General features: G+C 44.2%; 1 protein-coding gene and 1 non-coding gene across 2 annotated transcripts; both read left to right on the top strand.

The window, feature by feature from the left end:
* Positions 1–3,184: 3,184 nt before the first annotated feature.
* Positions 3,185–55,914, top strand: TRIM28 (tripartite motif containing 28). Its single transcript, XM_040430078.1, has 17 exons — positions 3,185–3,614; positions 31,693–31,802; positions 32,402–32,534; positions 44,369–44,501; positions 44,595–44,711; positions 44,942–45,056; positions 45,175–45,321; positions 46,012–46,126; positions 46,383–46,549; positions 46,628–46,652; positions 46,744–46,786; positions 48,493–48,688; positions 49,650–49,942; positions 50,372–50,471; positions 50,562–50,636; positions 51,353–51,487; positions 54,057–55,914. The coding sequence occupies exons 1-17, from the start codon at positions 3,362–3,364 to the stop codon at positions 54,267–54,269; spliced, it is 2,370 nt and encodes a 789-aa protein (XP_040286012.1). The 5' UTR covers positions 3,185–3,361; the 3' UTR covers positions 54,270–55,914.
* LOC120987513 lies at positions 24,787–24,927 on the top strand. Its single transcript, XR_005776109.1, has one exon. It is a non-coding gene; the product is annotated as a small nucleolar RNA SNORD94 (small nucleolar RNA).
* Positions 55,915–72,089: the final 16,175 nt, after the last annotated feature.

Here is a 72,089-nt window from a genome sequence, read left to right on the forward strand (position 1 = left end):
GTAGCGTGGCTGTCGGAGAGCCGCTGCATTCTCCGTTACAGAATCTGCTGTCCATGACACGGTGACTGTTTCTAGCCATGACGTGTATACTTATCATGGAGCAGTAATTAACACTTCTCCATGATGGATATACACGTCAAATAGCACTAAGAGGTTAAAGTGGCACTGTACCCTGAGTAAACTTTTGATATGTCAGAGATAGGGATGAGCGAAGCCAGCTTCAGATCCTATATCTGAAGTTGCTTGGCTCAAAACATTGTTTTAATGCTGTAAAGAGAACCGTCTCCGTACAGCATTAAAATGTATTGGCTCCGGCGAGGCAAAGTGAGTTACCTTGCGAGACTTCGGTGAAAAACTTCAGCATTTGATTATTTAACCCGAAAACCATTTTAAAACAGGTATCTGAAGTTGGTGTCACGGCGTGGTGTGGGTGGATAACTCCACATCGACCACAAGAGGGGAGGGAAAAGTTACTAGGCCTGGAAACTAGGGAAAAGGGAAAAGGTCACCACCTAGTGAATCCCTAAACCGAGCCCTGACTACTATAAGTATGAACCGACCTTGATGGTAGGAATGTTCATACGCTGGAACCTAGGGCCCTATCTGACCCTAAAGGGGCCCTGGAAATAGTGTCAGGACAAGAGATGACCAGTTCCTTTCCAGCTGAAGGAACAGTCGACTCCCTCAAGGTAGGGGAAAACTACGAACAAGAAATAAGGAATAAGACACTTAACTCCAAAGTATGCAGACGAGCAGGAACTCAAAGGAGAATCAGACACCAGCTCTTCACAACCTGAAAGGAACTATCAACCGCATAGCATGATGGGTGAGGCCAGACTAAATAGAGGCGTTAGAATGACCACTTAAGCTACATCTGAGACCAGAGGTGTGGTCATACCCAGCAACAACACAGAAAAGTGAAACCAGAGAGGCTGTCAGATCACATCACGTGCAGCCAGTGTCTTAGATCTTCTGACCCCTGTCACAGGAGAGACCGTGACAGTTGGCTTTGGCACAGTCTGGTAACATGGTATTGAAGCCAACTTTGGATCTAAGTTTTAAAATGTGTTTTCAAGCTGAAAAATCAAATACCGTAGTTATTCACCGAGGTACCATGAGACTTCGGTGAAAAATCACTGGAGCCCATACATTTTAATGCTGTATGGAGACATAGCAAAAGTTTAGATTGGTGGGGGTCAGTCTCTAGAACGAGGGAAGAGAAGTGCTTATGTAGCGCGTTCTCTCTCCTTGCTGCAGGACAGGATGTGAGATGGATTCAATAGAAAGTCTTTGGGCCGTCTCGCTCCAGTCTCATGCAGTGAGGAGAGAGAACTCGCTAGGGGAGCGTTTCTCTCCCTTCATTCTAGCGATCAGTAGTGTCTCAGCACTCAGACCCCCACTGATCGAACTTTTGATATGTTTACTGAAAATACAGTGCCACTTTAAAGAGCCACTGAACTTGTAGAAAAATGTTGATATGTCATATCAACATATCAAAGGTTTTGATCTGTGGGATCTAAATGCTGAGACCCCCACCGATCGCCAGAACAAGGAGAGAGAAGCACTCACATACCACACAGACTCTTCTTACTGCAGTGCACAGAATCGAGACTGGCCCATTTATTTTTTAAGTGGCAAAACGCTATGTTAATGCTCCTACTGGTTCTAGTGGTTTCTCAGCACTTAGAACTCCCATCGATCAAAACCTTTGAAATGTCTCTATGACATATCAAAAGCTTTTTAAAGGTTCAGTGACACTTTAAGGCTAAAATTAGTTAAAATGCAGTCATTTGTGCATCAACTGTATTTGGGACATAACTGAAATTTTTGGGAGGTTTTTTTTCTTCCAATTTTAATGTGTCTGTTGGGAGGTCAAAGGGGTTAGACATAGGGGATAGCTATTAGAATGGTGGGGGTCCCTACCACTGAGACTCTCACCGATCATGAGAATGGGGACCATGTGACCCTCCCGAAATAAACGGAGCAGAAGGTCGGGCATGCACCCTGCCACTCCATTCATCGCTACGCCTCAGTACAGCATATAGATTGAATAGAGCAGCACAACATGCCACTTTGTTCATTTTGGGGGGCCCAAGGAGCATAGGGTCCCCATTCTCTTGATTGGTGGTGGTCCCAGAGATGGGATCTCCACTGATCCAATAGCTCTTCCCAATCCTGTGGATAGGGGATAACTTAGCACAAATGAAATGCACCTTTAAGGAGGGCCTGGTGAGGGGAGCTGTACAAAACCTCTTGTGAGGTCAATATGACGGCGGTGTCTGGCTGGGGATCTGTATGTAGAAGGTGAAGCTTAGGGTCTGTATTTGTTAGGGTATGGCCACAGTCGGGTTTGTTCATGCAGTTTTGAAGGCCAAAATCATGGGTGCGTCATACTACTTTTCCTCTTTTTTGAATTTACTCCTGGTTTTGGCTTTCAAAACTGTCCTATCTTCTGCTGTATCTTGCAGATCGTGGACCTATTCAAGTCAATGGGTCTGCATGTGCACCACAGGGTGCAGTGCCCGTATATGGAGGATGTGCCGTTTGTGGTCCGCAACACGGTTGTGTGATTGAGCCCCAAGAAGTGACATGCCACTTCAGCAGGGGATCTCAATTTAGCAGCTGAAAAAAAACACACCATGTCCACACAATTAGGTTTTTCCATTTAAGTAAATGAAAAGCTATTGATGGTGGATTTCACAGCAGAAAACTGACGTTTTCCACAATGACAACCGTAACAGATTGGTGTGAACATACTCTGAAGGGTCTCATACACAGTATTTCTGACTGGAGACAGCACGTTAGGTTGTTCACTCTAGCTGGGTATATTCCCAAAAGTAAGCAATTCTACCATATGTCCCACAAAATGTGAATCTGGATATAAACTGTGTCCATCTTTTCTAGAAGCCATGAATACTCAATAACTTATAATAGTGGTAATATAATAATTTGAAATAAGTTATGGTGGTAACTCGTTGTGCTGACAAATAGTTCGAGGATTTTGGTTTGAGCAGAAGGACATTGGCGCCACGCTATGCGCCCACTAGTCTGAGGTGCGGAGGGATTCGAAGACGAAGAAAAAAGGTCCGGACAATCAAACCCTGAAGTCAGTTAGTCAAGCACCACATGGCGCCATCGGCTTCAGGCCCCGCCCCGTTCTAGACGTCACCGCGTTTAGGGCACGCACTATTTTAATTGATTGTTCCGCCGCTGCAGCTGGAGAGCGGGGGGTTTCTGTGCCGCGCTTTTAGCAACCGCGTGTGTATCCATCCGCCATAAGCTACATCGCTGCAGAGGAAGCACCGAGTGAGCACTGACTCGTTGATCGTGAGACAGAAAAGCCGCCTGCTGCCCGAAAAACATGTCGGCCACCGCGACGCGCGAAAAGAGGAGCACGGTCACCTCCGCCGCAGCAGCCGCCGCCACTAATAACAACGGAGATAACGGCAACGAGGAGCCTGCTACCGATGGGCCCGAGCTGCTGGAGAACTGCGGGGTGTGTAAGAGCCGGCTGAGGGCAGAGCGGGAGCCTCAGCTGCTGCCCTGCCTGCACACCATGTGTAAGACGTGCCTGAGCGCCGAGCCCGCCGAGGCCAACCCTGACCCCGGATCCGGTAAGATACTTTCCCGCCACTGCCTGTGTCCTGCGCCGGGCTGACCCACCCCGTCCCGTGCGGCCTCCGTCCCGACAGCGGCGCGGGTCGTTGCAGGCCGCCTCCCCATGCCAGGCCCATGAGGCCCGGCCAGCAGAACAAAGGGCTGCCCGCCCTGCAGGCCTGGGCTGCCTCCTGGGGGCCAGTCTAGCTTATTTGGCCCCCGGATCTCGGGCTCCTGTTCTCCCCTGCAGTGCCCCGGCCTGCAGCGCTCCTTCACAGTGCGGGCGGTGGAACTACAAGTACCAGCAGGCGCCCTCTCTGCAGGGATTCTGTCTGCGCAGATGAAGCATCCCAAACTTTTAGTACTACAACTCCTAGCATGTGTGGGGTGCCGTATCTGGGGCTATCATATTGGCCACAACCAGGCATCTTGGTGTGGAACTACAAGTACCAGCATGTAGTGTTAATAAACTTGTGGGGAGTTACATGCTTCGTGTAGTTTCTGTGGAACTACAAATCCCAGCAGGGCTAATCTTCCCTGTAGTACAACTTGTATGGGGTGCAGCTGTAGGACCACAAGTACCAGGATGCCCCTAGCCCAGTGATCATCAGTAATGCTATCTACAGGTCTCTTGTTTTGAACCACAAATACCAGCATGGAGTGACCTATGAAGAAAATCTCTGCATGTGTAGGGTTGAGGGTGCTGTAAATGCATAAGCTGTGGCTTTCGGGCCATGCTGAGAGTTGTAGTTACAGGCCACTAAGCTTGGTTTTCCCTCCATTCACTGCTCTATTGTTCCTTATCAGCCAGATGTGGTGTCTCCATGTGATAGGAAGTGAGGAGGACTCCCTGCGCGCCCCCCCCCCCCCCCCCCAGACACAATTATACATAGGTGTGAACAGTGTCTTGGAAGATCACCACACAGATGGCGGAATGAGTGATCAACTGGTGGCCACTGTGAGACTGCTGTGGGGGGGCATGGTCACCCCGGGGTGGTCCACGCTCCACCATAAATGCCTCCTGCAATAACTACTGTAGTGAAATAACGTACAATATATTACTAGAAACCTTATGTGAGCAGGGAAAATGCACCGCGGGGGCTTTAGAAGCCTTATACGCCAGATTTCACAAGCACCAAATTCACACATTGCGCAAAAGATGATAATGTGTCTTTGTATTTTTTTTTTATTCGCACAGGGAGCTTGGGCCCCTGTTCACTTGATTGGCGGGCCCCAGTGGTCAGAGCAGATATTTGGCAACATGCTCTCTATCCTGTAGATATTTGATAAGTTGTCTTAAAGACGACCTTTCATGGGTCCATGCTTTATAAACTATCAGGGTATGTAGGGCATACAGCGGGGATCTAATAGCGCTTAGAATTTTTTTCTGGGTGCTGCTCCGTTCGCCCGCTGTGGGCCCAGTTGTATTCACCCGCCTGGTATGCTAATTTTAGCATCAGAGCAATAAGGAGGAGACCAAGTCTTTCTCCGTGGAAGAAAAATACCCACCTTCTCCCTGGCTGTAGCGCTCTCCAATCGCAGCGGAGAGAGCGTCACAGCCAGGGAGAAGGTGAGGTTTTTTTTCCTCCCTGGCTGTGGCGCTCTCCGCTGTGATTGGCAGCGCTACAGCCAAGGAGAAGACGCCCACGGAGAAAGACTTGGTCTCCTCCTCATTGCTCTGATGCTAAAATTGGCCTACCAGGCGGGCAAATACAACGGGGCCCACAGCAGGCGAACAGAACGGCGCCCAAAAAAAAGTGCTATTAGATCCCTGCTGTATCCCCTACGTACCCTGATACTTAGTTTATAAAGTCTGGTCCTATGAAAGGTCCTCTTTCATGGGACAACCCCTGCCCCCCATCATACTGCGGAGGCAGTGGTGTATCTTTAGTAAATTGTTTAAAGGGGTTGCCTGCTTTTTACTATTGATTGGGTCATCAATACCAGATCGATAGGGGGGTAAGAGTCCTGGCACCCCCCCATCGGTCAGCTGGTTGGAGAGAAGGCAGGACTTGTATGAGCGCCGCCTTCACTGCTCTGTTTACCTGCTTGCTGCAGTGGTGACCAGTGTAATTAAAAGTATAGCGCCCCCTATTCACTTCTATGGAACTGCTTCCCATAGAAATGAATGGAGATGCCATGCCTGTAACTACACTGCCCACCACTAGTTGCTGCGGCAAGCAGGTAAACAATGAAGGAAACAATTTTATCAACCGTGAAAATACGTAACTGGTAGTTGTATAAGAAATACGATCACTGAAGCCAACTACCTAAAACATAACTTTTAATATAAATATACTAAAAATCTCTCATTGAGCCCCTTTCATGGGGACTAAGGTACAGACAGACAATAAGGGGCTAATAAGGACCGGATAGGGAGGAGAAGATGTTAGCAGTGGTGGACAGGGGGTATAGCCATAGGGGTTCCTAGGGTATCCCTGACCTGTTCTCTGCCCAGAGATGCACCCAGATGGTAGGCTAGGTACGGGGACAGAGTGCTATCTGTCCTTACAGAACCCTTACAACAAAAATAAACCCTTATGGATTCCTGGGTCATTCGATATAATCCAAAATGTATGTTGATTAGGTGGTCCTTGTCTCGACGCGTTTTCCCTTATAAGCAAGGTTCGTCAGGAGACAACCAGTGGACAACTCAAATGGTCGCTACCAATATGCAGCGAGTACACATTAACAATCAGAAAATGAAAACACAAAATAAACCAAAGTACTGGAGCACCCCCAAGACGGTGCTCAGCTGTCAGACACAAAAAAAACTTTGCAGTGATAATGCAAGTAAGGGAAAACAATTCTATATAGACTGGACTTGCAGAAATAGTGCAAAAGTGAATAGTACTATACTCATCCGATGGTGTGTATCCCTTCTGAACAGTGGACTGCGGCTTGGGGTGCTCCAGGGGGGCACTAAAATGAGGCTCCCTAATCCATCTGGGTGCATCTCTGGGCAGAGAACAGGTTAGGGATATACTAGGGACCCCTATGGCTAGGCCCCCTGTCCACCACCGCTAACATCTTCTCCTCCCTATCCGGTCCTTATAAGCCCCTTATTGTCTGTCTGTACCTTAGTCCCCATGAAAGGGGCTCAATGAGAGATTTTTAGTATATTTATATTAAAAATTATGTTTTAGGTAGTTGGCTTTAGTGATGGTATACAATGAAGGAAAGTCTATTCTTGCATGGAGCACTGCTTTCTCCAACCAGCTGATTGGCGCTGGTGCCAGGTGTCCGAACCCCTGCCTGACGGAGGCTACTTTATCATCAGCGTTTTGCTTTCCGGTATTGAGAGCTGGCAGAGGATCTCAATACCGGAGCCAAACGCTTCAGTTTTCAATTCATTCATTGTCAATGGGGACTAAACTGAACAGAGTTTTTTTACAATTGGTCACTAGGACCATTAATTGTCTCTAGATTGACACGTGTTGCCGAATTATCAATATTAAAAATTAACATTTATTGTTTCTCTTTAAAACATGACTAGAACTCAGATTAAAATTGTCTGTCTGCACTGTTGCAATTAGTATCTTGTAATTGTTTTATACTTGTAAGCCACTAGGGGGCACCTTAGCTATTACTTCCTAGTTTTTCCTCTATCGCTGCTTTATTATTGCAGTTAGTTTGGTGCGCATTGTGGAACTAACAGTCTGTCTGTCTCTGAATAGCAAGTGTCCTCTTGGTGCGCTTAACTACTACCGGTCATTTCATACGTTCTTGCTCTGCATAGCACTAACTGCCTAAAATTACATATAACACTCTCTGCCCCCCGACATGTTTCGCCAAACACTTGGACTGCCCAAACCCCTGAAGACGCCAAGAGTTTGGCGAAACATGTCGGGGGGCAGAGAGTGTTATATGTAATTTTAGGCAGTTAGTGCTATGCAGAGCAAGAACGTATGAAATGACCGGTAGTAGTTAAGCGCACCAAGAGGACACTTGCTATTCAGAGACAGACAGTTAGTTCCACAATGCGCACCAAACTAACTGCAATAATCAAGCAGCGATAGCTAAGCAGTGATAGAGGAAAAACTAGGAAGTAATAGCTAAGGTGCCCCCTAGTGGCTTACAAGTATAAAAAAAATTACAAGATACTAATTGCAACAGTGCAGACACAACTGACAATTTTAATCTGAGTTCTAGTCATGTTTTAAAGAGAAACAATAAATGTTAACTTTTAATATTGATAATTCGGCAACACGTGTCAATCTAGAGACAATTAATGGTCCTAGTGACCAATTGTAAAAAATTCAGTATTTTGCGTCTCAACACGTGCTAGCGGGTCTTATGTAAATAAAGTTAACTGAACAGAGTGCACCAGAATGCATTCCGCTTGGTTGTGTTCCTGTGCTGTAGAGCAAACCGCAGCATTTTTGAGTGCGTCATGGGATGCGGAGCAAGCTGGATCTGGCGTGAAACACAATGCAAGTCGATGGTGCTGCGTCCATATTCTCAGACAGGAAAGAAATCTGCTCAGTTGCTCGTGAATTTACAATGGTATTAATGCCGGGTCCATCATGGCTATTTTAGAGAGAATGCAACTGGATCCGTTCATTAACGGGTGTAGCTGGTTGTATTATCATAGCGGAAGAGTTTTTGCTTATCCATGACGGATCGGGCAAAAATGCAGATGTGAAAGTAGCCTGAAATTGACCTATCCTGAGGATAGGTCATCAATAGTAAAAAGCAGACAATCCCTTTAAGGCTTCATTCACACGTCCGTGAGATACCGGACTGGCATCCTGCATAGTGCAGGAGCGCACAGCGTCATTGATGGCTATGACGCCATGCTCTTTGCGCCGCCACAGTACAGTAATACACTCATATAGATCATACTAGTGTTACTGTACTGCGGTGGCGGCACAAAATGCATGTTGTCATAGCAATCAATGACTCTGTACGCTCCTGCACTAAGCAGGATGCCAGTCCGGTATCTCACGGACCGTGTTCCACGGACATGTGTATGAAGCCTAAGTAAACCCTTTCTTTCATAAACCTATGCAGAGTGTTAGGACCAATAGTAACCAGAGCAGTCATGCACTTAAAGGGAATCTGTCAGCAGTGTTGACCATGCTGAACTGCTGACAGCACTAAACAGGCTGGGGAGAGTAGAATTTAGGCCTCTTTCACACTTGCGTTGTTGGGATCCGGCATGCACTTCCGTTGCCGGAGGTGCCCGCCGGATCTGGAAAAACGCAAGTGTACTGAAAGCATTTGAAGACGGAACAGTCTTCCAAATGCTTTCAGTGTTACTATGGCACCCAGGAAGCTATTAAGGTCCTGGTTGCCATAGTAGGAGCGGGGGAGCAGTATACTTACAGTCCGTGCGGCTCCCGGGACGCTCCAGAGTGACGTCAGAGCGCCCCATGCGCATGGATGACGTGTCCAATGCGATCACATGATCCATGCGCTTGGGGCGCCCTGACGTCACTCTGGAGCGCCCCGGGAGCCGCACGGACGATAAGTATACTGCTCCCCTCTACACTTTACCATGGCTGCCAGGACTTTAGCGTCCCGGCAGCCATGGTAACCATTCAGAAAAAGCTAAATGTCGGCTCCGGCAATGCGCCGAAACAACGTTTAGCTTAAGGCCAGGTCCGGATCAATGCCTTCCAATGGGCATTAATTCCGGATCCGGCCTTGCGGCAAGTGTTCCGGATTTTTGGCCGGAGCAAAAAACGCAGCATGCTGCAGTATTTTCTCCGGCCAAAAAACGTTCCGTTCCGGAACTGAAGACATCCTGATGCATCCTGAACGGATTTCTCTCCATTCAGAATGCATTAGGATAATCCTGATCAGGATTCTTCCGGCATAGAGCCCCGACGACGGAACTCTATGCCGGAAGACAAGAACGCAAGTGTGAAAGAGCCCTAACATGTTTGAGAGCTTTTCTCATCAGGAGTAGTTTAAATGTGAACTTCTGCTGTAAGTGCACTGGAGGCGGAGCTCATCTGATGTGCTCTCTGCATTGTGCTGCTTCACAGCCCCTCCCCCTGCTGAGTGACAGCTGTAGCTGACCCTCAGATAAAGGGTGTCGGGCAGTGCTGGGGCATAATGTGCTCATATTTGCACTGTCTGATTATAAAACATCCAGTGTGTGTATCCTACGTATCCCGACCCCCAGATAGACTTGGCAGCAGTTTAGCACGGTCAAAACTGACAGACTCCAAAAGATTACCTCAAAATAGGTGTAAATAATAGGTGGGGAGATAAAACGTAACCTTTACTGTTAATACTAAAAATGCATGCTGCACCAAAATATGACAAACGCAAATAGGTATAAAGACTTGTCTGATCAAGATACTATGGAACGTTCTTACCAGTCCTATAGTGCATCTGCAAGGTGGGTCCAATGGGCAGGGGAATGGTCCCAAGTGGAGGAAGAGTCCTGGTATCTTGTCAGCTGCTGTATTAGACAGGCTTCGGGATAGAACTATCCCTATGAAGTCCCTCAGTGCAGGGGCTAGGAATGCTCTACATGTCCATACAGAGCACTCTCCTCAAAAGGGGTGACCCCGTCCGGATACCTGACCCTAAACCCGGGCAATATTCTTAGTGTAAACCCTAATGCAGTAGTCCCGACGTGCCACGTTTCGTCTGATAACTCATCAGGGGAGGCTTTAGAATTAAGGTATATAGCCACCTACTAATATCCAAAAATGAAAAAACAAACAGGTGGGGAGGGGAATAAAGGGAAAGGACTCGGTCCTCTGATGTCATCATCAACTCGGACACTGCAGCCAGTCGGTTGTTGCAGTGATGACCTGCTTCCCTTGCATCATGTGAACTGGTCACATGACAAAAGGGGGCAAGGTCACCGCTGCGGCCAGGTGGCGGGTCAGAGGCTGAGGAGCAGGTAAGTGTTACCAGTGGGGTATCTCAGGGATCTGTTCTGGGACCCATATTGTTTAATATCTTTATCAGCGAAATTGCAGAAGGCCTCGATGGTAAGGTGTGTCTTTTTGCTGATGACACAAAGATTTGTAACAGGGTTGATGTTCCTGGAGGGATACACCAAATGGAAAAGGATTTGGGAAAACTAGAGGAATGGTCAAAAATATGGCAACTAAAACTTAATGTTGACAAGTGCAAGATAATGCACCTGGGACATAAAAACCCAAGAGCAGAATATAAAATCAGTGATACAGTCCTAACCTCAGTATCTGAGGAAAGGGATTTAGGGATCATTATTTCAGAAGACTTAAAGGTAGGCAGACAATGTCATAGAGCAGCAGGAAATGCTAGCAGAATGCTTGGGTGTATAGGGAGAGGCATTACCAGTAGAAAGAGGGAGGTGCTCATGCCGCTCTACAGAGCACTAGTGAGACCTCATTTGGAGTATTGTGCGCAGTACTGGAGACCATATCTCCAGAAGGATATTGATACTTTGGAGAGAGTTCAGAGAAGAGCTACTAAACTAGTACATGGATTGCAGGATAAAACTTACCAGGAAAGATTAAAGGACCTTAACATGTATAGCTTGGAAGAAAGACGAGACAGAGGGGATATGATAGAAACTTTTAAATACAGAAAGGGAATCAACAAGGTAAAAGAGGAGAGAATATTTAAAAGAAGAAAAACTGCTACAAGAGGACATAGTTTTAAATTAGAGGGGCAAAGGTTTAAAAGTAATATCAGGAAGTATTACTTTACTGAGAGAGTAGTGGATGCATGGAATAGCCTTCCTGCAGAAGTGGTAGCTGCAAATACAGTGAAGGGGTTTAAGCATGCATGGGATAGGCATAAGGCCATCCTTCATATAAGATAGGGCCAGGGGCTATTCATAGTATTTAGTATATTGGGCAGACTAGATGGGCCAAATGGTTCTTATCTGCCGACACATTCTATGTTTCTATGTTCCCTAAAAAAGGTTAGAAAGACAACCCCTTTAATACTTAGAGGTTGGTGCACTTCTACAAACTGTGATTCCACCCAAAACTGACCTGTGTTGCATCCTGGAAAGTTGACTTGTACAGTAAATGCTGTGACAAAAGGCCATTACTGACCTGGGAAGTGCTGCATCGGTGGTCCTGCAGGTATGCTGTCCATCTGGGTGTGACTGCTGCAGGAAGTTGTCTAGCAGTCTGTGACTACAGTAACAATATGCTGGACCTATAATTGATGACTGCTATAAAATTAATCGGCTAAACAGTGAGTGGTCCACCCCCAATTTTGAAGGTCTTGTAACACTCTGCAGCTCTACTATTGTCAGCATTGCTAAACGCTCTATTCTTGTGGTTTACTATTAGGCCGAGTTCACATCACCACTTATTTTTCCATTCTTTTGATCCATTAGAAGAGTAATAAAGAAAAAAACAGATCCCGTATTTTAAGTCTCATTTATTCACTTTTTGGCATCTGTTTTAGCTATTTCCACCTGTGATCCACGTCTAAAATAATGGATCTTAGATGGAAATGAGTGTAAAAGGTGCTTGAAATACAGGGTCCGTGTTTTTTTTTTTTCTCTTCTCATGGATCAAAAGAATGGAAAAATAACGGTGATTTGAACGTGGCCTTAGTGACCAGCTTTTAGTTTCTCCTTTGCGGTAGTACTGCCTCATGATGCTTCAGTGTGAATCTGATTATGAACAACTTTCCATAAGTCATGCAAGCAAAGGTAAGACAATTGTGTATATCAGAAAAAATCCACTCCCTGCCTCTTAAAGTGTAAGGGGCCATTCACACGTCCGCAGAATGGGTCCGTATCTGTTCCGCAATTTGCAGAATAGGTGCAGACCCATTCATTCTCTTCCACGGCCCCTGAAAAAAAAAAATGTCCTATTGTCCGCAATTGCGGACAAGAATAGGCAGTTCTATGGGGGTGCCGGCCGTATTGCATATCTGCAATACACTACGGACGTGTGAATGGACCCTTACTGTCATGTTTTCATCAAAAAATCTATTTTAGCATATGTTACTGCTGCAGCAGCATTATGCATAAAGCAATATTTAGTTTCTTCACATAACACTGTTTTCCTTGAAGTTTTTCTCAGTTACGGCTTTTTAAACATTTACAATATGAGAACCTTCTCAAGATGGCTCTGCCAGTTCTGAGGCCAAAACTGATTTCCCATACACACTTGCTGTAGCCAGCAGCTTCCTGCCAGCCAATCGGATTGGATTACTGAGACGCCTCCTCACTCTGAAGCCTAATGCAGGCATGCAGTGTGTAGGACGCCCCTCTGTCTTAGCTGGACAGAGACAAGTCATAGCAACTGTCTTTTAAAGGGATTCTGTCATCTCGTATAACACAAATTCAGATTTTAAACCAGTCATGCTCCACAGCTTACCTTGAATCGGCTGTGCTGTTTTTTATTGTAATCCGTCCAGCAGTTTTGCAGAAAAACGACTTTTATAAAACCCTGACGGTGCCCAGAGGGGTTATGTTCCCCTGTGTGCCCAGTAACGCCCCTCTTACAGTGCCCAAAACGCCTTCCTCCAGAATCCCTAACCGCCCACAGCGTCTCATCCCTCCCAGACACCGAGCGAAGTCTCACGCAGACTCAGTACCCACTGAGGGCTGCGCCAGTGCGATTTGCTGGAGACTGAGGGCAGGAGCTTCATCGTCGTCACTGGACATGCGCCGAGCCCAGTGACGTCCGATGCTCGCACGAGACTTCGCTCAGCGTCGGGGAGGGAGAGGGATGAGACGCTGTGGGCGGTTAGGGATTCTGGAGGAAGGTGTTTTGGGCACTGTAAGAGGGGCGTTACTGGGCACACAAAGGGGAACATAACGCCCCTCTGGGCACCTTCAGGGTTTTATAAAAGTTGTTTTTCTGCAAAACTGCTGGACGGATTACAATAAACAGCACAGCCGATTCAAGGTAAGCTGTGGAGCATGACTGGTTTGAAATCTGAATTTGTTATACGAGGTGACAGAATCCCTTTAAGGGACAGGGGACATTAATAAAAGCTGGTATTATAAGGTAATTACAGATCTTTTGACAATTATTGACAGACTAACTCGGGTATACATGCCTAGCTCAAACAAATTGGCAAATAAAAAAAACTGTCCTGTTATCTATGGTATACTTCAGATCCATATCATGAGTTGGGGTGAGGTAGGTCAGTTTCGTTTCTGATAGCCGATCACAAGAATTAGGCAAATTTATTTGCTGTATTTGTGGGGGGGGGGGGGGCTGGTAAACGGCACTATTTAGGGCCGTCCTCGGGCCCTACGAGACGTCAGCATGCCGGCTCATGGTGAATTTATTGACCAAATCAGTTTACTTAACCCCCTTAAGGACTCAGCCCTATTTCACCTTAAAGACTTGGCCATTCTTTGCAAATCTGACCAGTGTCACTAAGTGCTGATGCCTTAAAACGCTTTGACTTATCCAGGCCATTCTGAGACTGTTTTTTTTTGTCACATATTGTACTTCATGACACTGGTAAAATGAAGTCAAATTTTTTTTTATTTATAAAAAAAATACCAAATTTACCAAAAATTTGTAAAACATTGCAGATTTCCAAGTTTCAATTTCTCTACTTCTATAATACATAGTAATACCTCCAAAAATAGTTATTACTTTACATTCCCCATATATCTACTTCATGTTTGGATCATTTTGGGAATGACATTTTATTTTTTGAGGATGTTACAAGGCTTAGAAGTTTAGAAGCAAATCTTAATTTTAAACACAATTTTTAGGGACCAGTTTAGTCTGAAGTCACTTTGTGATGCTTACATAATAGAAACCTCCCAAAAATGACCCCATTCTATAAACACCCCTCAAGGTATTCAAAACTGATTTTACAAACTTTAACCCTTTAGGTGTTCCACAAGAATTAATGGAAAATAGAGATACAATTTCAAAATTTCACTTTTTGGCAGATTTTCCAATTTATTTTTTTTAGTTACAAAGCAAGGGTTAACAGCCATACCAAACTCAATATTTATATCCCTGATTCTGTAGTTTACAGAAACACCCTATATGTAGTCGTAAACCGCTGTACGGGCGCAGAAGCAAAGGAATACGGTTTTTGGAAGGCAGGTTTTGCTGGACTGGTTTTTTTGACACCATGTCCCATTTGAAGCCCCCTTGATGCACCCTAGAGTAGAAACTCCAAAAAAGTGACCCCATTTTAGAAACTACGGGATGGGGTGGCAGTATTGTTGGTACTAGTTTAGGGTACATATGATTTTTGGTTGCTCTATATTACACTTTTTGTGAGGCAAGGTAACAAGAAATAGCTGTTTTTGGCACCGGTTTTATTTTTTGTTCATGTGATATTTTTATAGACCAGGATTTAGCACAGTTTTTCAAAAAAAAATTTATGGTGTTCATCTTGGGTTAAGTCATGTGATATTTTTATAGAGCCGGTTGATACGGACACGGCGATACCTAAAATGTATACTCATCCCCCCCCCCCCCCTATTTACCAATTTTTTTTTTTTTTTACTTTGGGGGAAAAGGCTGTTTGTTTTTACTTGACTTTAAATTTTTTGGGGGGAAAACGTTATTTTGAAAACTTTTTTTTTTTTCACTTTTTTTTTTTTGTCCCACTTTGGGACTTGAACTTTTGGGGGTCTAAGATGGGTGGTCTCGTAGGGTGTCTTGCATTGTAATCTGCTGCAATGACCCGGTTACTGTGTTCATCAGACATCAACACAATTTCTATCCGCTCCTCACGTGTTAACCTCGTCGACATGTCAATGGCTGTAAACAAAGAAGCTTGTAAATAACTCATGAAAGGATAAAGTTGCGTTAAAACCAAGCACACCATTGTTTTTCTTGTGAAATTCCCAATAAGTTTCCCTCTTCCTATTGAAAAAACAAGTTGGATTCAAAATGGCCGCCACGGTCACCAACCTTCTTGAAAAGTTTCCCCCCTCACATACTAATGTGCCACAAACAGAAGTTAATATCACCAACCATTCCCATTTTATTAAGGTGTATCCATATAAATTGCCCACCCTGTACTTCTCACGCTTTAGGGCTCTTTCACACTTGCGTTGTTCTGTTCCAGCATAGAGTTCCGTCGTCGGGGCTCTATGCTGGAAGAATCCTGATCAGTTTTATCCTAATGCATTCTGAATGGAGAGAAATCCGTTCAGGATGTCTTCAGTTCCAGACAGGAACGTTTTTTGGCTGGAGAAAATACCGCAGCATGCTGCGCTTTTTGCTCCGGCCAAAAATCCTGAACACTTGCCGCAAGGCCGGATCCGGAATTAATGCCCATTGAAAGGCATTAATCCGGATCCAGCCTTAAAGAGGACCTTTCACCGATTTTGACCCTATGAACTAAGTATACAGCCATGTGGAGCGGCGCCCGGGGATCTCTCTGCACTTACTATTATCCCCGGGCGCCGCTCCGTTCTCCTGCTATGCCCTCCGGTATCTCCGTTCCCTAAGTTATGGTAGGCGGAGTCTGCCCTAACGCTGGCCAATCGCATTGCAGAGCTCACAGCCTGGGAGAAAATAACCTCCCAGGCTGTGAGCTCTGCGCTGCGATTGGCCAGCGCTAGGGCAGAGTCCGCCTACCATAACTTAGGGACTGGTATCTCCGCCTACTATAACTTAGTGAGCGGAGATACCGGAGGGCATAGCGGCAGAACGGAGCGGCGCCCGGGGATAATAGTAAGTGCAGTGAGATCCCCGGGCGCCGCTCCACATGTCTGTATAGTTAGTTCATAGGGTCAAAATCGGTGAAAGGTCCTCTTTAAGCTAAACGTCGTTTCGGCGCATTGCCGGATCCGACGTTTAGCTTTTTCTGAATGGTTACCATGGCTACCAGGACGCTAAAGTCCTGGCAGCCATGGTAAAGTGTAGTGGGGAGCAGTATACTTACCGTCCGTGCGGCTCCCCGGGCGCTCCACAGTGACGTCAGGGCGCCCCACGCTCATGGATGTCGTGTCGCATGGATCACGTCATTCTGGAGCGCCCCGGGAGCCGCACGGACTGTAAGTATACTGCTCCCCCGCTCCCCACTACTACTATGCCGGCCAGGACTTTAATAGCGTCCTGGGTGCCATAGTAACACTGAACGCATTTTGAAGACGGATCCGTCTTCAAATGCTTTCAGTTCACTTGCGTTTTTCCGGATCCGGCGTGTAATTCCGGTAAATGGAGTACACGCCGGATCCGTACAACGCAAGTGTGAAAGAGCCCTTAGGGCCCCTAAAATACCAGGGCAGTATAAATACCCCACAAGTGACCCCATTTTGGAAAGACACCCCAAGGTATTCCGTGAGGGGCATAGCGAGTTCCTAGAATATTTTTTTTAATTTTTTTTGGCACAAGTTAGCAGAAAACGATTTTTATTTTTTTTCTCTTACAAAGTCACATTCCACTAACTTGTGACAAAAAATAAAATTTTACATGAACTCGCCATGCCCCTCATGAAATACCTTGGGGTGTCTTTCCAAAATGGGGTCACATGTGGGGTATTTATACTGCCCTGGCATTTTAAGGGCCCTAAAACGTGAGAAGTCTGGGATCCAAATATCTAAATTTTTACGCATTTGGATTCCGTGAGGGGTATGGTGAGTTCATGTGAGATTTTATTTTTTGTCACAAGTTAGTGGAATATGAGACTTTGTAAGAAAAAAAAAAAATCTATTTCCGCTAACTTGTGCCAAAAAAAAAAAAATCTATGAACTCGCCATGCCCCTCAAAAGTGATCTTTATAGCGCCGCAGCGATTTTAGTGTTTTTGCAGTGATCAGAACAAAAAATAATTCTGCGGTGGGGCAGACTCAACGCAAGTGTGCGCACAAGATCAGGCCTGATCGGGCGAACACTGCGTTTTTTTTGTAGAGCCTATGAACATGTCCTATTGTCCGCAATTGCGTATTTTCTGTATAGTTCTGGCAATGTGCGGATCCGCAAAACATACAGATGTCTGGAGCCTTACAGGGGGGTGATCAGGGAGTCTAATATGGGGTGATCAGGGGTTAATAAGGGGTTAAGTGACAGGGGGGGGTGTAGTGGTGTTTGTGCTACTTACAGAGCTGCCTGTGTCCTCTGGTGGTCGATCCAAGCAAAAGGGACCACCAGAGGACCAGGTAGCAGGTATATTAGACGCTGTTAACAAAACAGCGTCTAATATACCTTTTTTTGGAGTTAAAAAAATCGCATCTGCAGCCTGCCAGCGAATGATCGCCGCTGGCCGGCTGTAGATCCACTCGTTTACCTCCCGCTCCTGTGTGTGCGTTTACAGGAAGTCTCGCGAGAGGACGCGCCGATGCGTCCAGGAGGAATAACCCGCCTGCAGGACGCAATCCTGCGTTAGGCGGTCGGGAGGTGGTTAAGGACTCAGGATGTACCGGTACGCCATGTTTGCAAAGTCCTTAAGGGGTTAAGACTACTTTTCAGCATCACTGAGGGGTCAGGTTACAGGTGCCCTGTCTATAGTAACCTCTAGAAAGAGCATGCAGTATTGGGGGACTAGCTGCTATGTTGTCTCATAGGCAGCACAAAGGAAGAGTCGCTGGATCCCTATTTCTGTGGTGTAGAAGTGAAAACGGAATATACAGCCGTGCTGTGAATCCAGCGGTGAATGAGAAATTACTGGAACAGCAGCACTCTGTGCCTGTAGAGCTGCTTCTCCTCTCCATAGAGGTTTATGGGCAGCATGGAAGCTGAAAAGCAGCTTTCTCTCGGGAGACTATTTAAGTGAAATCAGAGAAGAGCTTGATCAGTGGAGAAAGGGGCGTCATTTCTAAGGCCTCATGCACATGACTTTGCCTTATGTGACATTGCTATATCGGAGGTACACTTTAACCACCTCAGCCCCCAGTGCTTAAACACCCTGAAAGACCAGGCCACTTTTTACTCTTCTGACCTACACTACTTTCACCGTTTATTGCTCAGTCATGCAACTTACCACCCAAATGAATTTTACCTCCTTTTCTTCTCACTAATAGAGCTTTCATTTGGTGGTATTTCATTGCTGCTGACATTTTTACTTTTTTTGTTATTAATCGAAATTTAACGATTTTTTTGCAAAAAAATGACATTTTTCACTTTCAGTTGTAAAATTTTGCAAAAAAAACGACATCCATATATAAATTTTGCTCTAAATTTATTGTTCTACATGTCTTTGATAAAAAAAAATGTTTGGGTAAAAAAAAAATAATTTGGGTAAAAGTTATAGCGTTTACAAACTATGGTACAAAAATGTGAATTTCCGCTTTTTGAAGCAGCTCTGACTTTCTGAGCACCTGTCATGTTTCCTGAGGTTCTACAATGCCCAGACAGTACAAACACCCCACAAATGACCCCATTTCGGAAAGTACACACCCTAAGGTATTCGCTGATGGGCATAGTGAGTTCATAGAACTTTTTATTTTTTGTCACAAGTTAGCGGAAAATGATGATTTTTTTTCTTTTTTTTTTTCTTACAAAGTCTCATATTCCACTAACTTGTGACAAAAAATAAAAACTTCTATGAACTCACTATGCCCATCACGAAATACCTTGGGGTCTCTTCTTTCCAAAATGGGGTCACTTGTGGGGTGGTTATACTGCCCTGGCATTCTAGGGGCCCAAATGTGTGGTAAGGAGTTTGAAATCAAATTCTGTAAAAAATGACCTGTGAAATCCGAAAGGTGCTCTTTGGAATATGGGCCCCTTTGCCCACCTAGGCTGCAAAAAAGTGTCACACATGTGGTATCGCCGTATTCAGGAGAAGTTTAAGAATGTGTTTTGGGGTGTCTTTTTACATATACCCATGCTGGGTGAGATAAATATCTTGGTCAAATGCCAACTTTGTATAAAAAAATGGTAAAAGTTGTCTTTTGCCAAGATATTTCTCTCACCCAGCATGGGTATATGTAAAATGACACCCCAAAACACATTCCCCAACTTCTCCTGAGTACGGAGATACCAGATGTGTGACACTTTTTTGCAGCCTAGGTAGGCAATGGGGCCCATATTCCAAAGAGCACCTTTCGGATTTCACAGGTCAATTTTTACAGAATTTGATTTCAAACTCCTTACCACACATTTGGGCCCCTAGAATGCCAGGGCAGTATAACTACCCCACAAGTGACCCCATTTTGGAAAGAGACCCCAAGGTATTCGCTGATGGGCATAGTGAGTTCATGGAAGTTTTTATTTTTTGTCACAAGTTAGTGAAATATGAGACTTTGTATGAGAAAAAAAAAAAAAAAAAATCGGCATTTTCCACTAAGGCCTCTTTCACACTTGCGTTGTCCGGATCCGGCGTGTACTCCACTTGCCGGAATTACACTCCGGATCCGGAAAAACGCAAGTGTACTGAAAGCATTTGAAGACGGAACCGTCTTCCAAATGCTTTCAGTGTTACTATGGCACCCAGGACGCTATTAAAGTCCTGGTTGCCATAGTAGGAGCGGGGGAGCGGTATACTTACAGTCCGTGCGGCTCCCGGGGCGCTCCAGAATGACGTCAGAGCGCCCCATGCGCATGGATGACGTGATCCATGCGATCACGTGATCCATGCGCTTGGGGCGCCCTGACGTCACTCTGGAGCGCCCGGGGAGCCGCACGGACGGTAAGTATACTGCTCCCCCGCTACACTTACCATGGCTGTCAGGACTTTAGCGTCCCGGCAGCCATGGTAACCACTCTGAAAAAGCTAAATGTCGGCTCCGGCAATGCGCCGAAATGACGTTTAGCTTAAGGCCGGATCCGGATCAATGCCTTCCAATGGGCATTAATTCCGGATCCGGCCTTGCGGCAAGTGTTCCGGATTTTTGGCCGGAGCAAAAAGCGCAGCATGCTGCGGTATTTTCTCCGGCCAACAAACGTTCCGTACCGGAACTGAAGACATCCTGATGCATCCTGAACGGATTACTCTCCATTCAGAATGCATTAGGATAATCCTGATCAGGATTCTTCCGGCATAGAGCCCCGACGACGGAACTCTATGCCGGAAGACAATAACGCAGGTGTGAAAGAGCCCTAACTTGTGACAAAAAATAAAAAATTCTAGGAACTCGCCATGCCCCTCACGGAATACCTTGGGGTGTCTTCTTTCCAAAATGGGGTCACTTGTGGGGTAGTTATACTGCCCTGGCATTTTCCAGGGGCCCTAATGTGTGTCAAGTAGGTAAATGACCTGTGAAATCCTAAAGGTGCTCTTTGGAATATGGGCCCCTTTGCCCACCTAGGCTGCAAAAAAGTGTCACACATGTGGTATCGCCGTATTCAGGAGAAGTTGGGGAATGTGTTTTGGGGTGTCATTTTACATATACCCTTGCTGGGTGAGAGAAATATCTTGGCAAAAGACAACTTTTCCCATTTTTTTATACAAAGTTGGCATTTGACCATGATATTTCTCTCACCCAGCATGGGTATATGTAAAATGACACCCCAAAACACATTCCCCAACTTCTCCTGAGTACGGCGATACCAGATGTGTGACACTTTTTTGCAGCCTAGATGCGCAAAGGTGCCCAAATTCCTTTTAGGAGGGCATTTTTAGACATTTGGATACCAGACTTCTCACGCTTTGGGGCCCCTAGAATGCCAGGGCAGTATAAATACCCCACATGTGACCCCATTTTGGAAAGAAGACACCCCAAGGTATTCAATGAGGGGCATGGCGAGTTCATAGAAATTTTTTTTTTTTGGCACAAGTTAGCGGAAATTGATATTTTTAATTTTTTTCTCACAAAGTCTCCCGTTCCGCTAACTTGGGACAAAAATTTCAATCTTTCATGGACTCAATATGCCCCTCACGGAATACCTGGGGGTGTCTTCTTTCCGAAATGGGGTCACATGTGGGGTATTTATACTGCCCTGGCATTCTAGGGGCCCTAAAGCGTGAGAAGAAGTCTGGAATATAAATGTCTAAAAATTTTTACGCATTTGGATTCCGTGAGGGGTATGGTGAGTTCATGTGAGATTTTATTTTTTGACACAAGTTAGTGGAATATGAGACTTTGTAAGAAAAAAAAATAATTCCGCTAACTTGGGCCAAAAAAATGTCTGAATGGAGCCTTACAGAGGGTGATCAATGACAGGGGGGGTGATCAATGACAGGGGGGTGATCAGGGAGTCTATATGGGGTGATCACCACAGTCATTGATCATGCCCCTGTAAGGCTTCATTCAGACGTCCGGATGCGTTTTGCGGATCCGATCCATCTATCAGTGCATCCGTAAAAATCATGCGGACATCTGAATGGAGCTTTACAGGGGGTTGATCAATGACAGGGGGGTGATCAATGACAGGGGGGTGATGAGGGAGTCTATATGGGGTGATCAGGGGCTAATAAGTGACGGGGGGGGGGGGGGGTGTAGTGTAGTGGTGCTTGGTGGTACTTTACTGAGCTACCTGTGTCCTCTGGTGGTCGATCCAAACAAAGGGGACCACCAGAGGACCAGGTAGCAGGTATATTAGACGCTGTTATCAAAACAGCGTCTAATATACCTGTTAGGGGTTAAAAAACACATCTCCAGCCTGCCAGCGAACGATCGCCGCTGGCAGGCTGGAGATCAACTCTCTTACCGTCCGTTCCTGTGAGCGCGCGCGCCTTCACAGGAAATCTCGCGTCTCGCGAGAGGACGCGCCGGCGCGTCCAGGAGGAATGAATCAACCACCTCCAGGACGCGTCTGTGCGTACAGCGGTCCGGAGGTGGTTAAAGGGGTAGTCTCAGAATGACATGTTATCACCTAACCAAAATATAGGTGGCTGTCTGGTGGGACCGCCACACAAGACGGGGAGCCTACATTAGCGTAGTTTGAGTGGAGCTCGACCGCTGCTCCATTTAAATGGAATGTTTTTTTCACTGGCCACTTAGCCTAATAGGTGCTACTTCTTGGTCTGGACAGATCGCTTTACTGCAGTTATCGATCTATACACAGGAGATATCATTACAGGCAGGATTAGAATGACAGATAAGACAGGATCCACCATTCACAATAGGGGATTGTTAGAGCCTATCTAGTCTTTTCTTGTACAATGACCTCTGCACAGAGCATGCATAGAGAAAACTCCCATAGAAGTCAGAGGTCCCCTCCTGACCATTGTTTGTGGCCCATGGGGCTACCGTAAAGCTATTTTTTTTTACAATGCCTAGTTTGCTGTTAAGAACAGTTTAGGCTACTTTCACACTGGTGTTTCTGGGTCCGCTTGTGAGATCCGTTTCAGGGCTCTCACAAGCGGCCCAAAACGGATCGGTTCAGCCCCAATGCATTCTAAATGGAAAAGGATCCGTTCAGAATGCATCAGTTTGGCTGCGTTTGGTCTCCGTAGCGTTTTTTAGACGTTCTGACGATGCGGAGCCAAACAGATCTGTCCTGACTTAAAATGTAAGTCAATGGGGACTGATCTGTTTTTCACTGACACAATATGGTGCAATTGAAAACTGATCCGTCCTCCATTGACTTTTTTAATGTAAGTCAAGACAGATCCGTTTTGACTTGGACTTTATTTATATTTTTTTAAGAATAATGCAGACTGATCAGTTATGAACGCATACAAGCGTTTGCATTATTGGTGCGGATCAGTCTGCGCAGATTAAACTTTTTTTATTTTATTTTTTATTTATTAACTATTAGCCTCCTTAAGGGCTAGAACCCTTGTCATATTCACACTAATAGAGCTCTATTAGGGTGAATAGGACTTTACACTCTCCCTGCTGCCCTGTACCTTTGTGCACACAACAGCAGGGAGCTGACCATGGCAGCCAGCCTATCATGTGCCTCTCCCTCTATCAGCCCCCCTCCCTCCCCAGTATTAATCATTGATGGCAGTGGCCCCATCATTGGTGGCAGTGGGCAGTTCCGATCGGAGTCCCAGCAGTGTAATGCTGGGGCTCCGATCGGTTACCATGGCAGCCAGGATGCTACTGAAGTCCTGGCTGCGATGGTATGTTAGTGAGCAGCATTATACTCACGTGCGCCGTGGCCGCCAGACGCTCCTTCTGTCTGTGCGGCTCATTGCTAATGCTATAAGCATAAGCAATGAGCCGCACAGACAGAAGGAGCGTCTGGCGGCCACGGCGCACGTGAGTATAATGCTGCTCACTAACATACCATGGCAGCCAGGACTTCAGCGTGACTCCTGGCTGCCATGGTAACCGATCGGAGCCACAGCATTACACTGCTGGGACTCCGATCAGAACTGCCCACTGCCATCAATGCAGACAAACATTCCCGACCTCTGACAGGACGCTGTGATCTGCGCGATTAACTCCTCAACTGAAGGGTTAATAAGCAGATCACAGCGTGCAGTCATAGGGGCTGGGATATGGCCGGCACATTAGTATTCAGGCATTAAGTGGTGGCGCAGTGGCTACAGTCCCTCCCCTCCTCCTCTGTTCTCATTGGTGGTCAGCGGCAGCCGCGCACAGTGGGGAGGGAGGGACTCCTCTCCTTCTCCACTGTGCCGGCTAAGCCGAGAGCGCATCTTTGAAAACGGGCTGACAAATACCCAAGCGCCAGGACCAAATTCCAAATTTTTTAATTCTCAATACATACAGAAGGCGGGAGTTGAAATTTAAAAAAAGGCTCCTAAACCTGGAAAAGCCATTTAAGTGCCTGTTGACTAAATGTTTGTGTGGGCAGAGATGACAGCTGCCTTCCTTAGGGTGGGTTCTCTTCACGTTTTATGACTGACACATGTTAAACACGGCACACCACCTTCTTGTATCCTACAGTCCAGTAAAGAAAGTATACTTTTTTTTTTTTACAATGAAACTCTGTTGAACAGATGCCCCTGTATGCCATCAGTCTGAAGTTATTACGCAAAGTCGTAACTTTATCTCATCTGAGCCAATGCATTCTAATACTGTACAGAGCACTCGCTCTGTACGGTATTGGACCGAAGTTTTATGCGATTTGACTTCGAATGTTTCATCTGAAGTCTATTTGCTCATCCCTAAATAAAATGAAAATAAAAAGCAACTGCAGCTTTTAGTCATGACCTCATTCACCATAACTCATCGATCCGATATATCATAATGACGGCTATAGAATGGAGAAATAAAACCTTTTTATATTTTAATTGCATGTTGTGCTAATAAGTAAATAAAACGGGATAAGTTTTTCCTTTTTTTTTTCTGTAAAAAATAAAATAAATAGCGAACTTACAATGACAAATAACGGCCCACGTGCCACTACACTGATACAAAAACTTAAATAACGTAGCAGAAAAGATGCATTTACTTCAAAAGCAAAATGCTCCTGGTCATGAACTGGTTAATAGAGCACACTAGCTTGGGATGGTATATAATTATGGTACAGCAGTGGCAATGATGAATCGCGCAGGGGTACGGACCTCGGCTAAATCATGGGAGCCGAATGCAGCGCTGGGTATTCTGAGATGGCTGACGTGTGGTTGGCTGCTTAGAACTGGCCTGTATGAACTCGTCGCCCAACTGAGCCACATTGCTGTACCTGGGAGCCTCCAAATTTTGTCTGCAGCGGAACACATTTCCTTGACCATACGTGTTCCTATGGCTCATTAATTCAAGTGTTACACCTTGGGGCGGGGGGTTGTATCAAGCTCTTGTGGTTACCCAAGGTCATTCAGAATATTTTACAGAACAGCCATGGTCAGTAAAGGGTAAATGGGATCTGTACTTCTGGCTTTTGGTTGTAGTGGTACTCGTGGGGGCAGGGCTGTCACTTGTCTTAGAAAACTATCGTTTCCCTAGTGTGGACCTGTGTCCATGTAATGCAGCATGTTATAGAGCAGAAGGAGCTGAGCAGATTCCGCTAAGCCTGTACTTAGCAGTAGTTATTCAACCAGCTGGTTTTATTTTTAAACACTTAAGGCTGTGTTCACACCTGAGCGTAGTCGATGAGCGCATTTAATTGGCGGAAACAAGCAAACGCCCATTTTTAGGAGCGTTCCCGCTGAAGTCTATGGGCGGGAACGCGTGACAATACGCACCAAAGAAGCTCCTGTACTTCTTGGGGCGTAGGGCGTTTTACAGCGCGTTCGTACGCGCTGTAAAACGTTTAGGTGAGAACCATGCCCATAGGGAAACATTGTTTTTTGCCTGTGAGTTTTACAGCGCGTAGGAACGTGCTGTAAAACGCTCAGGTGTGAACCTAGCCTAAAGCAACACAGTAAAGCAGATCTTGTTTTACTGCCTTTTTTTTTTTTTTTTTTTTTTTTTTATTATAATTCCCAGTCTGGGGCATTCTTCATTATACCTCATGTAGGGGCTGGTATGGCCCGAAGCTAGTTGCTGTAACAGTTTAAAAATAAAGCCAACTGTTTTAACAAATAACACTACCATTTGTGAGATCCAGCATGGAACAGCCTGCTATAGCTCATGAACACTAGTGCGATTTGTGCCATCTTGAAGCTTCCGTGTACACACTTAGGGGTCATGACCATACAGTGCTCCAGACAAAAAAAATTACCAGGAGCCATTGGCTCCTAAACTAAAAAATTTAGGAGCCAAATTACATTTTTTAGTCTCCAAATTTAAAATGCATATAATAAAAAAAGACTTTGAGAAGATGAGACGCAGGTCACAGTAGTGAGCCAGCACTACATATAGGAGAAAACAGCACCACATACCTCTCACATCCAATATTTTAATAGTTCACACTTCTTGGGACGTGGCGATATGTAATATGTTTGTTCTTTTATTGTTTGTAAATTTTATATGTAAAACTGGGAAACTTTTTTAGTATTTTGGTGTGTTTTTTATTTAATAACCATTTCTTCCCTTAGGAACTAGAACCTGGATCTTTTCATCCTTTGTGCTATTCACCCTGACATTGCCCTGTGCTCTGTACACACAGCAGCAGGGAGCTGAACATAACAGCCAGGGCTTCAGTAGCGTCCTGGCTGCCATGGTAACGATCTGAGCTCCATCTGCCACTGCCACCAATAGAGGGGATGGGACCCTGTGGCCACCATATAACAATGAGGGGGGGGCTTGTGGCCAGTGATAAAGGGGGGGGGAGATTTGGGGGGGGGGGGGGGGGCACTGCACCACCAATGAATGTAATTAAAGAGGACCTTTCGTGGGTCCAAAGAATATGAACTTAGTAGCAGGCTGCATAGAGTGGCGCCCAGGGATCTAAGTGCACTTACTATTATTCCTGGGCGCCGCTCTGTTCGTCCACTGTGGCCCCCGGTATTTTCAACATTCAGAGCAAGGAGGAGACGCTGCTGTCAGGGAATAATATTAAGGCTGCGTTCACACGGGCGAGTATTCCGCGCGGGTGCAATGGGGTAGGTGAACGTATTGCACGCATGGTTGCTAGGTGACAGTCTATTCACTGTATTTTCCCTTATAACATGGTTATAAGGGAAAATAATAGCATTCTGAAAACAGAATGCATAGTAAGTGATCAGTTGAGGGTTAAAAATTTTTTTAAAAAATTAACTCACCTTCTCCGTTTGTTCACGTAAGTCCCGGTCTCTTCTTTACTTCTCAAAAGATGAACTATGGGCTAAAGGACCTTTGGTGACGTAAGATCACATGCTCCAATCACATGGTCCATCACCGCGGTGATGGACCATGTGATTGGAGCATGTGATCTGACGTCACCAAAGGTCCTTTAGCCCATAGTTCATCTTTTGAGAAGTAAAGAGACTGGGACTTACGCGAACAAACGGAGAAGGTGAGTTAATTTTTTTAAATTTTTTTTAACCCTCAACTGATCACTTACTATGCATTCTGTTTTCAGAATGCTATTTTCCCTTATAACCATGTTATAAGGGAAAATAATAACATCTACACAACACCGAACCCAAACCTGAACTTCTGTGAAGAAGTTCGGGTCTGGGTACCACAGTCGGTTTTTTATCACGCGCGTGCAAAACACATTGCACACGCACGATAAAAACTGAACATCGAAACGCAATCAAAACTGACTGCAATTGCATTCCTACTCGCGCGGGTTTGCCGCAACACACCGGGACGCATCCGGAACTAATCCGGACACGCTCGTGTGAACCCAGCCTAAGTGCACTTAGATCCCTGGGCGCCGCTCTATGCAGCCTGCTACGAAGTTCATATTCTTTGGACCCACGAAAGGTCCTCTTTAACTCCTTTATACAATTGTCAGCAGCGGTATCACAGACCCGGCCTCAATAACAGGGCATATATCGCATGTGGCACCTGAGGGGTTAATTGCCGCGGATCGCATGCCCTGTTATTGAGGCCGGGTCTGATACCGCTGCCTATACTTATGTTTTACATTCATTGGTGGCGCAGTGGCAGCAGCTCCTCCCCTGCTATCTCCCCATTGGTGGTAGTGGCGGCCGAGTCACAGTGCAGAGGGAGGGACTTGCGGCAGTAAGTCTTGTCACCATCTGCAAATTTTAAGGCGCATTGTCGCCATCTGGAGCCCTGCCGGATCAGGCAAAACGTGTCAACTGATGGCATTAGTAAGACTGATCAGGATCCTTATCAGTCTTAAAAATCTGTCTTTCCGGTGTCATCCGGCAAAACGGATCCAGCATTTATTTTTTTCACCTTTTTTTTCACTCTGCGCATGTGCAGACCGGAAGGATGGATCCAGCATTCAGTTTTTTTCGCCGGAGATAAAACCGTAGCATGCTACGGTTTTCTCTTTAGCCTGATCAGTCAAAATGACTGAACTGCAGACATCCTGAATGGATTAGGCTACTTTCACACTTGCGGCAGAGAGATCCGGCAAGCAGTTCCGTCGCTGGAACTGCCTGCCGGATCAGGCAAAATGTATGCTAACTGATGGCATTAGTAAGACTGATCAGGATCCTGATCAGTCTTAAAAATGCCTGATCAGTCGGAAAAATGCATTGAAATGCCGGATCCGTCTTTCCGGTGTCATCCGGCAAAAACGGATCCGGCATTTATTTTTTCACCTTTTTTTCAGTCTGCGCATGCGCATACCGGAAGGACGGATCCGGCATTCCGGTATTCTGAATGCCGGATCCGGCACTAATACATTCCTATGGGAAAAAATGCCTGATCTGGCATTCAGGCAAGTCTTCAGTTTTTTTAGCCGGAGATAAAACCGTAGCACGCTACGGTTTTCTCTTTTGCCTGATCAGTCAAAACGACTGAACTGAAGACCTCCTGATGCAAACTGAACGGATTACTCTCCATTCAGAATGCATGGGGACATACCTGATCAGTTCTTTTCCGGTATAGAGCCCCTGTGACGGAACTCTATGCCGGAAAAGAAAAACGCAAGTGTGAAAGTAGCCTTAGGGTACAGTTACGTTGCCTGAACTGCCTGCCTGATCAGGCAAACTGTATGCAAACGCATGTCATTTTTTCTGACCAGGCATTTTTCAGACTAATCAGGATCCTGATCAGTCTGAAAAATGCCTGATCAGTCAGAAAAATACATTGCAATACCGGATCCGTTTTTCCAGTGTAATCAGGCAAAACGGATCAGGTATTTATTTATTTTTCTCATTTTTAAAGGTCTGCGCATGCGCAGATCGGAAGGAATGATTTGGCATTCAGGCAAGTCTTCAGTTTTTTTTCGCCGGAGATAAAAACCGCAGCATGCTACGGTTTTCTCTTTTGCCTGATCAGTCAAAATGACTGAACTAAAGACATCCTGATGCATCCTGAACGGATTGCTCTCCATTCAGAATGCATGGGGATAAAACTGATCAGTTCTTTTCCGGTATAGAGCCTCTAGGACGGAACTCTATGCCGGAAAAGAAAAACGTTAGTGTGATAGTACCCTAATACTATCACTGCAGTAATTAAAAGGTTTGAAAAGTAACAATTCGGAATATCGGAGAAAAATGACTTTTCATATAAAATGTATCTTTTACTATCAAATGTTAAAATAATACGATCACCGATAAAGCAAAAATACAGCATCTTTTGGAGACCATGGACCTGGCCAGAGGATGTCCCTCAATATTACTGCTGCCTACAGGCAGAGCACCCGCCCACGGGAGCGGCGACCCCCACCTCAGTCGCCTACTTCAACCCTGCCAATGGAATTTCAGGTGCTTGTCCTGACGCGTTTACCCAGTGTCCGTAAAAACTGGTTCATCAGGGGACCAACGATGAATAATCACATGTTGGTCATCAATTTAGATAGTTGCATATCCGATGTTCTTAGGCAAAAATTATAATTGCCTTAAAGACATCCTGGTATTGTAAGGTGCTTAACATTGAGGGACACATTAGGAATTCCTCCCCCTGTCCTGACTTCTCCTCTCGTTTATCCTCTGGCCATGTCCTATGGTCGCCAAACTGTAAGTTGTATTTTTGCTTTATCGGATTGTACTATCCTGGATACGTCCTAAGGCTTATTAAAAATATCTGACATTGTTCTTTATTATTTATATATTTGGAGTATTAATTTAACAATTGATAGTAAAAGCTACGTTTTATATGTAGTCATTTTTCTGATGGCCAAATGGGCCATCATGAGCTCAGGCTGACTGAGATTGAAATGCATAAAATGACGACAAGTTTTAGTGAATCATTTCCCACAGTCTACGTCTGCTCTGCTCCGTCTGCAGGTTGCACTGCGTTTTGTGGTGACAGGTTCTCTTTTAAGGCTGTGGACACCTTGCACTTTTGCTGTAATAAACAAAATTGTAGGCTATTTCTACATAGTCATATACCTAACATTTTTTTTCTGCAGAGTGTCTGCAATTATGGCTTATGCTGTAGGATCTGACATCCACAGAAGTGCTTGTCTTGGCTCTGCTTTATTTTCTCTTCTGTGTAAAAGATGGCGGCAGAAGGCTGTGCGCAGGAGAGGGAGAGGATCCAAGGCGAGCAGCTCCTGCAGACGGCATTATCAGGGGAGAGTCGCATGTATTCACTGTATTGCTTGTAGGGACATAACCACACGGGAGAAGCCTGTAGCTAGGACCAGGTTGTGAAGTGAACATCAGGTGGTCTGAAAATGAATGAACATGTGACTATTGCACACTGAAATATCAGCCAGTTTGATACGTTTAGTATTTTATTTTCATACATGTTTGCCAGCCAAAAACAGGAGTGGTTTAAAAACAGAAGATGCACACATTGTCCATTATATTTTTGTTTGTAGGTTCCACTTCTGTTTTTCGGCAATTTTTGTTTCAAAAACTGGTCAAATACTAATCATGTAAGTGTTTTTCTCAGGGTAATAGGTAAAAAAAAAAAAAAAAAACTTTTCCATATGAAAGGCATCCATAGCCTTTAAGTAGATATCAATAAGACAGACTAAAGGATGTGGACATGCTTGCAGTGATATCCATTTGCTTCTTAAATGCAAAATTAAAGGGATTTACATATTTATTTTTTGGACTCTGCCAATCAGCTGCTTGAGAAAGCATCAGTGCTTAGTATCACCACAGCCGTCTCACAGCGCCGTACATTGTATAGAAGCTGTGCTTGGTATGGCAGCTCAGCCCCATCTGCTTCAATTAGTTTAAGCTGTGCCTAGGCCTTGTCACGATGTACGAGGTAAAGCTGGAGAAGGCTGCGGTGCCACTGAACACAGGTGCCTTCTCAAACTGCTGATTGGGTTCCCCGGTGTTGGACTCTACCCGATCAGATACTGATGACCTATCCAAAGAAAAACTCTTGGAAAACCCCTTTAAACATTCTTTTATTTTAAAGGTTTCCACCCTTTCTCTTCTGCAGAATGTGTGTAAGTCCTTTACCTATCTGCTGGATCTCTTGAATCTGCCAGCTCTCAGCAATGTGTCTGCTGGATCTCTGCTTTTCTTTTAGAAAGCAACAAGTGGTTCTACACAGCATTTGTGCATCCAAAGAGGTTAGCTCTCACAGGCTGTAGATGGACAGTAAAACGCACACAAGGAAGACAGCAGCATCCTGGTCACACTGATCCAGCATGTATTACTGGGAGTCGGACAGATGTTCTTTCTTTAAAAAGAACATCCATAGAAATATCTCATCTGTCGTTTGTTAACATTGAATGTGTCTGGCCAGTTTGAACAAGTGACCGTCAATATGGATTAAATGTATGACGAAGTGACCATCACTAGATTGTTCAACCATCTTCTGTCTAATATGTACGGCCACCCACTGTTCCTGACACTTGGCTTATGTTCTGGCTGTAGCTGACACTATGGAGATGCATGCAGTAGAGAAATTGATTTCTACAGCCAGCACTTGGTTGGTTGTGTAGGTTATATATCTGATAATTTTGTCCACTGATCTTGGTTCTATTGTGTTTTGACTTTATGGTCTTTTGTACATTTCTAGTTACGATTAACTGCCCTGTCTGCAAGAATCAGTGCTATCAGAGGGACATTGTCGAGAACTATTTTCTTAGAGAGGATGCTTCTGCAGACCAAGTAGCTGAAACCATTCAGGTAAGATGGAGGATAACCCCCCTACTTGTACCTTATCCATGTATAGGATCCTCTGCCTTGTTAAAAGGGCATTCTGGGACTTGGGTATCAGTGACCTATATCAAGGATAACTTATCAATATTAGGTCTGTGGGGGTCTGGCACCCTGCAGCCCACTGATTAGCGGTTTCAGGCATCCACCGGAGCTGTAGATGGAATCCTCTATAGACTATGTATTTTCCGGCCTTGGCATAGTGCAACTCTGCTCCCATTCACTTGAATCATAGCTGATCTGCAGTACCCTTGAATAGCCACTACAGTCCCCAGAATGCTTTCTGGTGCTGGGTTTTAGACCCCAGCATGTCTGCTATGCTTGGTATTGCAGCTCAGCCCTATTTAGGCAATGTGACTAATGTTAGGGTGAAGTCATCTGGCCTAGTAAGAGACCGGCCTCTGTTGAATGGCATTCCTGGTTGCCGGAGCCCTGCCGAACTGAGGATACGTCGTTGGATTAACCCTTTTAAGTGAATGCTACTGCACCAGACTCCTTCTGTGTATCTGTTATGTTGATGTGTGATTGTGCTGGATGTATGTTTCATAACTAATTTTTCTTGTCTGCAGCGGTGCACCAGCTGTGAGGACAATGCCATAGCTAATAGTTACTGCGTGGAGTGCACAGAGTGGCTTTGCGAAACCTGCGTTGAGGCTCACCAGCGTGTCAAGTACACAAAAGATCACACTGTCAAAGTCACAAGTGAGTGTGGATATATGAAATATCGATCGACTCTTCGATATAGAACGTTGCTGTACTATTTAATTTTTACAAGTAAAATGAGATAGGGGGCGGCACCACTACACTGGCCAAGCGCACATGAGTCAGACGCTGACGTGGCTGGAGAGGACACACACGATCGGAGGTGCTCAGCTGGATGTAGCAGATGAAGTGCACAACGAAGTAAATGTAGAAATGAAAATAGGCAGCAGCACTCACCCGTGTGTAAGTAGACAGCTTTATTTCTGAAATAACATCAGGCAGGGGGCGGACAGATCCAGAGCACGCATTGAACAGCGGCGGCCGTTTCGCGCTACACGCGCTTCTTCTGGCTGTGCGTCAATGCGTGCTTGCGCATCGCTCCTTTTAAGTGGTGGCGCAGACCTGTTGTCATGGAAATTAACAAACCAGGCTGCGTCTGCACACAGGAAATGACTAAACATAATATAGATATAAAAGTAAAAACAATGACGTGCAAATGTCAAGGATCGTAAATAATATAACAATATGTTGGTATATGAAATGCTATAGGAAGGGGCTAAGGTCGTTTCTGTCATTCATACCCAATTCCCCTAAGGCTTGTGTACGTAGCACCCAACTAGCCTCTCTCTGCAGGAGGAGGCGATGTCTGTCTCCTCCCTGCGGGGGAGTGGATACGGTTTCTAAACCTGAGAAAGAAATACAACTGGTGTCACCACCATGAGCTCTTTTTATATGCTCTATGAGCCTCGGACATCATTTTCCTGTCTTGATGGATGTAAAATGTTCCCTAACTCGTTCATAGAGGCATCTTTTCGTCTTGCAGATGTAGAAACGACCACATGTGCATAATAGTAGATATACTACATAAGTACTGCGACAATTAAAAGTATTGACTGTATGTGAAATACCAGCAAATTCAATAATTTTTTTTTCTGGTTCAGACAAAGGGTGGGTACGGCCATGGGGACTCCCGTCTCCTGTACGTTTGCTAATATGTACCTTGCCAGACTAGAAGACAGGTATGTTTATTCTATCAACAACCCTTTTCTCTCTAAGTTAAAAACATATCTACGTTTCGTAGATGATGTGTTTATAGTCTGGGAAGGCATGGAAAAAGAGTGGTAAGTTCGTGAAGTATCTTAATAAAAACGACATGGGTATGACCTTTACCCTCAATTTTGGAGGCAATAGGTTAGAATTCTTGGATGTGGCTGTCTTGGTGGAAGGCGACGGGTTGGTCACGGAGGGCTTTCGTAAGCCCACGGCGACCAACTCCTTGCTCCACCACGACAGCTTCCATCCACAGAGTGTCAAAAAGTCCGTACCTTACGGTCAATTCATTAGATTGAGACGTATCAACAGCACAGACAATGGGTACCATAGACGGGCTCAGGATCTAAAACAGCGATTGGTCAGAAGAGGCTAACCTGAAGAGGTACTAAAAAGGGACATGGAAAGAGTAGAAAAAAACTTCACACAGGACAGTCTCCTGAAGAGTGGTTATGAGAAAAAAGATCAGAGCAAAGGGGGGAGAAAGGGTGCTAGATTTGCATTTTCATTCAAGTACAGTCCCATGGCTGAGCGCATACGGTCAGTCATATTTAAAAATTGGGACGTATTGAGACTGGATGCAACTCTAAATGAGCTGATGCAGCAGAAACCTTTGATCTCCTTTAGAAGGAGTCATACTGTCAAAGATAAGGCTACTTTCACACTAGCGTTCTGAGCGGATCCGTCTGATGTTTCATCAGACGGATCCGCTCCGATAATGCAGGCGTTCGCATCCGTTCAGAATGGATGTGTCTGCATTAAAACTTAGAAAATTTTCTAAGTGTGAAAGTTGTCTGAGCGGATCCGTTCAGACTTTACATTGAAAGTCAATGGGGAACGGATCCGCTTGAAGATTGAGCCATATTGTGTCATCTTCAAGCGGATCCGTCCCCATTGACTTACATTGTAAGTGTGGACGGATCCGCTCGCCTCCGCACGGCCAGGCGGACACCCGAACGCTGCAAGCAGCGTTCAGGTGTCCGCTCACTGAGCGGAGGCTGAACGCTGGCAGGCGGATGCATTCTCAGTGGATCCGCCTCCACTGAGAATGCATTGGGGCCAGACGGATGCGTTCGGGGCCGCTCGTGAGCCCCTTCAAACGGTGGGAACACCCGAATGCTAGTGTGAAAGTAGCCTAAGCTTGTCAGAAGCAGGTTCCAATCAGCTAGGAGCAAGAATTGGCTTAATAGTAACCTTTCTAAGGGCAACTTTAGGTGTGGAAACTGTTCACTGTGCAATAACAATTCCCAGAAAAAATGTATTGAATTTGCTGGTATTTCACATACAGTCAATACTTTTATTAATTGTCGCAGTACTTATGTAGTATATCTACTATTATGCACATGTGGTCGTTTCTACATCGGCAAGACTAAAATATGCCTCTATGAACGAGTAGGGAACATTTTAATTCCATCAAGACAGGAAAAGGATGTCCGAGGCTCATAGAGCATATACAAAGAGCTCATGGTGGTGACACCAGTTGTATTTCTCGTGCATGGCATTGGGGGACACAGCACCATGGGGACACAGCACCATGGGTATATGTCCAACTACCACTAGGAGGCACTAGACACAAAGTGTTGGCTCCTCCCCGTTGGGCTATACCCTCTCCACAGGCACAAGGCTATTCAGTTTTTGTCTAGTGTCCGTAGGAGGCAGACCTGTCCTGCTTTTTTGCAGGTCCTGCTGTTTATTTTTTATTTTATTCTTTATTCTTTTTTTCTCTCTTCTGCAGGTCTCGGTGATCTCCACCGTTATACCTGCTGCAGGCTGGGGCTCCATCGTGTTCCACCTTAGTTGCCCCCCCCCCTGCGGGCGCGTACTTCTGTACCATCGCCGGTCACCCAGTCCCCACAGACTGCATCCGCAGTGGCTTGCCGGCATTCCCACGGTTCCCGTGTTGAGTCTGCCGAAGGGGTGACCCTGCGGCGCCCGAAGACATCAGATGGTGAGTATAGTGAGTATACTCCCCTGTCCCTGCCCCAGGGTTAGGTTCCCTCCTGTGGCCAGGGGGGTGGGATCCACCTTAGCTGGGGGTCCTGGGAAGCTTCCATATTCCTCCACCTTTCTCTTCCATGACCCTTGGTTGGTCTTTTCTCTCCTCCCTGGCCACACTGTCCAGGTGTCGCTTCTCCTGGGCCTTCCCCGCTACTTTAGTCCCCGGCTTTTGCAGGGACTAGGCCTCATCTTCCATGGCCCGTTCCCGGCTCCCAGGTGCTCTGTTTGCCCTGTTCCGCCCACCCCCAGGTGTCGCTCCCCCCCTCCCCTCCTCACCTAGTTTTGTGGGTTCGGAGGCCCCTCGGTCGGCCGCGATTCGTCCCGCCCCCCTCGCTCCATTCCCGGCCGCCTCATAAATCGAGGCCCCGGCTTTTGGGCCTGCTAGGCCGCGATCTTCCCGGCCCCTCCTCCTTGCTTCCCGGGCTTTTCTGACCCCGCCCAGCCCTCGGGAGGGGCTATCTCCTCCACCCTTTACTGGTCTAACGTGGGTTATCTAGTGAGGGGAGACCTTCCAGTGGATAGATCCTCAGTTTAAAAGAACTGCAGACCCCCTTTAGGTCATTGTCCTATGTACTGTGTGAAGGCAGCTAATGCTGTACATAGGGATCACTCAAGGTTCCCCCCCACCCCTCCTCAATTGCTTCATTTCTCCTGCAGCCTCTATAGCTGCTGCAGCACCTCTTTGGTGAACATGGCATCCGGGTCCAGATATGACAGCCTCTGCTGGCTGCTCTATGAGGGTCGCCTCTCCTCGGATCGCCACGTCTTTTCACGTGCGTCCGCTGTCTACGAAGGCTGCCATGCGGTCGGCCTGTCCCTGCTTGTGTGCAGTACCTCTTTCCAGACCCCATTGTGTCCCCTGACCAAATCCTTTTGTGTAGGTCCCTTCTGAATGGTCTCCCTCTTTGTCAAAGCCATGGGAACCTTGTCCGACTCTCCCAATCCTGGCGGAGTTGCTGGACCGCTACCTACCCAATTGCGGCCACCTATGCCCTCCCAGGGTCCTCCCTGCAGATGAGGCATGCTCAGATACCGGGTCCGACAAGGGGTAGCTCACAGTACAACCTCGGGTGGTCTCAACAGGATTCCACCCCTCCTCGGCATCCTCGGGTCCTCCCCAGGACAGGCCTGAGGCTGGTGACGAATCCTTTCCCGTCACCCCATCCGTTGCCTCGGGGGACACCTCTGCACCGATTCCCTCGGAACAGAGCATCAGGCGGTCTTCCTCCATACAGAAGCCTCTGGGAGGTCAAGACTAACGTGCACGGAGGAACCTCTCCTACCCAGGGTTGGTATCCCCTCTAGTGGATTTTCGGATGGCGCTCCCCTGACTGCACAGGTATTCAACCGCACAGGTAAGGCAGCCGTCCCCGTGTTTAGCATAATGAGTCACCTACTTGGTGTCTCTGGTACGTACGCCTTCTCCTTAACAGGGTGGTACCTGCACCACTGCCATAGGCTGTACCTGACAAGCCTTCCTGGTTCCCCTATACCAGGGGCTATGCTCTACACATTTGAGAGTGTTTCCACCGGGTCCCCATCCTGGTGCTGGTGTTCGCCACTCTACCTCATAACAGGGGGTCCCTGTTCTTGGCAAGCGCCTCCTGTTGGTTGGTAAGGAAAAGCAATTATATATGGCTGTTTCCATCCGCCTTGCTCTTTTTCATAGGTAGAGTACCTACACCTACTCCAGATGCTGAAGCCATTACTCCTGGCTGGCTCTATGGTGTTCCATGCGGCACTATTTCTCCCTTCCGGGCGAGATACACAGGCCGCCTTCAATTGCCTTGGCAATTGCTCCTGTCTGTTCCCAGACTTTTTTTGCTCCCTTTCTTAGGCAGAGTACCTACACCATCTCCGATGCTGTAGCCAATACCCCTGGCGGGCTCTATTGTGTTCCATGCGGCAACATTTCTCCCTACGGGCGAGATATAGAGGCCACTTTCAATTGCTGTAGAATTGCCTCTGTCTGGTTCTAGTCGGCACCAAGCTGCCTCCTTGGTCCCTTCATGGTAGAGTACCTGCACCATTTCCTGATGCTGTAGCTGTTGCTCCTGTCTGGCTTTATGGTGTACCATGTGGCATTTTCTCTCCCTTACCGGACGAGATATTGAGGCCTTCTCCAATTGCCGTGGTCATTGCACCTACCTCATCATAGTGTGCACCAAACGGCCATCTTACTCCCTTCATAGGTAGAGTTCCTGCACCGTCTCTGATGCTGCAGCCTTTACACCTGTCTGGCTCTATGGTGTACTATGCGGCCCTGTTTCCCTTTTTTTCAGGCGAAATAGAGGGCCTCCTTCAGTTGCCATTTCACCTACCTGATTGTAGTGTGCACCTGTCTTGTTCTTTGTGGTACCGTGCGGCCCTATTTTCCCCTTCCCGGGCGGAATATAGGTACCATTGCTAACGCGGTGCTGTTGCACCTCTCTGGTTCTAGGGTGCACCTTGTGGCCACATTGCTCCAATCTTAAAGGTAGTACCTCTACCATCTCCAGATGCTGTACCCATTACACCTTTCTGGTCGTTTTCTGCACTACGCAGCCATATTTCTACTTTACAGGTTGAGTACCTGTACCCTCCAAATGCAGTAGCATTCCCAGATTCTGTGGCTATGTTTCCACTCTCCTTAGACATGCAGCCACTTTCCCTATATTTTAGGCGTGTGGTTGTATTACTCAAGGTGCTGGGCCCTATGGTGCAATCTGTGGCCCATACAGTTTCTGTATTACTGGGTGCTTTCTGCCCCCAGGTTCTAATCTGTGCTGCGGATGTTGGTTTCACCCTTTTGGTTCTTCCATACATCTCCACTCCGTTTCTGTCGTGCTCAATGGTCTCCTTGTACTTCTCAGGGCACTGTCTACAACAGGCCATCCTGGTTCTGCATGTGCATGGTTACCATATCTGGCAGGGGTGGGCCAGCCCAACCCCCACCTTGTCGGTCTAGTGCTACTTATTGTAGCTCCAGTATATGGCTGATCTGTTCTGATCTGGCGGGTGGTCCACATACAACCATGCTCCCTACACCATGGCCAGGTGGTTGTTGGCCTTTGTGCTAGGGTTGCTCTTGCCATCTCTATAAGGTACTACGGTTTGCTGCGCTTCGCGTTACCCCATGTTATAGAGGAGTACTCGCGTTGTTTCCTATTACAGAGTGGCCTATTCCTGGTGGAGTACAGGGATCTCCACTGGATCTTCTACCTTGTTGGGGCACGTAGCTGGTGAGCATTGGCCGCTGCAGCAGTTTTCGGTCATCGCTGGATGTCCTCTGCCACATGGAATCCTTCTGGGGTCATCAGCATTTTTCATCGCTGGCCGTCCTCCCTGACGGGTCAGGGACAGGACCACTGAGCGCCACACACCTGCCTGGTAGGTAATTTTTCAGCTGGTTGCTCTGGCATCGGACAGGGTCCCGTAGTTCCTTCTGGGTCCAGGTGTTCTCGGTATTCCCTTATATTCTCTGCTTAGTTGTACTACATGACAGAGGGGCAGTCCCCTTGGACCTTGCCGTCGTTTGCACCTGTCAGGTACTTTCTCCCCCCTGGGAGTTTTCAGTACGCCGGTCGCGGCTGGTTTCTACATTTCTGTGTAGTCTCACCCGGTTTTTTCATGGCGACTTCTGCATTCCTTATGCATATGGATGTCTGTCAATTTAGTGGTACTTCCCGAGCTGCTGTACTTGTCCTCTCTGGGACAATGTATACAGTTTGCTAGTCACTGTTCTTGGAATGGGTAGTTGTCCATGGCCAATGTCCCTTCCCCTATGGTAGTTTCATCTCTCCTTTCCTGGATATTCTGGCTTGCGTTGTCTTCTGGTGGTTCAGCTCCTGGTTCCTTGTGAGCCCATCCCGGGTACTCCTTCTGGAGTCCCTGGTCCCCGTTTGTTTGACCACTCAGGTTCTGCATGGCAATCGTTTTTTTGGGGGGATTGGGGCCTGGGTTGATTGTTCCCTTTATGGGTTCCAATAACCTTGTGGTCTTCTTGGGATTCGTGTCTCTTTTCCCATCCTCCCACGTCAAGTACCTGGTATTGAGTGGCTTAGCACAACGGTTTGCAATTCCGCCGTATGGTCTCCTTCGGGAGGGACCTCCTCCTGTTGTAGAACCTTTCCTCCTTAGGCGGTTGGAGTACTCTCCTTCTACTTCCATGTCTTTCAGTCCAGTGTGTCCTGCTGAGATTTCCTGGGCCTGTATCTGGTTCCTTTTTTCCCTGATGCTTCACATGCCCAGAGTTTCCTCTGGTCTTACGCTTCACAGTGATATCTTGTTTTCCGAGGCTCGGGCCTCATCTCCTGTTTTTGGGACGCAGGTCTTACTCTTTTTTCCTGGCTTTTACCTACAACCCCCTCCTTCTCCAAGGGTTGGTGGTTTCCTCTAGCAGCCTTGGGTTTTCGCCTTTTAAATAGGGCGCATAACTTCATCATCTGCCTTGCGATGAGGGGAGACCTGCTCCCTTCACATGTGAGCCTTGCTACGGCTTCACTCACTCGTTTGGCTTCCAGTACTTGTTTCCTTTCTCCCTTGGCTGAGCTCGGTGTTCCCTTTTGCCACCTTCGTGCATTTGGGATTTTCTTGCAGGCATTTTTCCTGGGGTGCTGACAGTCTTCTCTGATTCTTCCTTGAGGTTTCTTCCTTGTTATGGAACCTCTTGCCCATTCCGTGTTTTCTACTGTTGGGTCACATGGTTCTCCTGCACCTGTATACCCAACCGGTGGCATGGCTGTTCTTTTCCCACCCTCGGGGACTGCTTTGGGACGTCCCATGGTGCTGTGTCCCCCAATGCCATGCACGAGAAAATTGGATTTTTTGTACTCACCGTAAAATCCTTTTCTCGTAGTAGGCATTGGGGGACACAGATCCCACCCTATGTTTTTACTTCCGATTTTCCGGGCTGGTCTCTTGATCTTTCCCGGTACGGGAGTTGTTGGTTCCTTGCTTTTTTTCTCTCTCCTACTGCTTTTTGTACAAACTGAATAGCCTTGTGCCTGTGGAGAGGGTATAGCCCAACGGGGAGGAGCCAACACTTTTTGTGTCTAGTGCCTCCTAGTGGTAGTTGGACATATACCCATGGTGCTGTGTCCCCATGGTGCTGTGTCCCTCAATGCCTACTACGAGAAAAGGATTTTACGGTGAGTACAAAAAATCCAATTTTCTCAGGTTTAGAAACCGTATCCACTCCCCCGCAGGGAGGAGACAGACATCGCCTCCTCCTGCAGAGAGAGGCTAGTTGGGTGCTACGTACACAAGCCTTAGGGGAATTGGGTATGAATAACAGAAACGACCTTAGCCCCTTCCTATAGCATTTCATATACCAACATATTGTTATATTATTTACATTGCTTACGATCCTTGACATTTGCACATGTCATTGTTTTTACTTTTATATCTATATTATGTTTAGTCATTTCCTGTGTGCAGACGCAGCCTGGTTTGTTAATTTCCATGACAACAGGTCTGCGCCAGCACTTAAAAGGAGCGATGCGCAAGCACGCATTGACGCACAGCCAGAAGAAGCGCGTGTAGCGCGAAACGGCCGCCGCTGTTCAATGCGTGCTCTGGATCTGTCCGCCCCCTGCCTGATGTAATTTCAGAAATAAAGCTGTCTACTTACACACGGGTGAGTGCTGCTGCCTATTTTCATTTCTACATTTACTATTTAATTTTTGCTGCGAATAAAAAAAAAATATATAATAATCATGGCCAAAAAAGTGACCTGACTGAATTATAAATGCACCTTTTGTTTTGCAGGTCTGTTAAATCATCTCCGAACTGGGAGCAAATATTGACTAAGGGCTCTTTCACACTTGCGTTGTTGGGATCCGGCGTGCACTTCCGTTGCCGGAGCTGCCTGCCGGATCCGTAACACCGCAAGTAAACTGAAAGCATTTGAAGACTGATCAGTCTTCAAAATGTGTTCAGTGTTACTATGGCAGCCAGGACGCTATTAAAGTCCTGGTTGCCATGGTAGTGGTGGGGAGCAGTGTGCTTGCCGCCCGTGCGGCTCCCGGGGTGGTGTCAGGGCGCCCAATGCACATGGATCCGCGTGGTCCATGCGCGTGGGGGGCCACGCGGACGGTGGGTGTGCTGCTCCCCACTACACTTTAATATGGCAGACAGGACTTTAGCATCCTGGCAGCCATTGTGACCTTTCATAAAAAGCTGAACGTCTGATCCGGTAATGTGCCGAAACGACGTTTAGCTTGAGGCCGGATCCGGATTAATGCCTTTTCCATGGGCATTAATTCCGTATCCGGCCTTGCAGCAAGTGTTCAGGACTTTTGGCCGGAGCAAAAAGCGCAGCATGCTGCGGTGTTTTCTCCGGCCAAAAAACTTTCCGGTCCTGAACTGAAGACATCCTGAACAGATTTCTCTCCATTCAGAATGCATTGGGATAATCCTGATGAGGATTTTTCCGGCATAGAGCCCCCGACGACGGAACTCTATGCCAGAAAAGAACGCAAGTGTGAAAGAGCCCTAAAGCAGAAAACTCTCGCTTAACTCTTTAATGGCCAGGCCAGTTTTTGTTTTTATGCCCCACCTCCCCCCCCCCTCTTCCTGCCTTCTAAGAGCCATAACTTTTTTTTAAATTTCCATTCACATAGGCAGATGATGGCTTAATTTATGTAGTACAATTTTATTTTATTCCTCTACTTAAAGGGTTGTCTGAGTTGTATGTATTTTTTTTTTTCCCCCTTATTTCCCTGTTTCTCTTCTGGCCCTTTAACCTGCAATAACAATCTCTGCCCCTCCCCCTGCTCTGCAAAGGGCTTGAATACAAGTTCTGCCCTGAGTGACATGTCTGCCTTCTAGGATACTCAGCAGCATGTTGTATGTGTAGGACTACAAGTCCCAGCTGTACAATGACACTGCTGATACACAGGATATTCCCCCAACCTGTTCTTGTCCAGAACTCCTCTGATAGCTTCTGTGCCCAGCATTTGTCTCCTCACTGCCTGCAGCTACGCAGTAAAGCATTCAGTCCTGAGTCTGTGCAGCTGAAGGGGTTAAAGTTTTTCCTGAAAGAAGCCAGGGAGAGAGCAGAGGCAATACAGGGGGGCATGGCCAGCACAGTGACCTGTCCTGTACAGACACTTCTGCACTTGTGCACAAAACATCAGAGCAGGGATAGAAGCTGACATCACAGGTCATGTGACCCAGATGCAGTAAGTGCATGGCAACGCTGTTACATTTGAAAAAAATAGCTCGGACAACCCCTTTAACTTTCAACATCTTGCATTGAAAGTGACCAAGGACAGCCATTTTTTATATGTAAGATTTAGACGTGCACAATTTAAACTTTTTTTTTTTTTCCCTTGTGCTTTAATCCCCTTAGAGGACTTCAACATATAGATCCCCTGGTCGCTTATTCCATGATTTGCAGTACTAAATTACTTTACACTGGCCACCTATTAAAGGGGTTCTACTCAGAATTACTGTTTTGTAGCTGACATTAGCGATGTGCTAATGTCAGCACTACATAACAGTGTTTTTTTTTTTTTATTTGTCCCTGCAGCCGTTTTATGTAAAATACAATTCTGATGGTAGAAACCCTTCTAGGCGCTGCTGCAGGCAGGTCTTAACAGGCAGTTTCCTGTGGTAAGCATGGGAGTCTTTACAAAGCCCTAGGCTACCGTAGTATTCAGTTGTAACCCAGCTCTGATCTGAGGACTGTCTGACTAACCTCTCAGATGTTGCGATCACTATTGACTGCAGCAGGGATGTTCACTCTCTGGCCCTCTAGCTGTTGCAAAACTACAACAACCAGCATGCCCTAACAGTAGGCTGTCCAGGCATACTGGGAGTCGTAGTTTTGCAACAGCTGGGGGGCCGCAGGTTGGGCATCCCTGGATTACAGCATCTGAGGGGTTAAGTGACCAGGATCAAAGTATCTCCGATCCTGGCTGTGCCAGCTGTTCTAAACAGCTGGCATCTGTCACATATGGATGGAGCTTAAGCCTGTATTACCGCTGGCGTGTTTTTTTTTTTTTTGCAGATCGTTAACAAGCATTTGTAGTAACACTCGTAGTGGTGATTTGGCAGTCAAGGCCTTTTGCAGATGAGTGTCACGCTGCGAGTCCACAGCACAGCTCCTGTCCTGCACTCCCAGCACTGCTTGGCAACACATAGCATTATATTGATTTATGATGCTATGTAACCCTTACAGTTCTGGAATGTATTGGATAACAGTGATAGCATTAGATCAGTGCCATCTAATACATTCCAGAACTGTAAGGGTTACATAGCATCATAAATCAATATAATGCTATGTGACCCTGGCAGTGCTGGGAGTTCAGCACGGGCGCTGTGCTGTGGACTCGAAGCGTGACACATGCTCATCTGCAAGGGGGCTAATACTGCCACCTATTTCCTGAGGAACAAGAAATAATGATCTTCCGCCTGCAAATAGATTTTTTTTTTTTTTTTACCTGTCAAAAGATTTTGATTGCCCGATGAACGAACGAGCAAACAAGCTAGCTCCTCTGCTCGTGGGCAGATAATTGCCGTGAAGGAGCACTTCACTCCCTGACAATCGCTTGTTAAATCCAGCTGTCTAATACAGCTTGTGTGCCCGACTGATATCAGTTATCTGTCATTAATAGATTGTTTGTGCTTTCCTCTGTGGTTGATATCTCTTGCCAAAACAGAAGTGTGTATGCGCCCTCATCCTTTTTTTTTTTTAATTTTTGTACCCTTTAGTGTAGGGATCCTCAACCTCTGGCACTCCAGCTGTTCTCCAACTCCAAGAATCCTCTTTTCACTTCTATAATTTTTTCCCTCATATTCAGGTGGCTCTAAAAAAGAAGCTGAACATACAGTGTACTGCCCAGTCCATAAGCAAGAACCCCTCTTGCTGTTCTGTGATACCTGTGACACATTGACCTGCCGTGACTGCCAGCTGCAGGGACACAAGGATCATCAGTAAGTGAAGACTAGGTTTTCAATTCAACCCATTGATTTCTGAATCTGATGTGTATAACTATACTCGTGTGTGTGTGTGTGGTTATCTTGCAGGTATCAGTTTTTGGAAGATGCTGTCAAGAACCAACGGAAAATACTTTCTGCTCTAGTGAAGAGATTAGGAGAAAAGCATGTTCTTCTGCAAAAGTCCACAAAGGAAGTTCATTCTTCGTAAGTAGGGTGATGACTCGGTAACAGTTGTGGAAGCTTTTTAGTACCCGGGCATGCAAAATAAGGAAGTTCCACAATGTTTGATTTGCATCTACTCCCTCATGTATCACAGTATCGCTTTTGTAGTTCTTGCTTGTTACAGCTCACTAGTGCTCTCTAACCACATGGGATAGATAGGCAGCTTCAGTTGTGTCATTTAACACCTTTTCACGTGTTGCTTTGATGTACAGGATTCGCCAAGTAATCGATGTACAGAAGAAATTACAAGTAGATGTGAAGATGGCGATCTTGCAAATTATGAAGGAACTTAACAAACGTGGCAAACTACTTGTAAATGATATGCAGGTCTGTTTACTAATGCTTTTTACATCTGAATCAATTTCAAGTGGATAATGGAACTTCGATTTGCTTTGCATGGAGTTTTTTTTTCTTTAGTTCCAAACTTTTTATTTTGTATTTTTAGAAAGTCACAGAAGGACAGCAGGATAAATTGGAGAAACAGCACTGGAATATGAATAAACTTCAGAAGCACCAGGAACACATTCTCCGTTTTGCCACCTGGGCTTTGGAGAGTGATAACAATACAGCCTTGCTGCTTTCTAAGAAATTGGTACAGTTAGACTTCTTTAAAATGCTTACTGTTCTGGTTACTTTTGTCCTTATACCCTTAAAGAGGTGTCACTACAAAATGCAATGCGATCTGTAAGCAGCATGTTATAGAACAGGTGAAGCTGCTCAGATTGAGATATAGATTTGTGGAAAGTGATTCTGTGAAACCTGGAATCTATACATTTCTTCATTGCTTTTTCCACCTCCTGTGAAGAGTTATCTGTATAAGAGGGGCAGGGGTTTGTATGTGTGCATAGAGAGAGCTGTACTCAAAAATAAATCCTAGCACTTTCTACCTTTATCGTTCCCATGATCCTGTTGTCTCGTATTACATATAAAACTGAAATATATGTAAATCTATGTCCCGCTAGCTTGGCCATGCCCACTTCTACTCGCTGTCCTGTGGCAAGCTGTAAGACAACAGGCTGGAGCAGGGTCCTCCCTGCTATGTCCAGTCTCCAGTAGGGCAAAGATCAAACACCCCCACCCCCTTGTTCACTCTCCAGGCGATGATGGAGTAGATGGGAGACATTCCTTTATTCTATGCAAGATTTCTAGATGTTTTTGGTCAGGATCACACAGAATGATGGCTAAATGCCTTCAGTGTCTACATAGCCTCAAAAATAAGGTTACCTGATAGAATGTGAGGAGACAATTTTTTTATTTATTTTTTCCTTTTTTCCCCACTTAGATTTATTTCCAGCTGCACCGTGCTCTGAAAGTGGTTGTGGATGCTGTAGAGCCACTGGGAGACTTAAGATTCCAGTGGGATGCTGATACCTGGACAAAGCATGCAGAGTTTTTTGGTGAGTTGCCTCCTGCTAATGGGAGCATTCTTGTTTACCTCCAGATGTAAAGGAGTATCATGAAAGAAAGTATGTTAGAAAGGTGCCGAACTTTTTGTACACCGAGTAGGTTTCCACTACCATAACTGTTTGTCTAACTGGATAAAAACGTTAGTAATGGAAGCTCCTCTGTCTGGGTGCTCACAGCCATAACCTGTTTTGGTGCATTCATTGTAGTAAAATGGTGATTTCTAGTAACAGCATTTTCCTCTATCAGGTAAAATTGTCTCTGATAAAACTGGGGTTGTTTCATCGACTGCAACTCAGTCATTGAACTCGTCTCAAGTACTGACGCCACTCACCAACTTTAATCCAATGGTGCAGAATAGAGCAAGACCTGGGGGTTCTCAAGGCAGAGCAGGTGGCCCTGGGAGCTTCATGCAGGTCTGTTTGTGGTTCACTTTGTAATGACTGTTCATACGTTAATTATTGTAGAATCTAACTCGTCTGTGTTCTTTACAGTCTATGGATGACTATGATGGAACAGGTATGTATCTCTGAAATACCAGTAAGATTTTAAACCTCTGCTTTGGGAGGATGTATATAACGTTTTTTTCTTTTTTTTTCTCCCCATCCAGAGGGTGAATCATCTGGTTTAGATGCCGTAGGCGGACAGAAAAGGTATGGATGCGCTTGTGAAATGTGTGTGTATATATTAGATCCATGAAAAATGTCTGGCAGCAATCCCTTGTATCTTTAGAGGTGCAGGGTTCCTGCGGTAATCCCTCGATTTAGGACGGTAAATAGATAATGAAAGTCCGCAGCACTCCTTAAAAGATGAAATGTGCTCTTTATTCACACGTCAAGTGACAACGTTTCGCTTCTCTCACAGAACCTTTCTCCAATCAGGTGAAACATAGTGCCAGTATAAATACATAGTAAGGTTGTTATTAATTAACCAATACAAAAGCGTGCACTCCTTTATAGGGATGTTACAATTCATAGATTTACACCACATATCAAAGTGAATAGGGACTACAAGACGTCCAAACTTATATGCTATAACATTATAGCTGTGATATTGATTACAAACATTCCATAGTCATAGTGCATGTAATAAAGTGCATGGTGCATTAAAACTATCTTGCTGGGAGATTATGGAGTGAATCAGGAGGATGGCGTCTTAGCTCGCGGAGATACGCGCTGGTTCTGCGCGCCTATGCCTCGCCACTGCGCATGTGTCAACCCTTACCTCTCCTATTAGGCGGTACATAACTGCTGTACGTCACCAAGGGCGGAGACCAAATGACCGCAGCGTCGGCACGCTCAGCGGCGCTCATCACGTGCACGCGAGCCTGTCGTCACTGCTACCAACAATGCTTCACTTGCCTTTTCCACCATTTTACATAAGGGCATTCTTTTGGGCAATGTATGTCTGTCATCCTTTTTGTTTCCACCACTTTCTATACAACCAATCTCCAGACCAGCAGGGCAAATTCCTAATTATTCGCTTAAATCATACAATACATAAAATCACATTGTGGCATAATTAATCTGTTTAACTTCCACTGGATCCACCTAATACAGCATTCTGGACACACAGACATAAGCAATAGAGGAAGGGGCACTAACCCACCATCCCCCCCCAGTTACCCTAAACTCAACATTTAGACCTTTTAGGTTTCAATGAATCTAAACAAAAAATCCAGCTGAGCTCATTTTTCTTTAGTATAGTTAACCTATCACCCCCTCTTTCTAACGGGTTTTACATGATCTACAAATCATGAATCTCAACTCATTTTCTTTGATTTTTTTTCCCCACAAAGTGTTTTGACACCGGCAAGTCTTTTCTTTTGTTTCTAATGGATTGTCTGTGATTGCTGGTTTTCAGGTCACATGTAGTTTCCCCTACATAAAGCATATGGCATGGACACCAAAGTACATATATTACCCATGCTGAATCGCATGTAAGGTAGTATTTGATATTAAAAGTTTCTCCTGTGTCCGGATGCGTGAATACCGATCCCTTGTGCATCAGTTTACAATTCACGCATCCCAAACATGGGAAATGTTTCAAAAATGTTTGCCTCAACTGGCCTTTTTCAGGCAATCTTGAATGTACCACTTTCTCTAACATTCCCTGCTTTTATATGCCATCATAGGAGGGTCTCTAAAGGCTGCTATTGGAGTGCTGTGGACTTTCATTATCTAGAATATATATATATATATATATATATATATATATATATATATATATATATATATATATAATTTTTTTTTTAAATATATATATTTTTTTTATGCAGGGGATTGTTTTGTGGTGGCTATTCATCGTTTTTTTTTTTTTTTTTTCCTCGTTTATCATATATAATTTTTTTTCCTTGAAGGGGACGTAGTTCGGAGGGTGGTGATGTAAATGAATTATTGAAGAAGGTTCCTCGTGTGAGTTTAGAACGTTTGGATGTGGATCTTAACCCTGATACTCAGCCGCCAGTCTTTAAAGTTTTCCCCGGAAACACCAATGAAGACTATAATTTAATTGTGATCGAGAGAGGAAATAATGGTGGAGAGCCTGTTGTCAAAGTAAGTCCCTGTTTTGAGTACAATGCTTCCACTAACATTTTATAAACTGAACGTACATTGTGTTCTTTGGTTCAAAAGTCAAAAACTGTTTGTATTGTATTGCCTTACATCAGACAATCTGAATTTTGATAGGGAGTGGGTTCAGTATCGGGCCCTATTCGGACAGTTTCCCAGGGGAGTTGTTTTTTGTGAGCCTTTGTGTAAGGCCTATTGCACACGACCGTATGGCTTTTTCAGTGTTTTGCGGTCCGTTTTTTCACGGATCCGTTCCATTTTTTGTTTCAGTTTCTGTTCCGTTTTTCCGTATGGTATATACAGTATACAGTAATTACATTGATAAAATCGGGCTGGGCATAACATTTTCAATAGATGGTACCGCAAAAAACGGAACGGAAACGGAAGACATACAGATGCATTTCCGTATGTGTTCCGTTTTTTTGCGGACCCATTGACTTGAATGGAGCCACGGAATGTGATTTGCGGGCAATAATAGGACATGTTCTATGTTAGAACGGAAATGGAATGCATACGGAGTAAATTCTGTTTTTTTTTGCGAAACCATTGAAATGGTTCCGTATACGTAACGCAAAAAACGGCCGTGTGCAGGAGGCCTAAGGATCAGGTGTGAGCACTTCTCTTAACATTCCATGAGTTATACCTTTTTGTTTTCTAATCAATGTACTTGTATGAGGTTATGTATAAGTTTTTTTGCAGGATAGTTTTTAATGCACCATTTTGGGAACATATAATTGATTAAAGCCAGCTGTTTAAACCCCCATTATTTAAGTCTGTAAAAAGGCATGTTAGTGGTCACGAAAGGGTTAACCAAAGTGAACAAAAAAGTGTGGATGCCCAAAATGGCTAACTCCTTGGGATGCGTGCTGGATCCACTCTTGTGCCGAGTCTTGCTTTCTAGCCATTTTCATTACCACTAAAAATCTTCTTGTTGGCTTAACTCCAGGAGGAAGCCATGGAAACGGGCATCAGTATTCCCACAGTTGAATCTGGTGAGGAAAAACCTTACGTGCGGCCTGACGGTTTGCCAGAAAACTTGACGCCTGCAGGTCACCCACCAAGCACCACCAGTGGTGATGCTGCTGCCGAATTCCAAGGCTCCAGTACCGCTGCGGTTCCAGAAGCTGTAACTGGTGCTTGTAAGGTGTGCCAAAAGGAAGGAGCACTGCTTTCATGCAACCAGTGCAAGAGCACTTTCCACCGTGACTGCCATCTGCCAGCGATCATTGAAAATATAAGGTACTTAAATACAGAACATACTTATGGAGATTATTTTTCAGGACTGACTAGGAGCCCCTAGACACAAATTTGCCCAGATATTCTCTCCCACTCATATAGGGAAAGGGATAAAACAAGTCTAAAAAAAATGCCAGTTTATTAAAAGAAAATCACTAATTAGAAATAAATGCCACTAGCCAAAAATACTTCTGCATTTTATAGTTTCCATAAACTTTTAGCAAATATCTGAAGCTGACATTTTTTAAGTAAAACTTGCTGGTTCACAAATGCCACTTAAATGTAAAGTGTGGACGTCTACTTGTGCCGTAATCTTCCTTGTTACCTAGCTGTTCATTAATAGTTTTTAATATCTGTCAGAGATGGTTGAGTATCTGCAATAAATGAAGTGCAAGCTGTTTGTCTATATTAACACCCCTTTTAATTTTTAAGTGGAGATTGGAAGTGTATGCTATGCCTGGAAATATCCAAGGATGAGCAAAGTGAAGTGGCTTCAGATGATGCCACCAGCCTCTCAGCCATCGAGCAGAAGGTTTGGAAGATGATTTAGCTTTCACTGTGTGACCTTTGCTTCACATGCCTGAGCCTTCATTACTATAGATTACATCTGTCTGTTTTCTAGAAATGTGAGCGTGTGTTGCTAGAACTGCTTTGCCATGAACCTTGTCGGCCCTTCCACAGACTATCTGCTAGTGGGGTAAGTGTCGTCTTTAAAATACTTTTAAGGAAGGTGTCTAGTTTGTATAATAGAAAAACCATGCTATGTTAATGGTCTGCTCCTTTAGCTTTAGAGGTTGAACAACTTTCTAATATACATCTTTTTTTTAAATTTTGCTAGCAGGCCTTTATTATATCCATACAGTATACTCTCCCTAAAGAAGAAGAAAAAATGCTACTGCCTATTTTAGCCCTGTAAAATGCATCCATAGAGCTGGATGGGACTAAACGTGTCAGTCATGTGACCTGGCTTTCAGCGAACTGCCTACTGAATGTCAGGGGTTTTATGATGAGCATCACATGAATACGTTACACAGGACTGATACATGGGCTATACAACTCCACTGCATAAAGGGGGCAACAGCCACTCTATCATTACTTTTCCTACTTCCGTTGCCAGCCTATCACCTTGATTGACAAGGCCAGACGAGATGAATATGTAGCAACTCCACTGGGCTCTGATCAGCTGCTGTGGCATTCTTGTAAAGGCTTCCAGGCCTGTTGTAGTGAGCTGCACTAAAACATACAACTTGCCATTCAAAATAAAGGCCCCATAAGGCTGTATGAACTGAAAATTGTTGTCTTGGAAGGGAGCAGGAAAAAAAAAACAAGACACAAAGTAAAATTGGCCCGGTCCTTCAGGGGTTAAGAGGGAGATGGGAATTGTGATTTTATAGGCTTTGTCTTTTGCTTTAGGATGGAGACCCAATGATCGACTTGACACTCATCCGAGCCAAGCTACAACAGAAGTTGTCACCTTTTTATGCCTCCCCTGATGACTTTGTGTGTGACGTCTGGATGATGTTTAGGAACGTCAGTAAGTTTGCAGAGGTGAGATGTGCTCTTTGTAATCTTTCAAACAGTTAAATATCCCGAATGTAATGGTTACTGGTGATGGTCTGACTGCTGGGACCTCCACCAACTGCTTGGTGAGGAGGAGTTAGAATGGAGTGCTGCTGAGGGAACATGGTGCGCGCTGAGGGAACATGGTGCGCGCTGAGAGCAGCTTGTGCCATGTTCTGTGATATAGGCTGCGCCTAGTATCGGTAACCTGAAAATCCCGGTATCAAATCGATACCGGTACAAAAGTATTGATTGGGCATCAATTTGATACCAGATGCAACCCTACTATGTACAGAGTAGAATGAATTGACTATAACTGGCATCCATCTACAGGACAGCACAGTAACTATTAAATGTCGTAACTGCATGTAAATTTAAAAAGAAAAATGTGATAAAAGGTGATTTAAAAGATTAGGTAAACAAAACTAAACTCCCAATCCTAAGTGGCCTTTTCTGCTAGTGAATCGTGGTATTTAGTTCTTGTTTATCCATTGAACTGTGACTTTATTTAGTAAGCATACCCTTGCTCATGGCTCTAAAGCCTTTTCCCTGGACAAACTCAAACGCCCGTGTCCCCTTTAACCAACTACAATACAGTGTTTTTCAATCTCGTCGACTATCCAGCCAATTCATTTAGGGACTGGAGTTAAATGTGGCTCAGTCTCAAGACAGGCAATATGGAGACTATAAATCGCACATTCCTCCCATCACATTGCCCAGTTTAAGACTGGAGCCAATAAACCATCAGGTGGTTATCAAATAGTTGATGCACTGCAGCCTGGTCATGTTTTGACCATGGACATTTCAGGATGTTCTCCAATGGGAACTTCATGCTGCAGCATATTCCCCTTTATAGGCATATAGTGTACATCAGAAATACTGTGCGGTATACATTTTTGCACAATATTCAGCCCCATGTAAGGTCATACAAGGTATCGGGGCATTTACACTTTTTCATTGCTGATTTCTCCTATAACTACCCCATAATATTTAGCAAGGGTATGAGCCTCACTGTAAAGCCCATGCTGGGGTCCGCAATGCACGGGCTCTGCGATCCTTCCATTTCGCAAAAAGAGAGAACTTTTATTTTTTTTCTGCGGTGCGGAAGCAAAAAACGGCTCCCCAGAAAGCACTCTGTGCTGTTCTGCGGACTTGCAGACCCATTGAAATGAATGGGTCCTCATCCGTGATGCGGAATGGCCACGTAACTGTGCCATTCCATTGCGGGTCCGCAATACGGTAATGGGCATCACATGATTGTGTGAACGAGCCCTAAAGCAGATCTTTGTGCTAAGATCCAGCATCTGGTGCAGATTTTCCACGATCACTAGCAGCAGAGCAGGAAGTGGAATTGCAGCTTCCTGATCTGTGTTTTCAGGATGCAGAGTGATACAATGATTGTATGAAGTCTTTATGGTGAACGTCCTTGCAGGGTTGTGTGGGCCACCTTGGACGTACATAGAAAATGGTTGTCTGCAAGTGGTTAAAAGGCTGTTGGCAGTTCTCACCCCTGAAGTATTCTGTGACCTTTTGCAGCTAACCCATTGTTTTAAGTGACTGCTATAATGTCCATCGAGAAAACCGGTAGAGCAGTCACTGAAGGGCAGAGTGGGATGTGTTGGAGAACCTTGGCTGCAGAAGGCCCACAGTATTTCTCAATTAAATGGGTTGTTTTACTTCAACTAATAATACCTTTTATTAGGGATCGACCGATTATCGGTTTGGCCGATATTATCGGCCGATATTGAGGATTTTGAACTAAGGGGGCTAAAAGTTAGTAAAAAAAAAACACAAAATATTAAGTATAAATGAAAAAGATTTATAAAAAAAAAAAATACACATTAACAATAAACAAAAAATACACATTAACAATAAACATATAAATTTTCAGCAGATTTGTGTAGGAATTTTTTTTTTTCTCAAAAATGAAAATTCCCAGAATATCGGTATAAATTATCGGCCTGAAAGTTCACAAATTATCGGTATCGGCCCTAAAAAATCAATATCGGTCGATCCCTACCTTTTATCATGTAGACAGTTAATACAAGGCACTCAATGTATTGTGATTGTCCATGTGGCCTCCTTTGCTGGCTTGATTCATTTTTCCATCACATTATACACCGCTCACATCCAGGGGTTATGACCACCCTGCAGTCCAGCAGCAGTGGACATGCTTGCACACTATAGGAAAAGGCGCCATCCTCTGGTGGCCGGTGCATCTGCTAGGACATTCCCTTGGGTATGTTTTTTAATTGCTGTTTCCAATATCCTAGCAGTCAGCAGTGTGGCCAAAACTGCCATCAGGATCCCTTTTTAAAATCACTGTTGGTGTCTAACTTTGGGTTGTTTACATAGTGCAGATGTTTTCTGCAGTGCTTCAAGTCACCATTCACATCTGCTCTCAGTAGGGCTGTCTAATACCCACTTTCATATATACATATTGATAGGATTTACACAAATCCAGTTAACCTGAAGTGTAGGAGGGAACTGGAGAACATAGTTTTGACTCTGACTAAGGGCAACGTCTGCATAACACTCTTTGTTTTTATACTTGTAGGATAAAGCGGTGGTCCAGTCGATCATTGAGCTTCAGGCTTTCTTTGAAGCAAGGCTCAGTCTTCTGTTTGGTGATCGCAAATTTTCATGCCTCCTGGGAGAAGCCGGACGAGATGACGAACCGCATAGTGAAAGTGCGACTCAAAGAAGTTCCCCTGTGAGCACAACCAGCGACAGCGTATCTTCTGTTAAAAATGGTGCTGAACAGATTTAACAATCTGTCTGGATACATCCACTTCTGGCCCGTTTTTTCCTTTATTTTTTTCTTTTTTTTTCTTCAATATGTGACATGCGCATGTCTAGTTTCAAAGAAGGTGACAACTGCGCAAATGACTGGAAAATTCTATAGCCCTTCCCCCTCTCTTCCATAGATGAACCCTAGATTCAAGGAACGGTGGATGACCCTGACAGGCCTGTAATGTAGAGTTAGTAAGCTCTTATCTGTCTCATTCACACAGCGTGTATCAAATCTGAGTCTTTGTTTCTATAACTGCTCCTAATGCATTTCCCGTTGTCAAACAATTGTTCTCACATGAAAAGGTCACAAATCACGTCAATGTTGGTGAGGCCCCAAGATATTGGTCTACGCCTAGCTGGGAAACAGGACTGGCATGTAACACTCTTCCTCCTCTTCCTCCCGTGTAGTGTATGGATTCTGTGGGGTTGGCCAGGATGAGCCTTGCTACAGCCTACTAGTTTGTGTTCTCTGCTCTTCCAGTACATGAATTTTTATCCTTACATACATGGCAGCCTAGTCTAGGACCAAATGTTTCTCTGCTGCCTTTAACCCTATGTTGTGCTCCCCCAAGCAGAGTTGCTTTAGATTTGCCTGTGTTAATACAGCACTGATTGGCCTCCTTTTACCAATACAATCATATTGCTGGCACGGTTTTTATTTGGGTGAGTTTACAGAACGTGTTACCTGTTACACAACCAGTATGGAATCCTGTATTGCAGGCTCACGACCAGAATGCAAATGCAAAATGCTGCCAAGTATTGGTAGGACTCATTACAAGGAAACTCCCACGTCTACTTGCCCTCTAGGTGTCGGATTCAAGTTTGGAAGTTGTACTGTGTAGAGCTTGGTGCCATCTATATTGTCATAGAATCCCAACCCCGTCCCCCTTCTATATTTCCTTAATCACTTGGATTAAATAGAATAAAGTCTGCATTGAAGTCGTATGGTTTTATGCTTTTTGTTTTTCATTAACTCCTGAAAGAAAACCTGGATACTTGGGTTCTTGAGTGTTATATTCTTTTCTTTTTTTTTCTTTTTTTTTTCTTGAAACTTTTCAGAAACTGCTTTCAGAATGTAAAATCAAAGTTTTTATTTTACAAAATACTCACTAATTATGTAGTTTGATGCTGTACACTGCTCTTAGTGATGTTGAATGTCTTTAGAAGAGCGATGTGACCCGTCAGTTCTTTGTGGCCATTCTGAATGGCACTGATGCCCGTAACAAGTTCTCCAATGAACGCAGGACACTTCAGGATTAGAATCCACTGAGGATATGTTGGACAGATCTGAGCTGATCTATTATACTGTTATTCCCTGTTTGACATCTGCCCCTCCCCCAGTATTACTGTTGTAGCCTTTTAACACCTGTCTACTCATTAGCCGATGTCCTGTTTGCCTTGATATTAATGGAGATGCTGGTGAGAACATTTTGTAAGAGCAGTAAACCTTTAAGAAGACTTTTTGTTTTATTTTTTATGAAATAAAGCTTAAACACTTACACGCTTGTATTCGTACTACAGACTTGGCATTTATTCTAGTTCTGATTTATTACTAATACCTGGCTAAATATGGCTGTATATTTTAGAATGCTTCATGTGAAATAAACATTTGGTGCATTGGTTTCCTGAAGGAAATGCTTGTTCTGTTACTTCTGTCCTCAAGTAAATAGACACAAGAAGACCCTGGTTCATAATGGTTACAGTGGTCCTAGGAAACTGGTCTTTCTTGGAAGGAAAAAAAACAATTGCAATAGAATACAAGAATAAAGTGAACCTTAAGCCTTTATAAATCTGTTAATTTCTTATAGGCTTACTATTTAGACAGGTGGCACAGATTTTCATGATGTCCTCTGCTGGAACCCCCCACAATCAACTCTAATATCCAAATCAACCTGGTAACAGAAGAAATTAAGTATTGTACAGTTCTTATTGAAATGGCCTATCTGTGTAATGTACAGATGGACCTGGTACTTCAGAGACATTTAACTACTGTTCTAAGCTCCAGCTACTCAAGCGGGTAATCTAACACTAAATGTTTAGGTAGTGCAGCATGCATTTAAATTTTGTAATTTATTTTCTATTACAATAGATATAGGCTCCAGTTTTTTCATTATAATGGTGCCCTGTGGTGAATCTTTATAGTAATATGTTCTCCTACTGAAATAAACGAGGTGGTCACCCATATTCTGTTCCATCAGCTGCCACCAGCCATATCTACTGTTACGCGCTGTCTGTTTCAGGAAGAGAGCTGCAGCAAAAAGGAAATGTCTTATTAAGCTGCCAGTGTGGTGAGTTTTTGACCACAGAATTGTACATCAAAATGCCTGAATTGAGCCGTATTTCAGACTCCTCCACAGCAGCATGATACTACCGGGAGAGTTACCTGCCTCCCTATGGACAGGAAACAACTTGGGAGATCTTTAAATAGCCCTTTACCTGCTCCAGTTTTCTGTCACTCTAGGATATCATGGAGGTTCTCCTGTAGGTAGGTAGGAGGTACCTATCTGCTAGTATGACACCCGGCTTCCTTCTCCCTGGATGGTTTGATCAGAGGCAGATGAGATTCTCAGTGGGCTCGAGGTCTCCAGTAAGGTTGCTTCCAGATCAGTCAATGCCTCCTAGGCAACAAGCTGTTTAAAAGAGGGAAATCCTGGCAGCGTCTCCTCAGGCAGCAGGATGTCTGGACCCAGTGAATCGGACACCATGTGTCTGCAGACCCAGCAAAAGCCCTCAGCCTGGTAAGTTCTCCCCTGTATTTTGTGACTTTGTACTACTCACTGGAGGTGAAAAAGATTTTAATACACCACGAGGTGGTGGGATTCCTCTTAGTATTTGCTACCTCCTGATTGTGTTTTTTGGTATGCCCTTAGGTCAGGGATGCTCAAACAGCTGAAGGATCTCAGCCAGCACATCAGGAAATGTTCCATTTGCAAGAAAGGCCTGCCTCCTATCTGAAGAGTCTCCATCTTTATTAAACAATATCAGAACTATAATCAAGGAAGAAGTGAGCAGCGCAGTGGATGGTAAAATGGCGTCCATGTGTCAAAACTTCCACCTCTACTACTGTGATGTCTACTCCTGAAATAGATCTTCATGAGGAGGATGATTTTGATGAAGGGGAATTAGTCTCGGGTTCTGACTCAGATTCCTCAGAAGATATGACAGGTCGTTCCCTTTGCTCTATTGAGGAAACTGATGCTCTCCTTAAAACTATCAGAGCAACCTTGAGGAGTCCAAGCAGCCTAAAACAGTACAGGATTTAATGTTTAAAGGATTGAAAAGAAAGTGTTCATTCTCCATTCTAATACTTATAAAAAAGATAGGTGGACCCACAGGAAAAAACAGGTCTCCAGAAGAAATTCATTTATTTTATTTTTTTTTCTCAACAGGATACCATCCTCTGGGGTAAATGCTCTAAGGTGAATGCATCTGTGGCAAATATAACTGGAAAAAAAAAACTGCCCTCCCCTTTTGAGGATGTAGGTCTTAAGGTTCCAATGGACAAAAAAAACGTGAAGCCCTACTTAAAAGATCCTGGGAAGCTTCTATGGCCATATGTAGACCAAGTGTAGTGGCCACTTTTACTGTGGGATTTATGTCCATCTGGATTAGTCAGATAGAAGAACATCTAGGGGCAGGAACTCAGAGAGGATATAATTGCATCCTTGCCTATGTTAAAACAGGCAGCAAACTTCCTGGCAGACGCGGTAAAATTAGCTGCAAGATCTGCAGCTCTCCAATGCCACTAGGAGAGCGGTATGGTTAAGGTCATGGTCAGGTGACCGCTTAAAAGAATAAGTTGTGTGGCATCCCTTTGAGAGGGGGATAGGCTGTTTGGGTCAGTTCTTGACAATATTTTGGAGAAGGCTTCTGATAGAAAAAGGATTTCCATCAGAATCAAAATTTTTTTCAATCCGAGACAAAGTTTTGGCTCTTCAAAAAGAGGAAGGCAGGATCCGAAAAAATTTTTTTCCGGGAGATGGCAGATAAGGGGCAAAGGTTTCCTTTTTAACCTGGGAAATTTCTCTCAAAAACCAAATAACAATGATGCCAGAAGTTTGGGAGGAAGATTAAAAAAATGTCCTTCCCTCCTGGGATAGAATCTCCAGAGCCCCATGGGTGATGGATGTTATAGTCAGGACTAAAGTTAGAATTCTCTTCCCATCGACCAAGTGTTTTTGTATAAACAGGGAGGTGAAAGGAGAGGATCAGTTAGCCCTATTTAACTGACTATACTTCAAAAAGAAGCTATTGCTCCTGTCCTGCTGGAAGAAGGAACGGGATTCTATTCCCCAATTTAAAAACAAAAAAACATGGCTCTCACATGGCAATTCTAAATTTTGAAGGGTCTGAATCGACATATTCAGTACCAACTGTTCAAAATTGAGACTGAAATCCACAATAAATCTTCTAGGGAAAGACTTCTATATGGCAACTCTAGGTCTCACTGATGCGTATTGTCACATTCCAATATGCAGCAGTCACCACAAGTATCTTAGGTTTGCGGTCCAAATGGGAGGTAAGGTATCCCACTTTCAGTTCCAGGTCCTTCCTTTCGGTCTAATATCGGCATCCAGAGTTTTTACGAAAAGAGATATTGGTTATCCCTTATCTGGACAATTTCCTCATAGCTTCAGACTAAGATCACTTAGAAATCATTTGGCGGGATCTGGAAAAATTAGGATGGTTAATAAATCAAGAAAAATCTTTCTAGGAGTATTACTAGACTCTCTTTAGAATTGTTTCTTCTAGAAGAAAAACAGGTAAGAATGATCCAGTAAGTATCTGTACTTCGGAAAATAAAAGCGTCTATTCGAGTCCTAATGAGGGTGCTGGGCCTCATGTCCTCGGCAATCCCAGCAGTAAATTGGGCCCAAGCACACTCCAGAGTCCTACAAACCTTCATGTTACAGAGCTGGGACAAGAGCAGGTTCTCTTTAGGGAAGGTGAGATTCCTCATCAGGTGAGAGTTTCACTAATATGGTGGCTGTACAGAAAACCTTTCTGAGGGGGTTTCTTGGCATCAAGAGAACCCCATAAAACGGGGGGGGGGGGCGGCTCATTCAGATATTCAGTTGTACAAGGAAGATGGTGTCAAGGAAGTAAGTCAAGCCTCCCCCAATCTAAAAGCTGTTGGCAGTATGGAACGCTCTGAATGCTCTACAGTCAGAAGTAAAAATCTTGTCAGACAATGTCATTAAAGTCACCTTAAACGAGGTACAAGAAGCATATCCTTGGCAAAAGTCTCAAGAAAAATCTTAAACTGGGCATTGTTTCCTGCCCCCCAGGGAGGCGGGGTAACCCTCCTGGTAGTACCGTGCCACTGTGGAGGCTAGAGGAAAATCAAATAAGTAATTTGTCATCTTTCTTGTTATGTATTTATTTATTTTTTTACCATTTTTTTTTTTTTGCGTGCGAGCTGTGACCGCCAAGTGCTTTTCAGTGCGTACCTGCCTGATCAGCACCTGCGGATTATTTTGGCAGATTTTCTTTGCCAATTTTTCATATTTTTTGTGGTTAAAAAAGAACTAGTAGTTAGGGCTTTATATAAAAATTATATATGAGAGTTCTATTATATATTTCATCACTGCTTGAAAAAGGTTCCAGTGTGCGAACCGAAATGTATTTTTGGTGAATAAACGCTTACGTTTTTACGGAAGGAAGTGCCTTGGATTTATATTGCTTTTTGAAGCCCGGATTGCTTCATCGGCCGCTGGCACCCGCCATCACATATTAGTGTTGTGCCGTTCACAGTTGCTGAACACTTGCTGTGTATATACAGTACAGACCATAAGTTTGGACACCTTCTCATTCAAAGAGTTTTCTTTATTTTCATGACTATGAAGGCATCAAAACTATGAATTAACACATGTGGAATTATATACATAACAAACAAGTGTGAAACAACTGAAAGTATGTCATATTCTAGGTTCTTCAAAGTAGCCACCTTTTGCTTGGATTACTGCTTTGCACACTCTTGGCATTCTCTTGATGAGCTTCAAGAGGTAGTCCCCTGAAATGGTCTTCCAACAGTCTTGAAGGAGTTCCCAGAGATGCTTAGCACTTGTTGGCCCTTTTGCCTTCACTCTGCGGTCCAGCTCACCCCAAATCATCTCGATTGGGTTCAGGTCTGGTGACTGTGGAGGCCAGGTCATCTGGCGCAGCACCCTATCACTCTCCTTCATGGTCAAATAGCCCTTACTTTCAAAGTTTTCCCAATTTTTCGGCTGACTGACTGACCTTCATTTCTTAAAGTAATGATGGCCACTCGTTTTTCTTTACTTAGCTGCTTTTTTCTTGCCATAATACAAATTCTAACAGTCTATTCAGTAGGACTATCAGCTGTGTATCCACCTGACTTCTCCTCAACGCCACTGATGGTCCCAACCCCATTTATAAGGCAAGAAATCCCACTTATTAAACCTGACAGGGCACACCTGTGGAGTGAAAACCATTTCAGGGGACTACCTCTTGAAGCTCATCAAGAGTGTGCAAAGCAGTAATCAAAGCAAAAGGTGGCTACTTTGAAGAACCTAGAATATGACATACTTTCAGTTGTTTCACACTTGTTTGGTATGTATATAATTCCACATGTGTTAATTCATAGTTTTGATGCCTTCAGTGTGAATCGTGAAAATAAAGAAAACTCTTTGAATGAGAAGGTGTGTCCAAACTTTTGGTCTGTACTGTATGTATGTGTATGTGTATGTGTGTGTGTGTGTGTGTGTGTGTGTGTGTGTATATATATATATATATATAAAATTTTTAGCCAGTGTAGTAAAGTTTTATACTACAGTTTTTGCACGCACACACCATCTGTGTGCGTGTGCTGCAGAGCACCAATCAGTAGTGTTCTCAGTAGCATCTGCACATTTTTGAGGGTTTTTTTTCCACTTTTTTTTGTGTGAAAACCAGTTAGTGGTAGCTAGAGAGAGATAATATATAAATATATATATATATATATATATATATATATATATCTATCTCGATCTCAATTTCAGTTAGTGTCAGTTTAGATTTTTGCACAAACGCACCATCAGCGTACGTGCATTTTGCAACCATGGAGCACCAGCAGTATCCATTACTGATCGCGTCTGCTCAATTTGCGCTGAAAGTTTTTTTCTTTCTGTAGAAGACTTTTTCTGTGCAGAAATTTAATTTAATTTTTTATAACTTTTCTTCTAAATTTTAATTCAAATTTATTACAAGCCCCTTCACGTGTAAGAAGCACTACTTACACACCCCACACTAAATAAAGGTTTACACGTTTCACACATCACACCCCAATAAAATAAAAATGGCCCGTCCACCCCGAGTGTACTCCGTTGAAGAGGCATACGCCTATCTTGCCTCTGATACTGAGTCAGCCAGTGAGGGAGAAGAGGATGCCACTTTCCTCTACCCCCTCATCATCATACGCTGAGGGACCCTCTAAAAGGTGCCCCAGGGTAGCAGAGGAGGCAGCCCCCCAGAGTGAGTCCATATGGACCCCCACCCCCTGACGATTATCAGCCCCAAATTCCTGTGTTTGTGGGCAACTCAGGAATTCTGATTGTGCGGACTTCACTGAGCTAGATTTCTTCAAAATCCTTTTCTCTGAAGATTTTGTAAATCTAATTGTGGCCCAAACCAATTTGTACGCCCAACAATTCATTGCTCAGAACCCTAGTTCGCCATACGCTAGACCCCTAGGTTGGACCCCAGTAGATGCAGCAGAGATGACGAAGTTTTGGGGATTCGGGCTGCATATGGGCGTAGTAAAGAAGCCAAACGTGAGGCAATATTGGAGTTCTGACATTTTCTACCAGACTCCAATTTACAGTCAGACCATGACCCGGAAGCGATTTGAATCTATTTGAAAATTCCTACACTACGACAATACACAGTGCTCACCTCAAAACGACCCAACATTTGACCAACTGTTCAAGGTTAGGCCTGGCATTGACCACTTCAGCAACAAGTTTGCTGAGGTGTACAACCCAGAGAAAAATGTCAGCGAGGACCTAAGTCTAGGGGTTTGTCGGGTCTCTTCCATTCTCTTTCCCTAATAGTTTTTAAAACTGGATGAGCGGGAAAAACTCTGGATTTCTTCTTCGGAAAGTAATACAGGTTTCCTTTATCTTGAACCGATTCCTTTTCATCATTAGTTTCAAGACAACGCTTTACTCGTCTTATGAGCTTCTCAGCAGAGTTCTTCAATAGGAAAAACTCTTCACTGCCTGCGTCTGAATCAGAAGATAATTCAGAGTGAGAATAAGTAGCTGAGGGATGTGACATATCATCTGTCTCTGGATGATGATGATGGCTCTTTACTTTCTTGCTACCAGAAGTAGAGGCAAGATTCTGCATATTCTCTTTAAACCAAGCAAAAAACTTTTTTGCTCTTTCTGCTAATGCATCTTGCGGGCTACAATCATTACAAATGTTAGATACCGCTTCCGGCGATAAGGGCTGCAAACAAGTGATACATAAATTATATCACGCAGGCTGCAGAACAGGCGTGCGTAACTTCTCTGCACACAGATCACAGATGTCCTCTTGTAAATCGTCTGGAATCGGCAATTTACAACCTGCACAAACACTGTGCTTAGACTTCAGTTTCCTTTTGTGGCTCGACATCTGTAATAAGAAAAAAACATTTAATTTTTTTTTTTTTGTTGAGCAGCATAACATGTGCAATAAAAGCCCATAGAAGGTCAAGTAGAGCAGGAAATACCTTAAAGAACTCAGAACTCTGCTGCCTGGCACTACAGCAGTGTGCACACAGCCACTGAGTCTTTATATAATAAATTTACCGCTCAAGCCACGCCCCCAACGTAATGCGCATCCTCCAAGCGTTGCCATAGGGAGAGGAGGGCGCAAGCGCAAGAACCTCTTCAGACAAAGGGAATAAGAAGACTGTGAGCGCGCGCTCTATTAACATACCGACAGAAGCCGGCAGCGCACCGCAACTACTGGGGACACGTAAGTACACTTCTACTTACAATATGGTCCGTCAGAACACCCATGAGCCAGGCAAAGTACTGGCAGACAGCGCACTTAATACTTACCAACGCCGTCAAAATAGTCTGCATATCGGGACCTAGGTCAGCCAGGCAAAAGCACTGGACACAGACCAGCGATCCGCTACAGGCATTACCAGGCCAACGCACTGGTAGGCAAAGCCACAATGCACTATATCTGGTCTGGGCCAGAAACATACTAGCCAAAACGATGGAGCCTGAACAACGCAAGGCTCAAGTCCTTTTTCCAGGTGGGCAGTCAGGTGAAAAACACCTACCAGAGTAAAGGACTGAAAAAAAAACACAATTGGTGCAGTACTCTGGTTCCTCTTATAGGATTACCTAAGGTGTATTCAATTTTGTTAATTGTTTGATTTATTTCTAGGTGGGCGGTCCTAGAATGGAGTAACTGGGACGGGAAATATCCCTTCTGTGCTGCTGTAGGACGAAGAAGAAATGGGGAATGTAAAGTAATTACTATTTTTGAAGGTATTACTATCTATTATAAAAGTAGGGAAATTGAAATTTGTAAATTTGCCAATTTTTCCTTTTTTTTTGTAAAATTTGGTATTTTTTTATGAATAAAAATGAAATTTTTTTTACTCCATTTTACCACTGTCTTGAAGTACAATATTTGACGAGAAAACAATCTCAGAATTGCCTGAATAAGTAAAAGCCTTTTAAAGTTATTACCACATAAAGTGACACATGTCAGATTTGCTAAAAATGGCCTAGTCCTTAAAGTGAAAAATGGCAGGGTCCTTAAGGGGTTAAATGTTACTTCCTCTGTAGAGATGTATGGGGGAAAAACATTGGTAAAAATGGCAATACGAGGTCAGTGGATGACAAACGCCAGATGCAGAGAAAATTCCCCTGACTTAAAAGGCACATCTTATGGGTATAAAAAAGTCTGTTTGTCCTGCGTTCAATTTTTCTCATACTTTGACTTACTTGCAACATCTGGACTTGGCATTTCTTTCTTAAAAATGTAGCAAAATATCACCCAACTTGACACTTAACGTACAGGTGGACTGCAGCCACTTTTAACTGCTATAAGCTGTGGCTAAATAATGGAGCTACCAAATTGGGACTAAAACTTGTAAGTTGTGGTCTTGGCTGCACATGGTAAGATAACCCCCTGACTGTATACATATGAATGGGAGTTTACACTAATCTTCTATCATCTCCCTAGATCGCTTGGACGTAAGCCACTCACATGTTAGTTTGGGAAATCTCATTTCAAAAACTAAGCAGGGAATTTATTAGCCCTGTATGTTTTTTTTTTTTTTTTTTTTTATTAATCGAAATTAGTGAGTCGCTGAAAAGTTACAAAGATGCTGCTTGTGCAAAAAAAGCTTTGGTTTTGGCATACAGCCTTTGATAAATTCCTACTAAAGCTTAAAACCCACAAAAGGAAAAAATAATCCCCTAGGTGGACCCCCATATGAAATCGGATTCACAATACCTAATTTTTTTTTTTCTCAGTACAGTCGTGGCCAATTTGTTTCAGACTGATACATTCTGATTTACAAAAAGTTTGTTGCTAGAGTTATGATAATTTGCATTAACTTTAGAATGTTATGAAGAGTGATCAGATGAATTGCAAAGTCAATCCTTGTCATGAAAATTTACTTCATCACAAGAACCCAATTTCCACTACATTTAAGCCATGCCACATAATGACCTGCCAACATAATTTCCATGCTCTTCTCGTTGGCTCCGGAGAAAGTGTTTACGAGGACAAGGCAGCTGATTGAATTAGAAGAGCGGTCTGTTTGCGTTAAAAGGGGGGTGCTGCCTGAAATCATTGTCTTCTGTTAAACTTGATTACCTTTAAGGAAACATGCAGTCATCATTGCTTTGCATCAAAACAGCTTCATGGGAAAGGAAATTGCTGCTTGTAAGATTGCACCTAAATCAACCATTTGGTTTACCATTTACTATTGGTGTGGAAATATCTCAAATGTGTAATTTTTTATCATTTTTTTTATTATTATTTTCTCATGCAAAAGAGCATGTTTTTTGCCACAAAAGTCACCCTGTTTTATCTTTGACACAGCCTTATGTTGGCTGGAACTAAGCTCACAAGAATGTACCTATTTTGCCTGCGTGAATGAACTTTACTACAAGGAGATATTTTTGGTGGCCTTCTGTCTGACAGGTTGGTAAGCCAGAAACAAGATTATGTAGTGCTGCTGAGCTTATTATCCTAATATAACTTAAATATATTTCCATACATCTATTCTAATTAATTGTGGATTGCCATTTTAAATTGGCACATTTATCACCAATCTTGCATTGGATGACTCGGCTACTGCCAGTTCAACAGAATTATTGCCATTGCAAGAAATTGATCAAACCATCATGCTCCTCAATTGAAACTTCACATATATTGCCAATCCACCAGGAATTGTTATAGGTGCAAGCTTTATACTGACCAGGTTGAAGGCAGGATACTTTGAGGACAGATTGACAATCAGGATCCAGAACACTTGCATTAAATGAGGTTGCATCATTCGAAATTTTGCTAACACAAATATTAGTTGTATCAATGGGTTTGAACCGATGGTGCTCCCTTGTCCCAGCAATAGTATGACCCTTGCTAAACCTTTAACCTTGAATAGGTCTGCATCAATATTTTCCTTTGGGGAAAAGAATTTTATATAGGAACATTTTTGCTGCAGAAGTCATACAGATCTTTTGGTGTCAAAATTTGGTTATTGACTGGACGCTGTAAACCAGCCCAGGCAGCCAAATGTTTTGCAGTTCCTCCATCACAAGATGATTTTCCATGGCTTGTGCCAAGAAAGTTCCACTTAGCAGTGATGCAAAAGTTATTATTATGACTGCATAGATTATTAACATTTTTGAAGTTTTTGTACTGAGCAGCAGATCCATCACTAAAATAGTGAATATGCTTTAAAATGGCTAGTGCGTCCTTTAGATGCCCAATCAGCTTTTAAAAAAATGTATGGACAGCTATTGTGTCATGACTCAAGCCGTCACTGATTATGCAAATGCTGAAGCATCGGAAGTCAGAAAGTGTTGCCTGGCTATTTTCTCAGTGAAACCCCTGCACTGCATCCTGGACAACAAAGGAGTAGTTTTTGGCAAAGTCCATCATGACAATTACATTTTGATGGATTGTGCAGAAACACATCAGCCAACAGTAACGCACAATTTTCACAATTCACTGCTATGCTCCATAGTGTAATAAATGAGCATCCATAGCTATCTGTAATAAAGAAAGTGAATTTAATTTATAAAGACTTGTAAAGGTTTACTAATTATTTAAGAAAACAATTCTAAATAGAGAATATCAGTAGAATTGCAGGAGAACATAGAGGGAAATGGCATATATACCTGTGTAAGCCATCTGCAGAACCGGACAGGGCTTGCCTGACAAGGGGAGACAATAGCACAACATGTCTGAACATGTTCCTGTCTCACAAGATGCTGCTCAACTGACAATCAAAAGTGTCACCTTTTGGGGCTTTTACAACCAGGCATTTTGGGGACAAGCTGTTAACAAATGTGAAATCAGGCCAATATATACACATACATATTGGCTATGCAGAAATGGCTTTAACAAAGGTATCTACTGCCATACTTGTTGGGTGAAGGCAAGCACAGCAGTCTTTTACAAAATTCTGTCTAACTTCTATGAGGAAGCAGGTATTATTTTGACAGCATTGCGAATGTGCATTTGTAGCCGGAAGCAGGGGGTATAGAAGGAAAGCAGCGTATATTTGCTGGATATATGCTGCAAAAGTGGTATGGAACCTGTGTTATCTTAAAATGTCACCAGAATTGGAAATTACCAAATGGTACCTGTGTTTCAATGCATATTAAATTGCATCAGGACACAGCTTAAAATGTGTAGCTTGTAGGTCATTTATTCAAGTACATTGAAGCAATATAGGCCATAGGTGGGAACCAATTAAATAAAAATTAAATTAAATCTCATTTAAAATGGCAATCCACATAGAGCGATATATGGCTTTGATATCAAAGGAAACAATACTATTGCCGCTAGTGAAAGGCTGAACGCCTGCCCTAAATGCTCGCTTCCAGATGCGAACATGTTTCATTGCATGTGGGAATGCAGGGATATTGGGGAATTGTGGCAAAGGATAACCAAAGAATTAAATAATAAGTTAAAAACAAACCTATCTATGGATCCGAAAGAGCTGTTGTTTCAAGCTACAGGCCCACGGATTCACTTGGCAGTACAGGTAGTTCTGCTAGCCTCAAAAAGATGTATCCTAACGCACTGGCTGCAGTCAACGATTCCGTCAATTGAAGAAATAACAAAACTTACAAAGAAATGCATACTAGCAGATAAATGGGCGGCAGACAGGGAAGGCCAGAAAGCCACAAAAAGATACCAGGCAAAATGGCTTACGTTCATACTTACGTTCATACTTGCATTCTTTTCCGGAGATGACACTAGGGATTTGATATGAACAAGGCATAGGGGCTAGGGTCGCACAATGGTTACGATCGCAAAATAAATTAACTGAAGAGATGGTAATAGCATGAAATATGAGTTTAGGTTTGAAGGATTATATTCTATTAACCCAATTGGGTTACTAATATATACTGTAGGCTTAAGCAATTAGGGAGGGGGGAAGGTAGGGATTGATGTTGATCTGTATTACACGATTGTCTTGATCACATGTGTGGATGTAAACTTATGCAAGTTTTGTATTACAGATAATTTTGTGAAAATTAATAAAAATATGTTTAAAAAAAAAATGGCAATCCACAGTTAATTAGAATAGGTGTATGGAAATATATCTAACAGTTATATTAGGATAACAAGCTCAGCAGCACTACATAATCTTATGTTTCTGGCTCAACAGCCTGTCCGACAGGAGGCCACTAAAAATATCTCCTTGTAGTAAAGTTCATGCACGCATACAAAATAGGTACATGTTGTGCATTTTCATACGTATACAATATTATCTAATGACATTATAATCAAAATGAATGCTCATCTCATTGCCTTTAAGAATAAAATCAGCCTGAACCAAAGTTCTATTATGTGGCTGAGGAAGCCAAGATGAGTTCATGGCAAGTTCAGTTTATATAAAAATAATTGTGAACATAAAACGGACATTGTATTTAAAAGTTATTACTAAAGATATGAAATTATCTGTAAGGAGTAAACCAACTTCCTAAGACATGTCTGTCTGGAGGGAACAAGGTTATTCCATGGATAAGCAATGACTTGATAAGGATGCATATCCTTGAGGCACACCTGCTGTATGAGGTTCAATTTATATATTCATAATTATATTATATATATATATATATATATATATACACTGCTCAAAAAAATAAAGGGAACACTTAAACAACACAATGTAACTCCAAGTCAATCACACTTCTGTGAAATCAAACTGTCCACTTAGGAAGCAACACTGAGTGACAATCAATTTCACATGCTGTTGTGCAAATGGAATAGACAACAGGTGGAAATTATAGGCAATTAGCAAGACACCCCCAATAAAGAAGTGGTTCTGCAGGTGGTAACCACAGACCACTTCTCAATTCCTATGCTTCCTGGCTGCTGTTTTGGTCACTTTTGAATGCTGGCGGTGCTTTCACTCTAGTGGTAGCATGAGACGGAGTCTACAACCCACACAAGTGGCTCAGGTAGTGCAGCTTATCCAGGATGGCACATCAATGCGAGCTGTGGCAAGAAGGTTTGCTGTGTCTGTCAGCGTAGTGTCCAGAGCATGTAGGCGCTACCAGGAGACAGGCCAGTACATCAGGAGACGTGGAGGAGGCCGTAGGAGGGCAACAACCCAGCAGCAGGACCGCTACCTCCGCCTTTGTGCAAGGAGGAACAGGAGGAGCACTGCCAGAGCCCTGCAAAATGACCTCCAGCAGGCCACAAATGTGCATGTGTCTGCTCAAACAGTCAGAAATAGACTCCATGAGGGTGATATGAGGGCCCGACGTCCACAGGTGGGGGTTGTGCTTACAGCCCAACACCGTGCAGAACGTTTGGCATTTGGCAGAGAACACCAAGATTGGCAAATTCGCCATTGGCGCCCTGTGCTCTTCACAGATGAAAGCAGGTTCACACTGAGCACGTGACAGATGTGACAGAGTCTGGAGACGCCGTGGAGAGCGTTCTGCTGCCTGCACCATCCTCCAGCATGACCGATTTGGCATTGGGTCAGTAATGGTGTGGGGTGGCATTTCTTTGGAGGGCCGCACAGCCCTCCATGTGCTCGCCAGAGGTAGCCTGACTGCCATTAGGTACCGAGATGAGATCCTCAGACCCCTTGTGAGACCATATGCTGGTGCGGTTGGCCCTGGGTTCCTCCTAATGCAAGACAATGCTAGACCTCATGTGGCTGGAGTGTGTCAGCAGTTCCTGCAAGACGAAGGCATTGATGCTATGGACTGGCCCGCCCGTTCCCCAGACCTGAATCCAATTGAGCATATCTGGGACATCATGTCTCGCTCTATCCACCAACGTCACGTTGCGCCACAGACTGTCCAGGAGTTGGCAGATGCTTTAGTCCAGGTCTGTGAGGAGATCCCTCAGAGACCGTCCGCCACCTCATCAGGAGCATGCACAAGCGTTGTAGGGAGGTCATACACACTACTGAGCCTCATTTTGACTTGTTTTAAGGACATTACATCAAAGTTGGATCAGCCTGTAGTGTGTTTTTCCACTTTAATTTTGAGGGTGACTCCAAATCCAGACCTCCATGGGTTAAAAAATGTGATTTTCATTTTTTTATTTTTGTGTGATTTTGTTGTCAGCACATTCAACTATGTAAAGAACAAAGTATTTCAGAAGAATATTTAATTAATTCAGATCTAGGATGTGTTATTTTTGTGTTCCCTTTATTTTTTTGAGCAGTGTATATATCCCTGGTATATTTAGTTTACAACATATGTTAATCAATAATTCATATAATGTGTTATCTATGTGTAACAATGTATCGATTTATACACTGCGTGCAGAATTATTAGGCAAATGAGTATTTTGACCACATCATCCTCTTTATGCATGTTCTCTTACTCCAAGCTGTATAGGCTCGAAAGCCTACTACCAATTAAGCATATTAGGTGATGTGCATCTCTGTAATGAGAAGGGGTGTGGTCTAATGACATCAACACCCTATATTAGGTGTGCATAATTATTAGGCAACTTCCTTTCTTTTGGCAAAATGGGTCAAAAGAAGGACTTGACAGGCTCAGAAAAGTCAAAAATAGTGAGATATCTTGCAGAGGGATGCAGCACTCTTAAAATTGCAAAGCTTCTGAAGCGTGATCATCGAACAATCAAGCGTTTCATTCAAAATAGTCAACAGGGTCGCAAGAAGCGTGTGGAAAAACCAAGGCGCAAAATAACTGCCCATGAACTGAGAAAAGTCAAGCGTGCAGCTGCCAAGATGCCACTTGCCACCAGTTTGGCCATATTTCAGAGCTGCAACATCACTGGAGTGCCCAAAAGCACAAGGTGTGCAATACTCAGAGACATGGCCAAGGTAAGAAAGGCTGAAAGACGACCACCACTGAACAAGACACACAAGCTGAAACGTCAAGACTGGGCCAAGAAATATCTCAAGACTGATTTTTCTAAGGTTTTATGGACTGATGAAATGAGAGTGAGTCTTGATGGGCCAGATGGATGGGCCCGTGGCTGGATTGATAAAGGGCAGAGAGCTCCAGTCCGACTCAGACGCCAGCAAGGTGGAGGTGGAGTACTGGTTTGGGCTGGTATCATCAAAGATGAGCTTGTGGATCATTTTCGGGTTGAGGATGGAGTCAAGCTCAACTCCCAGTCCTACTGCCAGTTTCTGGAAGACACCTTCTTCAAGCAGTGGTACAGGAAGAAGTCTGCATCCTTCAAGAAAAACATGATTTTCATGCAGGACAATGCTCCATCACACGCGTCCAAGTACTCCACAGCGTGGCTGGCAAGAAAGGGTATAAAAGAAGAAAATCTAATGACATGGCCTCCTTGTTCACCTGATCTGAACCCCATTGAGAACCTGTGGTCCATCATCAAATGTGAGATTTACAAGGAGGGAAAACAGTACACCTCTCTGAACAGTGTCTGGGAGGCTGTGGTTGCTGCTGCACGCAATGTTGATGGTGAACAGATCAAAACACTGACAGAATCCATGGATGGCAGGCTTTTGAGTGTCCTTGCAAAGAAAGGTGGCTATATTGGTCACTGATTTGTTTTTGTTTTGTTTTTGAATGTCAGAAATGTATATTTGTGAATGTTGAGATGTTATATTGGTTTCACTGATAAAAAAAAATAATAATTGAAATCGGTATATATTTGTTTTTTGTTAAGTTGCCTAATAATTATGCACAGTAATAGTCACCTGCACACACAGATATCCCCCTAAAATAGCTAAAACTAAAAACAAACTAAAAACTACTTCCAAAAATATTCAGCTTTGATATTAATGAGTTTTTGGGGTTCATTGAGAACATGGTTGTTGTTCAATAATAAAATTAATCCTCAAAAATACAACTTGCCTAATAATTCTGCACTCCCTGTATATGTTATACCATGTATTTATCATTTAGAAGGTATTGTAGAAGGTACAGAAACATTGAAGTAAGTTTATGTTAATTGGATTTCTGAGAAGAGTAAATGTCATTTCAAAACAATAGTTATTCATGGATGTAGATAAGTGAAATGTACAAATTCCGATGCCAAGCATCAAAGCCGTTATAAAAATTTTTCATCAAGTCAACCTATATTTTAAAAAGATAGGAGAAGACAGCCAACTCCAACAAGTCCAGGA

This window comes from Bufo bufo, chromosome 1, assembly GCF_905171765.1.
Source record: "Bufo bufo chromosome 1, aBufBuf1.1, whole genome shotgun sequence".
Taxonomy (NCBI): domain Eukaryota; kingdom Metazoa; phylum Chordata; class Amphibia; order Anura; family Bufonidae; genus Bufo; species Bufo bufo.

Coding starts and splice junctions, on each gene's coding strand:
- TRIM28 (XM_040430078.1), top strand. CDS start 3,362: ATGTCGGCCACCGCGACGCGCGAAAAGAGGAGCACGGTCACCTCCGCC. Junction 45,322..46,011: donor TGCTGCTTTCTAAGAAATTG/GTACAGTTAGAC, acceptor TTCCCCACTTAG/ATTTATTTCCAGCTGCACCG. Junction 46,550..46,627: donor GCCCTGGGAGCTTCATGCAG/GTCTGTTTGTGG, acceptor TGTTCTTTACAG/TCTATGGATGACTATGATGG.